We start from the raw sequence: 57450 nt of genomic DNA, 5'->3' as shown, positions 1-57450 counted from the left end.
TTGGCATATTACTGATTTGTATTATTTTGTGTATTAGAATTGAGGGGAAAATTTTGCCTGAATATGTGTAGAATTCTTGTAACTCCAAACTTGGTTACTTCAGTTCAAGCTGCATCTCTATATAGTAGGAAATTTGAAAGTGCTATTAGAGTTTTAAATGGTAGAAAGATTAACAGAGAACTCCCTTGAACCTAGAGTGATGTGCCTATTGGCTCTTTTATGTTCAAGGGACAGGTAACACACACAAGGGATGGTGGGAGGTTAATTTGAGGCTTTCAAATGAGAGAATTTGAAAATTCTGCATAGGAGAAGGAAGATTTTGTGGGTTTAGAGTCTTTTTTTTTTTTCCTTAATGTTATGAAAATTACACAGTGGAATTCTCATTCATGATTATTAATTAAAAGAATCCGTTTATTCCTAGAGTATTTAGAGAGGTTTGATCTTAGTTGAAGAGCCAAAGATGATGCAAATCTTCCAAGTATTTAAGAGATACAGAGTTGGTAGCACATGACTGGTACGTAGCGTTGAAGTTGCAGTGAGCAAACGTTTCACAGCATTAAGGCTTTTATTCGTCACAGTTGGAAAATTGACTATGTTTTAGTTGAGAAGACACAACTATGTGATCGTGGTGCTTTTGAAGCGATTGGGGAAGGTGATTATTATGACTTTTCTAAAACTGATTTTATGGAGGGGGGGCAGTGGGGAAAGAACTGCTGCTTACAGTAAAATTGGTGGTTCTTGGATTCAGACAGAGTAACGGAGAGCAGGATTTGGCTCTTCTAATTTCCTTAGCATCTCTATATTCATGGCAACATACACAATTTGGAGAGCATCCAAATTTATTGCTGAAGAAAGAAACAGCAAAGCAAAGCAACTTGCCAGATGTCAGATCTGTTTGTCCTGTTCAGTGATGTGGAGATCCTAAACCAGACAAGGGCTTAGGTGCACAAAAGGGAATTGTGGTGCTGTGGGGGTCAATCTCTCCAGTAATCAATGACAGAACAAGAGGAAACAGCCTTAGGTTGCTCTGGGGGAGGTTTAGATTGCACATCAGAAGGAGCTTTTTCACTGGGATGGTTATTAAGCTCTGGCACAGGCTGCCCAGGGAGGTGGAGTCGCCATCCCTAGAGATATTTAAGAGGCATAGTTGAGGTGCTGTGGGACATGGTTTAGTGGTGGGCTTGGCAGTGTTAGGTTAGTGGTAGAGCTTGATGATCCTAAATGTCTTTTCCAACCAAAATGATTCAATGATTTTACTCTTATTGCTCATGAACAAGAAGCTTCTTGTCTGTACTATTTTTTTTTCCAGGCTTCTAATTGATGAACCTAAAAATTTGGTCTCCCTGCACCTCTTTGTTTGCTCTTAATAAGAGGCAGGAATGTAGACATTTTGCTACCACTGGCAACTAATTGTTGTTTTCAATGATGTTTTTTTGTGATGAATGTGTAAGTTGTAGTCTGAGACTGTAGTAAATGAATGTAAATGCATTGTGCACCTTGTTATTTTGGAAGTGTGTATAAATTTAAATGTCTGCAACAGCTATCACAAAAGCAGCAGATTCTGAGATCTGTGCATGTTCGCGATTGAAGATAGAACAGTTTTGTTTGTATCCTCCAAAATCGGGGAAAAGGATGTGATCTGTGTACCAATCCAGAAAGTCATGGAAAGGTTCCTTTCCCTTTTGTTGCATGTGATATCCCACATCTTCTTGCAGTAGTAACACTTTCTATTTGTCATCGTCAGCTTGCTGAGCATAGAGGCTGAGTTCCCTTTCCATTGAATACCAGCTCTCATTTCAGGGCAGGAAATCCCACTGTATAGAAAATCAAAATTATTGCATGGTTCTATGGTTGCTGTAAAACATCTGCATCACTGGTTTTATGTCAGCTCCCCATCTGTTAATTTTGTTCACTTGGATAGCATTTCATTTTCATTCAGTGGAGGATGACATCAGTTGAAATTTGAGTGATAGCCCTGTTGAAAGAAAGAAGAGATGTGAATTGTCTTTGTCTTGGGTAAAACGAATTCTAGCATTTTCAAATACTGTGGATCAGTCAGGAGGAAAGGATCTACCGTGTAAGTAACTGTGCTCTGAGAGATGTCTTCTGCTTTTAACCTTCTTCTACTCAGATATTAATTTTTGAGTGCACTTCATGACAGTAATGCAGGTTTTGTGCCTTTTTCTTCTTCCAGGACTTCTAGAAAACTTGCTGTGCCTTTCTAAGTCTGGAAGGAATTTAGCTGGAAGTGATTTTGTTTGATAGCATTGAGGAAGGAAAGAGTGGTGACACATTTTCCTCTAAAATGGTAATTGGATTCTGAAGTTTGTGAGTTGTACCATCAATGGCTCAGACCATTTTAACCTCGTCACCTAAAAACAGTAAGCAATACGTATATGTGGCTAGACCACTCAATATTGAGGAATATTTCCTCATCTTTTTCCATCAGCGGTTGTATTTTTGTGCTTGAACTGGAGAGTTGAGGAAGGAAACTGCCTTCAGCGTAACTGTCATCTGATTCTCAGGGATGAACTGTGTGGTTTTGATGAAACTTTAAAAGCTTGTCCTTTGTCTTACTCCAGATCTCACATCTATTAGAGCATGGTTTTAGATGCTTCCTTCAGTAGACTGTTGAGCTGGAGACTGCAGCTGAGAGGTCAGTGTGTGACTGATGCTTAGGATGCCTGGAGTGTGCATCACTTTATGCCTGACAAAGGAATTTGGTGGAACTGGAGGGGTCAGCTGGAGGACAGTAGAGAGTATAAAATGCCATCAAAAGTTTAAACCTAAAATTGATGTCAGAAACAAGCCCCATTGTTGGGGAAGCAGAGATTTAGTTGGGGTTTTTTTGTTGTTTATGTGTGTTTGGGTGAGTGGGAGGGTTTGTGGTTGGTCGGGTTTTTTAACTATTTCAGTATCTAGGAGAATGGGCACATGTACAGATAGCTTATCTTTTTGGTAATACAGTATTTGCTCCAGCATCTCTCTCTTTCCAGTCCTTGCTCTGGCCAGTGTACTTTCAGTTCCCAGTCTCTGCCATTTCTTCCTTCCTTTTCTTCTCCATGATGTCAGCGACAAGTTGCCTTTTTGAAAAGTGTTTGATATTCTGGGAGGTGGGTTTTGTTTGTAAGCACTGAACAGGGTATGGAGTCCTCCAGCAGCATTCAGCCCCCCAGCCTGTGAGTAATGGCATTTTGTCCCCAAGTTTACTGGCAGTGTGGCCCCGGGCTGCCTTTTGTTACCCTCCATCTTCTTCACAGAAATGGAACATTTTGTGGTCTGAAATTTCATTTGTGGCTCATGCTGCTTTCTAACTTTAATGAGTAAATGGGATTATGAAATTAAATTAATGTGAACACGTGGAAGCTGCATCTTTCATGCCTGCAGCTATGTCATTGGCTGTATTGCATGAGAATTTGCAACTTTCCATCCTAAAAACCGTAAATCTGACTTGGAACAAATTTCAGGCACAAAACAAAAACCCAACTGAACTGTGGCAAAGTAACTTGGAAATGGTTTTATTTGCATCTTTCCATCTCTGCATAGTTAGAGCTAATTGCTTCTCTGTATCATACAAGTACAGTATTTAGGTGTTAGAGCATCTCAAATACATACACTGTAATTGGATAAATACGTGGATGCTGTCATAGCACTTGAACTCCTGGTGTTCTCAAAAGTTGTGTTACTGATTCATCTCTTCTGTTAAGCTAGAAGGATCTGTCACATACCTACATCACTGAGAGCAAGCCACTGGCATTAGTGGGTTTGGGTTAGGTAGACATTTGAGCCACTGTGGACAGCGATGAGTTACCGTGATCTGTAGGATACATCCAGCGTCATATACCAAAGAAGTTTGCAATTATTTCCTATAGTGCTAAAGACTTAGCTAGAGTTGAGAGGTGGAAATCCTTGTTCACTGAGAGGCTTTCCTTGGTACCAAGATTTCACTCCCAACTTAGCACATCCCAATTCAAGAGTCATCTAATAGTGTGTTTTTCCGGTTTAATGTTTTGAACCTTAATGACTCTTTAAGTGTTGGATTGGGCCACTGAAACCTTTTTAATCATGTGAAGCTGCACATCCACTGTTCATACTAGGAGAGACTATTAACATTAATACTGTTTTTTAAGAACACGTGGTCTGGATATGTTAAAGTTTACAGATCTGGGCTCTAACCAGTAATGTTCTTTTTCCTATAAGACTGTAATAAATGTTTGTCAGGTTAGAAAGTAATCCAAGGAATGGAGCTGTAGGCCTGTTTTGGGAGTTTTCTTTTATTTCTTTTTTTAAAATTGGAGGTAATTTTGTCAGTCTATGAGAATTTGTCCATCACAGTTCATTAATGCTACCAAACCCAATTTTTAGCTTTTCCATAGAGTTAAGAAATGACTGTATCCATCTGGGCTGCAGAATGAAGAAAGTTCCTCTCAATGTAGTTTTGCTTCCAAGGCAAAAAATCCTGTCTCAGTGGGACAAGCAAAGCCTGCCTGTGCTGTTGGCAGCATTTTAAAGGGAAATACTGCTGATGAAGCTAGAAATGTCTGTGAGTAGCTGTAAAACTTCCACTGTAATATAAAAGGGGTCTCTCTTGCAAAACTGACCAAACTGAAAACTAAAAAGTGACCTCTTAAAGAATGAAGAGGTTCTTTTCTATCATTTTCAATAGTAAATGCTGCTTGTGCTTATAAAACAATGTTATGGTTTTTAAGTCAATGCCCTGCTGGCTACTGTTCTATCCCAGCTGCATCAAAAAAGGGAGCTGGAGGCAGAAGGGAAACAACATGGGAATGAGTCACCTCGCATGAAAGATACGAACAAGGATGAAATCTTGCAATGTTGTAGCTTTCAAAAAGCTATATTTCAGACACTCCCTGCTTCATCTCAATGCTAAGTAGAGCACGCAAGATCATTAAAAGAGCTGATGGTTTAGATAAAGATGATGGGAAATGTGCATCGTTCCTCTCCCTCCCTCTCCCTTGTGCTTGCATTTAAGCCCTGTGCAGAGGGTTTGTTACTCTGCCAAGGAAAAGCATTGCCCTTGACTTCTCTTCAGAAACAGCAAACAGGAATGGCTTGTTCAGTGTTACATCCAGGAACACCACATCTTCCTTCTGTGCTGCACTGTCTTCAGGCTGATCTGTTCCATCACTGCTCAGTTTGAAAAGGGCTTTATTTATTACCTGTAAGGCAAAACATCAGAGTAACTCTGGAGTCATCAGAGCATGATAGCAAAGAGACAGAGGAGTAAGTCCAACCACTATCATAACACTGCCCAACCCACCACTAAACCATGTCCACTTCATCAATGTGTCTTCTAAGTATCTCCAAGGAGAGTGACTCCACCACCTCCCTGGGCAACCTGTGTCTATGTTTAACAAAAAAAGTTCTTCCTAATCTCCAATCTAAACCTCTCATGGCACAACCTGAGGCTATTTCCTTATGTCCTATCTTTCACTACCAGGGAGAAGAGACCGACCTGTCAGGTAGTTACAGAAAGTGATCGTGTCTCCCTTCAGCATCCTTCAGGCTAAACACTCCCAACTCCCTCAGCCATTCCCCACTGGACTTGTGCTCCAGACCCTTCACCAGCCTGTCTCTGGACACACTCCAGCACCTCAGTGTCCTTGTAGTGAGGGACCCAGAACTGAACACAGTATTCAAGGTGTGGCCTCATCAGTGCTGAGTACAAGGGGACAGTCAACTGCCCTGGTCCTGCTGGCCACACTATTTCTGATACACGCCAGGATGCCATGGGCCTTCTTGGCCACTTGGGCACACTGCTGGCTAATGTTCAGTGTTTGTCAGTTAACACCAATTAACACCTCCAGGTCCTTTTCTGCTGGATAGCTCTCCAGCCACATCTCAACTCATCCATATGAAGTAATCAATAACTTTGGATCAGCTGTAAGCAGCACAGGATAAACTCCATGGATGCTGAAAAAAGACATTGGAGTGTTCTTTCCATAACACACAGAAAAACTCTACAACTGCTTGTACACTTGAGCTCCTATGAAATCCTGGTATCCTTAAAGTCCCTGACAGAACTTCCAAGGTAGGGTAGGGCACCTTCTAAAAATACAATAAATAAAAGTAAAGGCACTCAAACTATACTTCTGGAACACAATTTGCCCTCTTTTTATGAAAAACAGCTCTCTCCTTCAAGCTCTCTGTCTTCCCCTTCGGACTTGAATGTTGGAGTCAGACCTTTGGTGAGGTCTCTGCAATTTCTAAGTAGAGGGTTATCTTCAACAGCTCAGTAGCTGCAGCCTCTGCTGCACACTCCAGCTGACGTGCTGGGAGGTGTTTGAAGTGGAGATGGTAACAAATGCAGTCTAATTTGTCTGTACAGAGCCTAGCACCCTCAGATCTCAAACTTAATGTGTTGTGTGCTGTGTTTGCCGCAATGAGAAATCAGAATAGTTCAAGAAAAACCTGTTGCTGCTGAGATATCAATCTAAGGAATACTAATCTTTTGGTCATCTTGAAGTCTGTTACTGGGCACGTGTCCCGTGTTGGCCCTGTATGGTTTGTTTTCGGTAAGTTTATACAGTTACAGAGGCTGAAACTGAGCAAGAGGTGTATTTTTTAAATGGTAGTGATGTGTACTGTACCTTTCCAACTGTTAGATTGGCGTCGCTTATTTTACTGAGATCTGCCCCCTTCCCTAGCAGTGCAGGCAGTTTCATATCTGCAAGGAGCTCCTGTAGATTGGAGTTGCCTTCTATTGTTAACTCTGGCAGCGTTAATTTAATCTCTCTGTAGAAAAGAGAGGGAGAGACAAGTGAGTATGTGCTGTCTGCTGTGTAAGCACAGTGTTTGGGCAGTCCTGGGGAATGGGGATGTGGAAATAGCTGCAACAAGTGCCTGGTGTGTGGGGACAGACAGCTACCAAAGGTCGATGGTCATGATATTACTGCTTCCACAGGGGAAATTCTCCTTACTCTGCCCCAGGTATGTTACTAAACCCTAGATCATCATCCTGTGTTGTCAGCTGTGGAAAGAGTTGCTCATTTCCTTGGAATACTCCCAGATAAAAAGCTGATCCCACTGAAGTTGAGCTCCCTGGGAATTAGTCCCACTGGGTTTGCAGGTGTTTGTGCTCAAGATGAAACCCTCCCTGGCAGGATATGGCAGGATGTGCAGCCTGCCTCGGTCCTCACACCCTGAACCCTACCTTGGGGACAGCTGCTGAAGCCAAGCAGAGGACTGCAGCAGCACCTCCAACTCCACCTGCTCCAGCTCACTGCCGTTGATGGGTTGCAGCAGCACCAGCACCACTGTCTTGCTGATGGGGACTTCCACCACAGAAAAAGTCCTGCTGGCATCAGTCTTGTACTTGAATGTCCCTGTGAGTGACAACATAGGGACCAAGACCTTTGTGTTTGAGTCCACCCAGAAGTCCTGAGGCTCTTTGAGCTGGAAGGCTTGCTTAACGTTCACTGAAAAACAGATAGAGAAAGGAGAAGTTGATTCTTCTCTTCCTTCATTCCTTCCCCTGCCCTTTAGCTGGCATCTACATTTGTTTAAAGACAATGTGCTGTGTATTAGACTGTGTGTATAAAATCATGTTTAGCATGTTATAAAATCATGCCTTTAATATGCCTTCTGGTAGCATCAGGCGGAAGCTGATGACTGGTGACATAGGGACCACAACCATCAGGACTGTGGCCAATATTTCTGTTATATTCACTGCTGTATTTCTACTGGCCTTGTGACCCTTCCTGGCATAGTATTTCTGCTTGCTTGGTTGCCTGGTTCCTTACAGGCTGCCATAGAGCTCAATATTGGCTTTCAGGCCTGTGTGGAGGAATTGCTTGGGTTTCCTCTCCATCCCTCGAGTGGCTGCTGGGGATGGCACATTTGGAAGTACATCCCTCGGGGATAGTCCTTGCTGCAGGGAGAGAGAAGGCAGCACAGGCTCTGGCTGAGGTCTCACCCTTGGTGATTTTATGAACCAAAGCAAAGGGGAAGGTAGCAGGAATAACACCAAAGTGTAGTCTGAGCCAAGGAGGTTAAAAAGAACATACCTGAATACTTATTGAACCTGAATATACACTTAGCTAGTTCACTAGCATGGGAAGCCCTGCTCTCACTTCTTGCTGCTTCTGTGTGGCTTTGCACGTCAATACATTATCTGCTCACTGCCATAGGTCAGTGCTGCTGCCCAGTTAGGCAGGTAGTCCTGTTGGCATTAAAGACACTACTGCTGTCAGCAAGAGAAGCAAACCTCAAAATTGCTGTTTGGTGGAAATCAGGAAGACAGATGTATTTGCTGTGGTAAAGAAATTAATACCTTCCATTAGAGTGACTATTGCTGGTATAAAATAGGAGGTGATCTAGCTGTACTGTTAACTAGTCTATTCTCCCATAAATCCAGATAAATGCTGTACCCTAACTTTATATGTAGTAAGTGCTTTTGCATAGCAGCACTTGCTTCTTAAATGACTTTTCATAAAAAGATCATTTAGGCATTTTCACCTAGTGTAACTTCACCAAAATGAAGCTGCAGGTAGAAGATGTGCCCAAAAGATGAAAGGTGTGCCCAAACCAAAGAATAAGGAAGTAGAATTGTTCACCTTTTTTTCTTGTTTTATAAGAAGGAGGAATACAAACAGAAAGGAGCTACTTTCTCAGGGTCTGTATAACCTGCAGAATTTGTTCTCACAGTATAGCAAAAGTCAAGACTGTAACAGAATTAAATAAAAGGAAAAAAGGTTTGAGCATTCAGATAGCTTACTGTGTTGAGGTGGGATAGTAACTGATATCAAACAACCTTGGGAAAGATATTGCAAAATTTCAAAGCTCTGCTATTGATTTGGGGGCTGAGTCCATGAATATTGTGCCAGTCATGAACCATGACACATCTGCATCTCTGTGTTTGAAAGGTCTCCCTGTGGCCTTCTGCCAGGTGAGGGTCCTCTCAAACCTCTGTAATTAGATGTGTACTCCCTGAAAGTGCTCTGAAAGTTGTTAGTCTTACATGACTCCTTGTCTCTTATGGTGTTTTTAGGACATGGATGACATACATTTACTAAAGAAACCCTGCTTTTTTTTCTTCAGACATCTGGAATGTAAAATAAGGAAAACTGAAGATGGGACATCCCTTCTACAGAAGGCGATAGCTGACACATTGGAAGAAATGGATTCTTACAGTGAGATCTCTCACCTCAGCACACAGAAGCTGTGGGACTAGGCAAACTTTCGGCTATTTTACCAGAGCAGGGAAAAAAGCTCTGCCTACAATATGGTGAAGGTAACTGAAGAGAAGGCGGCTCTCAATCACAGAGCACAGATGTCACCTGGGAGAGTGCAAGAGGACTCTGCAGTACTGTCTTGGGAGTACAGGGAAGAAACGTTGGACCTTTCTGCTTCAGATGATGACCTCCATGTTCTCTAGTACTGGCTTTATACCAGCATGACAAGCTTAATGAGAGGATGGCTTTCTGTGCAAAGCTATGACTTTTGCTATATAGAGAGTAAAAAATCATCCTACCAAATTTCTAGTTAAAACGAGTTGTTGAGGGTTGTCTGTTGAGAAGAGAGTGCTTAAGGTTGTGCAGGCCCACAGTGGTATTTGCAGTCACTAGTTTGTAGTCATTTTGCAATTTCAAAACCAGAGAGTCAATCAGTAAAATTTGCACCTAATGTTCTGCATTGTATTCTAAATGGCAGCCCCTGCTCCGTGGCAAATCTACAAATGTGAGAACAGTTGTGTGCAAGTGAACAACAGTTGAGACCATTGGAGTATTTCACTTGTGTTTTTATGGGTTTCTAGCATTTAATCCATCCTGTGGCTGTTGGTAGCACCTCAAGAGTGTATATAAAATGTACAAAAGAGCAAAAGAATGTACTTTTTTTCTTTCTGCAGCTACAAAGACCAACATATAACATGACCGCATCGGTTGTCATGATTGTCCCTCTGCAACCAAATGGCAAAGCAGATGCTGAAGTCATCTCCTGTGTTTATTAGAAGAGAGTCGCTTATCTAATTCATTTGTTCCTGAGCTCATTTTCTCCATCCCACGAGTGGAGACTACAACATCTCAAGTGCTGACTCAGACCCTCGAGTGTGTGTTCCTAAGCTAATAAAATGATAAGTTTCCAATACAGAACAAGAGGGAAAATGTTGATCTTCTAAAGGAAAATTCTGCTCTTGTGATCAGGCCCAAGTCTGTAACATGAGAATTATTTTGGCACTATCATGTCTAGGTTAGACCTTACACTAATGTTCCCATCTCCCTGAGGAGTTGGGATTCATTAATGACAGCACCCATGAAAGGCAAAGGAAACCCAATATCCAGTTTAAAGGTGAAAAGATGGAGACACAAAAGGATTTCTTGGGCACCAAAGCTCCACCTTTAGCATGATTAGAAACTTAAGGCTCACTGCAGGTTTTCTAAAATACACTCACTGGTAGGCAAGCTGTCCTACAGCGTGTGATCTCTGTCATTGTGTTTAATTACAAGGACATGAAGAGCAGAAGAGGAGGCTCAGTTGTGCTATGAGGGGATTTCTGGGACAACAGCACGGAACTTGCCCTAGGTAGTTAAGGGATTGCCTTAACTCTTATTTTGTATATGCTCCCCACTTCCTCAGCTGGTAATTTGTTTGGTTGCTTCCTGAGCCAGAAGTTGCCTCCAGACTTCTGTGTGTAATAGCCACTAGAGAAGTCGTGTTCATTATATTTCTTAGCCTTTCTTAAACCTGTACCTCCAGCTTGTTACTCTAAGGTACCATACAGAAACGTAGGTTCCAGAGAAAGGCATTTCTTTGGCTTGCTTTAAATGTACTTCCTGATCATTTTGGCTGGAGGCCCCTCCTGACTTTTAGCTCCTTTGCAATCAGAAGTGCTGCACAATCCTCTCTTGTTCACCTTCCCACACATTTCCTAATCCTTAGCTTCCTGGACAATGAAAATTTCTTGAAGGCCAACTCCCTCCACCTCCTCTCCATTGCCCTTGTGGGCTGGACCCCATAGCGGCAGGGGGTCAGGGCACAGCACATGGAGCAGCAGGCCAGCCGTTCATCTGAGCCCTTCCCTCTCACCATTGGCCAGGTAGCACCTTGCTGACTTCCTGAGAGCAGGGCTGCTGCCTGTCCTCCACCCAGCCTGCTCCTGAAATGAGCAGTGCTGCCTCATACCTGTCAAGCGGACGTCCACTGCAAATAGCAGGTCAGCGGATGGATCGATGTCTGTCAGCAAGCACTTGCTTTGACCCTCGCTTTTGGCCTCCACAAAAGCATTTATTTGCTTTGCTGCCTCACTTGGGTTTGTAAAGTCAACGGCTCGGGCATAGAGAGCATCGGTGAAGGGGAGCAAGTCCTGCACAAACAGCTGGGACAGAGGCACACCGGGGGCAGAGAACAGGTAGAGCATCTTGGAAAAGAGCAGCTCCTCATCCCCACTCCTGACGAGGCTTTCGATCGTCCTCAGGCTGGAAAGGACTTTGTGTCCATCCACCCTGGAGGTGCAGTCAGGGTCTCCAGAGGGGGGAACGAATCCCAGCAAACCCTGCAGATCTGCCGCTGTCTGGTTTGAGGCACCCAGGTAGAAAGACACCAAAGAGCCGTAAAGACTGGTTGGGGACAGGAGCACGTTTTGGCCCCGCCGTGCTTCCTGCAGCACACTGTAAAACCGTGCACCCAGGACATACACAAAGTTCTGCAAATAGCTCAGTTTCTGTCTCCCCCGACTACTCAGGATCGGGGCTTCCAGCTTGTCCTTGTGAATCAGGTCATCTTCATAGGCAGGTGTGGTTTGGGACTCAATGGAGACAGGGACAAAAGTTTTCTTTCCCTCCTGGACCAGGCTTTCCAGCTCCTCACAGGTACTCTTGTTGAAAGAAAACAAATTGAAAGGGTGGACGTAGACCCGGTCAGAAGTTACTGCAGTGAGGCACGCCGACAGACAGAGAAGATCTGCCACCAGCTTCATGTTGAAAAGTTGCTTTCAGAGTGTCTGCTGCAAGAAAAAGCGGTGAGGAAAAAAGACTGATCAGCCTGTTGTAAGTACAGTTTCTCTTACTGTGTTGGAGTTAAACACATGAATTTCAGCATTTAGTGCTAGCTGGTCTGACCCTACCACCTGAAAGGGCTACAATGGGCTACCTGTAGGGCTACAAGGATGATCAGGGGACTGGAGCATCTTTATTATGAGGAATGGCTGAGGGATCTAGGGCTGCTTAACCTGGAGAAGAGAAGACTGAGGGGGGACCTCGTCAGCACTTACAAGTACCTAAAGGGTGAGTGGCAGGACGGGGTGACACTTTTTTCTGTCGTCTCCAGTGATAGGACAAGGGGTAACAAACATAAGCTGGAACACAAGGAGAAGTTCCACTTCAACACAAGGAGAAACTTCTTTGGTGTTGAGGTGAGGGAGCCCTGGCACAGGCTGCCCAGGGAGAGTGTGGAGTGTCCTCCTCTGGAGGTTTCCAAACCCACCTGGACACATTCCTGTGTGACTTGATGGAGGGGAACCTGCAGGGGGTTGGACTGGATGGTCTCTAGAGGTCCTTTCCAACCGGGGCCATTTTATGATTCTATGAAAAGCCCAAAATGAGGTGGCTGCCAGCTTCAATGCCAGCAGGTAGGGAAATGCCAACCACAAGTATGAGACCATTACCCATTGCAGTACCCTAACGATTTAGCACAGGAAGCAATATAATTGTGAATGCCAACTAGTTAGGCTTGCAAACTAGAGTGTGCTAGTCCTGGTAAAACATTATAATAAGGTGATTGTGTTGTTCCTGGGACCCAGTCAGGACTATCTCTGTAAGCTGCTGCACTAAATCTCACAGACATGTGGAAGGGCTAAGCAATTTGCCTCCAATTTGCCTGTGAGAAATAGGTTTGGAAACCAGATCTCTTAAGGTCCAACCACTGAGCAGTCTCACTTTGAATGTTTAGTTCAGCATAACACTTGGCACTAGCAGAACATTTTGTGTTTTCATAGCCCAGTGCAAATGTTCTGGGCAAACACACTCAAGGCTTTCTTACACAAATGTGCTAACACTGGAACCATTTTCGTAACACTTTCTTTATCTGAACATAGTTTTGCTCTACTGTACAGGCAGTCTTCTCCTGTGGTAGGAGACCACCTCCTGCTCTTGTGTTTCCTGAGGAGAAGTAAAGAATTTTACTGGATGTGGATGTCACTAGTGTTTTGGCACAAAGGATCTGTGTATGTTGTGAAAGAGTGGGTAATAGGCACCCATACACACACACATTCATATGCACAGGTATGTGCAAACACACTGACAAATTCTGCATTTTATGATAGTCATTTTTCCCATGTTTGATTTTTTTCATAACTAATGGCTCTGCTGTACCTTCCCTGGATTTCTAGTGTATCATTTTGCATTTGTGTCTTTGAAGTCCAAATGCATCTAATAACACTTGCCATTGTCCAAAACACTGTCATTCAGAGCTCTATTTTTATACTACTAATAATTTCTTCATTATTGTAGCTCTGTTCACCCACCTTTGCTCTTTCCATTCTCTGCAGAGCTCACTGGATGGGCAAAATGCTAACAGACTTGCCAGTAACCAAGCTCTGCTCTCTGCTTTTTTTCTCCAAGATCTTTAGAGTTGTGCCAGCCTGCCTGGTATTGTAATTCTGGTAGCCTGAGCCTTTTGAGAGAACATGGAGCAATGGCTGCAATTTACCCAGGGTGGAAGTTTCTGGGTTTCAATCCATCCATTCAAGACCTGGCCCATTCCCAACCTGATTTACAATGTATAACTATATTCATTTCACTGAGGGATCCCCAAGTATTTCATGCTTAACAATAATACTCCCATTTGCTGTATCCCCACTCTCTGGCAAATACAAGAATTGAGATGTGCAGATCCTTGGCAATTAGGCATATCTTACTAAGTACATATGCCTACTAATAGGCATATTTAGATTCCCAAACTGTGGGTTCCTGTCTAACAGCTTGGTTTGCAAACAGATTTTCTGCTGGTGTGGTGGTCCCTCAGGATGTCTGAGCATTTTCCTGGCAGATGCCTGCAGGTCAGGCCTGAAACTATTTCCTCCTCAGAGGCACACAGGGGAGGACCTACTGTAGCCTTGTGCCTTCATTCAAGGATTGCTCTTCTCCATTAACTCACATCCCATCCTCTAAATTACCATGTAGAGGTAGTTAGTGCTGCCGTCCCCTCTGCTCCCTGACCTGTCTTCACCTCCCCAGCCCTGCTGACAGCAGGTGACATGCCTCCCAGAGCTTCTTCATTGATTATAACTGGTTAAAATATTTTCTTGGGAGGTGCCTTCATCTTCACAATTAGCCCAGTCACTGCACTAGTGCATTTTAGACCCCTTACTGCATTTTACAGATTGGTTCAGCTCAGGAAAACAAACCAAAAAGCTACAAATTAGAGGAACTGCCCTTCCCACTTTGTTTTCTCCATAGTTCAGTTCTTCTGAAGCCTTTCTTAGTCTTTCCTGTAGCAGCAGGGAGGATGACTCAGTCTGCCTCTGCCACAAGGCATCGTTGGTGCCCGGTAGTTACTTCTCTATGGCTGCCAGAGCTACTCTGACAGCTCTTTTCTCATGAGCAGAAGCAAGAAGAGCCTTTCTCACCTCCAGCAATTACACCAGGCCTCATCTGTGGAAAGCCACTGTGTTTTGTTTCCCTAAAGAAGTCAGGCCCAAGCATTTCAGAGAAGCATAAAAACCTGGGTTGGAAAGCTGTCATTGAAAGCAAACGCAGTGAGTGTGCTTACTCGCCTCTGTCCTCCACGCGTTGTACCACCTCGGGCAGGCTCCTCGCGACACCCCTTCCCCCTGCAGCTGCAGATGGATTTATGCCCTTTCTCTGGGAGGCCCCTTTCGACCTCTCTGCAGCAGCATTGCGCAAAGCTGCTTTACCTCACAGGCTAGGGGGCTGAAAAAAGTTAGGCCAGGCCAGACAAACCCGAGCATGGCTTAAGACCAGCTGCATCGAAAGTTCAGGAATGGATACACAAACTTTAACAGACACTGCCTGGCCCACAGTTACACATTTACTAAGACAGACACAGGCATTTTACTATGCAGAAGAATTGATTTTAAGAGCTGAAAATAACTGGGCTTGTTTTGTGACAGGCTGATAGGAATGCAGATTTCTTTGTACTTGTATTTTCTGTATAGTCTGACCAGATTTGTTTTCTCCTCGGATAAATTGCCTTTCATCTCTACCTTGCAACCTGGGTACCCATCAGTGAGTGGGACATTTACCTTGCTGCAGAGTAAAATGATTAAGCTCTCAATTTTTACCATTTCTTTCCCTTTTGATTTATCCAGAAAATCAAAAGTTTCTTCTTTTTCCTCTTCAAGACAAAATGTGCTGAAAAGGAGAGGACAAAAGCTAGATGGATTAAGTTGCCAGAGCCAGATCACAGAGACTTCATCCCTCCCAGTCTCAGCTTCCCTAGCCCTCATTGGCAAAAGGATTGGGACTTGGAAATCTTTCTGCTGCTTTTGAAGTGGTCCTCCAGTTTTGATATGCCCCTTCCTCATCTTTAAACAAATGAACAGTGAATCAAACTGAGGATGATGCAGTCAGGTTAGACTGGGTCTCACTCAGTGCCCCTGTTACAGTTAGCAACTAAAATCCCATAGCTCTAATGGAAGCAGGGCCTGATTTCAGAGGGCCAGTCAGACATGGTTTGAACTGCAGTGCCCAGTTACATGTTGGATTCAAGGAGATGGCTGAGAGAGAGGGATGTTTTCAGTGCACCTGAGCAGATGGAGCTGGTGGAGCTGAAGGTGGAGACAGAGACAGCCGAGTCCTGCTGGCCCAAGTGCTGTGTGCCTAATGCCAAAGGGAGGGAGAATTTCTGTCTCTGCAGCAGTGCTTTTCCTTTAAAGAGTCTGATAACCTTAGTTCTAATGAAGTCTGAAAGCAGTTCTGAGCACAGGCCTGTATGACATGCTATCATACACGCAAGCCTTAAACAAACAGCTTGAAATATTCAAGGTGTTTTGTCCTCTTGCCGCCTGAGCATTTCAGTCAAGGAAGTGTCTGGCAACAAAACAGTCCCTGAGCATTTGTACCGTCTCCAGACAGCTATACAATGCAGTCCAGCCAGGGATCCAGACAACGGGAGTAGTTCCTCCATTAAAACCACATTTTCTTCAGCTAAATGCTGAGACAACAAACTAGGTTTCAGGTTGCAATTTCCCTCCTTTCCCCTCTCCCCCTGAAAGTCCTTCCTGCAGCCAGGCTGGGGGAGAAAGCTGGTCCCTTGGAGGCCAGCGAGCTGGGATGTGTGGCAGCACAGCCCAAACCCATCTCTTGTGCACCACCATATGTGGGGGTCCCTGTGCAGCACTGAGCACCAGCGGTGTACACGTGTGCCCAAACCGCACTGTGCCTGGGAGCTGTAGCTGCTGTGTCCTCCTAGCCAAGGCTTGAACACAGGGAAAAAGCAAACCCAGCCTGATGCTCTCAGTATCAAGGACACAGAAACCAAGCCTCTTTCAGTATAAGGGCACCTTGAGTTCTGTAAAACAGTGAAAAGTATCCTTATTAACAAAAATTACTGGCTTCGGCTAATAAGCTACAAGTAATGTTAGTAACATATACTACAGCTGCCAGATTTATGTGTTTACCATGGGCAATAAGCACTGGAAGCAGAAATCACATAACCCAAAGCCACTGCATTGTTTTTTCCCTAAATCTTTATGTCTCTGTGGTGTAGCACCTGAAGGGCATTGTTGTTTGGGTATCTTCTGCCTCCAGTTCCCTTACAGGCCATGACCTAGTTGTTCTAAAACTGGTCTTCTCCTTTTGCTGTAGGTACCAGCCCCAAGTCAGGCATCCCTGGCTGCAGGGGATGCTGCCCCACAGAAGAAGGGGAGCAGGAGACACCTGAACAATAACCCCGATGTGGCACTGTCACATAAAGAAAGTTCAGGTTTTAAGTTGAAAGTTCTCAGGATTTTCAGACAAGTTGACCTTTGGGGCTCTTTTGGTGTTTGTGCTCTCAGTTCCATTGCTTTCTGTCCACAAAAAAATAACAATGTCTTTGAGAAGCACAGTAGTCTGTCCCCCCTTCCCCTGCAGTCAATAAAATCATCAAATTAAAATACCCAGCTTTCTTCAGAAAAAAAAGAAAAATTAACAGAAAATGTTCAACGATCTGCCTTCACCACAGTGCTGCTTCTTTGGACCACGAGGAATCTGTCTGGCCTCAGTAATGAGGGAGAACCTTGGATTTCACCTTACATTCATGCCTTCCTACAAAACTCAGACACAACTCGCCCCAAATTTGCTGATCACTTATGCTCGTTCAATTAACATTCCCCTATTGAGATGCACCACTCACTAGTGCAGTTCTTAGGTCCTTGTCTTTTATCTTCTCAGAGTTTCTACTGAAGGAGAAGCTTTCAGACTCTGAAGAACATAGATTGCTACACCTGGTATATATTTTATCCTGGCAGGACTGAACTACAGTTAGTCTTTCATTTTGCTTCTAAGCCATTTTTAAGCAGGAGTGCATGAGCATTATTCTAATTACTATATGTGGACCCTGTCGTCAGCCTGGTTTTTTGTTGGGTTGCCATGGTTTTAGGAACGAGCGTGTGCATAAAGATAGATCTTTGACTTCAGAAAGAAGAGAGTCTCTATCCTCCCCTTTGGCTTCCGTGTCCGAGGATTTGGCTTCCTGAAGACAGCAATGCCAGAAAACCTGCATTGGGCCAAAGAGGTGAAAAGCTTTCTGGCAACTAGGAACCAAAGAAGGTGAAAGCAAGGCCGTTTCTCCAGGCATCCCATGTGCAAAGCAAGCTCAGGGCCTACCCCTATTTTCTAACAGATCTCTCCCAGCAACAGCCGCCGTTAAAGGTACAAAGAAACACAAACCTCTCAAACCTGCTCTTCAGCGAATGTGTTCCTTTTGTCCCACTCTTCCCAATTTTGGAGGGGCACTCAGCTCCCCCTTTTATACCCACTCTTGCATAAGCAGGATCCTCCCTCCCTCCTCCCTCTCACTGCCCTCATTTCTCTTCAAAACCTGCCTCTGTTTTTCCTGCTTGTTATTCATGGTCACTGCTGAGAGAGAGAAAAGGGTGGGAAAACACTGGTGCTGTGGTTACGGGTTCCCTCACAGCCACACTCAAAGGTTTCAGATCTCCTGAACAGCTTCACTCTTCCAAAGTCTTAATGGGAAGCATACTCCCCTGCCCCACAAAACTTCGGCAACGATGGTGCTGCTAACACATCTTCATGTAAACATCATCAAATAGGCTTCAGAAACCTTAACCCTGGCAGAGGAATATAGACCCTAGAGCTGGCAGCTGGGGAAATGGTTTTGTCCCAGCTAGAATTTCAATTGATTGGCCAGGCAGCTATTCTTTCCCTGAGGAACATCACGTCTCCACTCCCTTGAAAAAATGTTTTCAACGATCCGGATGGTTCTGGGAAAACCTGCACAAAATTCAGCACTTTTGTGAGGAGATAGCAGTAAATATTTTATTCTATTTTGTTGAATTTGTTTTCCAGCTTTTCCAAATTTTCTCCTGAGACCTGAACTCAAAGGGGCCCAGACATACTCCTGTGGTCGGCTCCTGCGAGATTATGGTGGGAATTATGGAGGAGGCATTATAAATTGCTCTGCTCACAGCCTGGGACCACAGCAAACCTTCACATGGGCTCTTCCTAGTTGAGTTGGCATGACTGACCTACATAGACTGTGAACTGGTATATGACTAACTCACTCAGACATAATATCATGTACGTGGTCATATATCATTCACTACTACATTTGAGGGTTTCTTTTTTTAAGACCAAGCGTACCTTGAGTGACAAGTAGGCCACAGTTTGTTTATACAGCCTTTGGGTTGAGTTGATAACTGTAAACCTTTACAACTCATCCACATTCACAATGTCCCCTCTCTCTTCTGCCTTGGTAAGGGAAAACAGCATGAGATCTGGACAAGGCATCCAATGCAGAGGGAAAACAGGCACCGGGGAAAGGATAGGAAAGAAAGGAAAAAGAGCATGCCCACGTGGGAGTTGACAAAAGCAAGACGGGGAATACAGCTTCAGTGGTTGCCCCACGTGCAGCAGGCAATCATGATGATAGAAAGACCACTGTTTGTGAGACATCCAGGAAAAAACCTTGTAGAGCAGCCAAGTGCCTATGGAGACCGTGACACTTCAGTTTGGAAGAGAAAACGCTGGTATGGGGGGTATAAACATGATGAAAGTGAAGGGAAAGTCCTGAATCACTGTTTTGTAAGGATGACCAGAATCAATGGTTTTCCAGTAAAATTATTGGATAACAAATGCAAATGTGTATATAAACTGCAGGAGGCATTCCTGTGGGGTGCTGTGGAGACCAAAAGTCTTAGCTGGTACAAAGGAGAGGAAATGAAATCACAGAAGACACAACCATTGGAAGCTGCAGAACATGGTGTCCAGGTGTAACTGCAGACCCAGGAAGTCACCAGCCTGACGGCTGACATCAATCTTAGCTCGATCCATACAACAGCTGTCACACTCCTCTCTAAGGGCCTGTCCTTAACTTGCAATAGAAATCATAGAATCACAGAATCATTTCATTTGGAAAAGACCTTTAAGATCATCAAATCCAACCAGTATCCTCACACTGCCAAGTCCATCACTAACGCATGGCCCTCAGCACCTCAGCTATGTGTCTTTTCAATAGCTCCAAGGATGGTGACTCCACCAGCTCCCTGAGCAGCCTGTGCCAGTACTTAACAACCCTCTTGATGAAAAAATTCTTCTGAATCTCCAGTCTAACCCTCCCCTGGCACAACTTGAGGCCACATCCTCATGTCCTATCATTCATTACTGGAGAGAAGAGATTGAGCCCCCCACCTCACTACAACCTCATTTCAGGTAGTTATAGAGAATGATCATGTCTTCTCTCAGCCTCCTGTCCTCCAGACTTCCCTCTGCTGCTCCACTCCTCATCAGACGTGTGCTTCAGACCTTTTTGCAGCTTTGTTGCCCATCTCTCGACACACTCCAGAACCTCAGTGTCTTTCTTGTAGTGAGGGACCCAAAACTGAGCACAGTATTTGAGGTTCAGCCTCAACCAGCACTGAGTACAGGGGGACAATCTCTTTCCTTTGCCCTGCTGGTCACACTATTACAAGCCAGAATGCTATTGGCCTTTTCAGCCAACTGGGCAAACTGTTGGCTCATCTTCAGCCACTGTCGATCAACACCCCCAGGTCCTTTTCTGCCAGGCAATTTTCCAGCCACTGCCCCAAGCCTGTGGCATTACGTGGAGTTGTTGTGGACTAAGTGCAAGACCCATCACTTGGCCTTGTTAAACCTCATACAATCGGCCTCAGCCCTTTGATCCAGCCTGTAATCCAGCTTGAAATAGAGATGTCTGAGCTGAGGCCAGCTTATGCTGGCTCATTTTGCAGTGCAGACTGGAAATACTTTTTGAGTAGAGCTCTGCCAGCAAAACATCACACCCAGCAAACCCAACCCTCAGCCTTGGCATTGCTGGGCTGTGCTCCTGTGTAGAGTGTATTGAGGAACCCACTACAATCTCTCCAAAATCAACATAAGACCTGGAAAATATGAACAATTTTCAAAAACTGGGAGTAGGCTCTTAATATTGAGACTTCCCATGGTTTTTTCCTCTCTTAATTGGCGTATGGGCACTGACCAGTGGCAGCGTTACAACACTGGGGTCCAAAACAGGTCTCTTTTCTCCTGCAGGACCTTTGGGCTCTGTTCTCACTTCAACTGCACACAAAATACTCAGTGACTATTTCCCAAGTAAACAAGCAGGTAAGTAGGGGTACAGCTCTGGCAACAAGTCATACCGTTTTCTATACACTGGTAAATCAATTCTCCCCACATTCTGTGAGAACTGTGACAAACTGCCATCAGCCTGATTTCATTTGTTTATTTTTGCTATCTCTGGTGGGGAAAGGCTGCACTAAGTATTTTTTTTAACTGTTTTAATAAAAGTTTGATAAGGAATAAGTTTGCATGTGAATTTGTTCCTATGTTTTCTCTACACCTCTGCCCTTGTTGGCTGGAATTCCTTTTCTATGAAAGCATCTGGTGAGCATGAGGGAGGTACTCAGCTTGCCCAATTTTTTGTGTAAAGAGGATTGCAAAAATGCTTTTCAATAATAGCACTCAAAGTACAGATGATGAAAGAGAGAGAGAGATTATCCTGCTTTTGCCGTAGGTTCCCACAGCAAGGAGCAATGGAAAAATTGGTAACGTGGCTGCTATACACCCCAAGGACCACATGTGCCACCCCTGAGCTGTGGCAGAGGGACACAGCATGCCAGCCTGGATGATACCAAAAGGCACACGGTGAGTGAGCAGCTGACTGAAGTAGCTGGGGTCTCTCTGCAAGGGCATATGTGACATAGCGCTCCCTCATCACAGGGGAGAGGTGCCGTGGCTGTGCTGACTGCTCAGTAACCACTGCAAACCCTCAGTCATTGAGGGGGGACTGTCACTACCTCCACATCTCTTTCTGCTTGTCAAGGAACAGTCAATCCTCTTGAGGAAAGTCTGTGCACTGATCATGCCTTATCCATGGAGCTCTTCTAGCCATTTAATACCCAAATGAGCTTATATTAACACTAGCACATGTTGTTCCAGCTTGCTATTACATTTGTTTTGGTATGGCTTTTGTACACAGGCTCTGAGTTCAGAGATTGCTTCAAATTTTCATTACCTTGTTGGCTTTTTTTTCCCTCTCCCAGTGCATGAGATGGAGTTTTAAATACCATTTTAAGATTGGTCTGTGCACATCCTGCACATGCACACAGAGGCATGACCGTGTGTTCACTTGTGGCAAGGGGCAAAGGGAACTTCCTACTCTGAGGCTCTCAAAATACTTAGCAGTCTAATAGTTGTATTGGTAATCTATAACTGATTTTGGGTCCTTCCCTGCAGCCAGTGCTGTGCCTATGAAGAGTGAGGGAAAATCCCAGGCCAAAGCAGCCAGGACAAAGCAAGCCTGTCCTAAGAGGAAAAGCAGACATGGAGAGGTGATGTGATTCACCTTCAGACAAGCCATAGGTTGGTAACATCTCAAGGACAAGCAGCCCTGACTGCCAACCCAGTGTGTTACTTATTTCATCAGACTGTATCTTCATCCCTCAGATAAGAGCTGTAAGGTGGAAGAGCAGGGATGGCACTGCCTGCACAGGGAGATGCCCATCTCAAAGTGCTGGGGCCAGCTGTGTTGTCAGAATTGATATACCTTTCATGATACTCTCCTGACAGATGCTTTTGTGTCCAGGAGAGATTTTGCACTGTCCCAACGTTTCCCAGCTGTCTCAGTCACTGAAATCTTCAAGCTCTTCCCAAGAAGAGCAAGTGAAGCAGATAGGTGACAGGTGACCACTGCCTGGGAGATGCCAAAATAGTCCAGCTCTGCCACTAAACATCCTGCTCCTCTCAGTGTTGCAAGGTTGTTGCATAAAGCTCAGTGAAGATTTACTCCCTGGGGATCTTCTAAGTGAGGCTTTGGGAGACTGACCCTTTCTGTCACTACTGGGGTTTGGAAACTCTCATTGCACTTTTTGATCCTGAGCCAAACTGTTGCCAGGGCACCACACATAATAGTAGCTGTAGCCTAGCCTGGAAATTCAAAACTGGCCACAGAAAGACCTTTGGATACCAAGATATTCTCATTCGCTGTGCAGACTCAGATTCCCCTTTGTCTTCTCCTCAGTCTTCCTCAAGCCACCTCCATCCCTCTTCCTGCTCCTCTCCACAACTTCTTGCCCTCGGTGGGAAAATAGTTGCAAGCAGCAGGACTCCACTATTTTGGCTGCTGTTCAGCATTGCTCTGAGAAGACTATCTTTGGTGGTCTCCTGCCTCACTCGAGGAGTGGTTTTAATCACACACAGTTTACACAGTTCTTTAGTGAGAAACAGACTGTCTCCTTCCCCACTGTGCAGGTTATGGGACTCTTTCATTCTCTGGAGTCAAAGCCACTGAAAGTCAGCTCCCACACAGGGGCAAAACTGCAACTCTTGGGCCAACAGCAGCAATTTTCACTGCTCCAAATATAATCTAGAGTACAAAAAAAAAATAAAGGACAAGCTCATTTGTGACCTAAGGACACGGCATTCAGTTTCACTTTCATCTGAGGGGTGCACGAGTACTGGCAGCAAAATTGTTGGACCCCACCCTCCTGCTTTCAGATCCTGGTAGAAAGACAGAAAGGTAGAAAGCAGAGAGACACTGAGCCAGGCAGCATTATGTTAAGGCTGCGCAGGCTCCCTCTCCTTGGGGCTGCTGTGCAGACCCATCCCTTTGGTACCAGCTCTAGCCATGTCACAGAGAAGTGCGAACTAACTTCCCATGCCAGTCTCAGAGATATTCACAGGTCTAAAGCCTGTGAAAGAAGGTGAACAGATTGAAGACAGGCGTTAATCCAGAGGGTTGCAGAACTGCAGGTTCTGTGGCAGGTCCCTCTCTCCCGAGCTGAAGCTGCCTCCGTGCGGAATGCCTTCGCGTCACTGCTCCCAGCTCGGCAGAGGCTGGCACAGCTGCAGCACCACTAGCATTTGGAGATGTCATGACCTTGGTGCACTTTGTGAAGCTGGTAATTTTGAAAGCAAAAGGAGGGAAAAGTTAAATCTAGACACAGGTTTTTTTCTTTAACTAGAAAGAAGGAAAGAGCTTGTATTTGAAGTTTCAAGGGTTTCTGTAAGTTGCAAAAATCAGTCTTGTTGCAGATCAGAATTTCCTACTCTTTTATTTTTTCTGGATGATTTTTAAGCAAATGCTTAAATGTTTGCTGCAGTCTGGGGTTCATTTTATTTTTAGTTTGCTTTGTTTTTCCACCTTGTCAATGTTAAGTGTAAAAACATGAAATAACCTTTTAGCTTGCTGCTTATGGGATAAAGCTGAGGAACAGTAAATTCAGCCCAGGGTAGTTCAGAAGAAAAGAATTAAAATTGCTTCCTGATCAGGATGCTGAAATGCACCACACTGAAAGCCTCTGAAAACCATCAGCTCCCCTCCCACAAAGATCAGAGGGTTCTATTAAAGCTGTTCTCCCAGGAAAAGTTGAGCTGCCAAAGGGATGGCCTCTGTCTCAGGGGGCTGAAGTCGTGCTGCAGGTTGGCTCCTCTCCCACACTGCCACTTGGAGTTTCACAGTCTAAAGAAAAAGAATAATCTTTAAAAGCTCTCCTTTGTTTGTGTAATGGCTCCTCCTCCAAAGTAATGAATTAATGCAGTGGTGTGCGCTTAGCTCTGATAAAAGCCTGGAACAGCTCAGAAATCTGTGCCTGTTAGACTGGATAAAGCACTTAGATGACTGTCTAATGATGACATTTCAGCTGCCTAGACAGAAAATATTGTCTTTACTTACTAAAGCACACAAGAAGTCGTGTTTCATATTTCTATCTGGATGTAGCCCATGGAGGATGCTAGGCAGAAAGGGAATCAGCAGAGCACAGCTGCCTCCTGGGCCTGGGGTGCTGTAAGCATTGGGGTAAGGTGGGCAAGGTAGGGGAGCTGCCCGACGGAGTCAACTCCACTCAGGGGAACGGCTCAGCATCCACCTCCTCTCCTCCCTGCAGGATGTCTGGCCCGTGACAGCATTTCAAAGCCAGGCATGGCAATGGGCAGTGATTGCAAAGCTGCAGGTGCAGGTGACCACGGGTTAATCCTAAGACCACATTTGAGAACCATGCCTCTTTAGAAAAAGGACTGTTTGCTATTACACAGAGCAGTGTAAGCAGCCAGGACTCTAGCCTTTCCCCGCTAGGCAAAATGATAATGAACATTCACTGTTAATTTAGGATTCTCCTTTGAATGAGATTTTAATATCCTGCAATTCCTCCAAGACACTTTCTTAATCAACTTGGGGCAAGATTTTCATAGGGCACTTCTTAAAACCCCTCCCCTTGATTTCCTTTTTCTCATTGCTCTCCAGTGTTTTTTACTAGGCTGTCCACGACATTTTGTTCAGCCCTCCAGCCTGTCTTGCAGTCCCTGCAGAACTCCTAAAGCCCTGCAGGACCTTTCTCCCCTCCTCTCCCTCTGCTTCACTTCTGCCTTGGGAAATAAGGAAGAGAAGGATGCTCCAGCCCCTCTGCAGCAAATGCTGGAAATGCCAAAGGACATATTCTATGATTCTATGATTACCTTGTTGCTGCAAGCTGAAGGAAAAGTCCTTGAAAAAACAGCCCCAAGCTGGGCTCAATTTCATCTGGTCTTAGAGCAATATAGTGTGTCCCCAGTTAGCAAAGATGTGTGCAGGAACACGTGCAAGACTGCCAGGCTGCAAGCCACAGGGCAAAAGCCCATGTCCTGCGTTGAGCCAAAGTAATGGAAAGTGTAAGAAATAGGATGGTTTCATGTGACTGTGGTGTTTGGATTCAAATCAATGCAATTTTCAGAAGGCGCCAAGCAGTACAGAATGAGACTCGTCTCAGAGATGGAACAAAGATGTTTTATATAACTTCATACCAATTCAGAGAAGGAAGGAAGGACAGAGAGCTTCTGAACTTCACAGATGATACTTCAGGCTACATAGCATCTACCCGTAAATCTCTGCAAATATAAGGACAGCTATAAAGAGACCAAGACAAAACTAGTCATGTCTCTCAAACCCCTGGGGAAAGAGCACAAAATGAAACAATCTTGCCTAAACCAGTCCCTTAGAGAAAGTCAGATGACACTGAAGGCGCTTAGACAGCAGGCAACAAGCACTGGAGGACATGGAATCTGCCAGGTCAAAGGCTGTGGATAAACCCTCCAATGTTAAACTGATGACAAAGCATGAGGTTTAATGACAGCAAGGTTATGAAAGGCTTAATCGGGTCACTGTCGTTTGAATAACCAACTTTAAAACCTGAATGACCAGGGTCCACCTGATGTTAATGGGGAAGGAATTACATAAGTGTGACTCAGAAAAGCACGTGCCAGATGCAGAGCAGCAAAGGCTGAAAGTCAGAACTGTAGCATGATGCTAAGAAGCCAAGCAGCAGTGGAAATCAGTTTTCTACATCATCCCTCTTGGGTTCCCTTTATGTCACCTACTCCATGAATTACAACTGGAGAGAGAATAAGAGTCACAGAATCACGGAACGGTAGGGGTTGGAAGGGACCTTTAGAGATCATCTAGTCCAACCCCCCTGCTAAAGCAGGTATATCTTTTTATCTGAGTCTCTCAGATAAAAAGCTGTTAAAACCACAGAAAGCCAAAACAGACTTTCTGCCTTCTTGATGAAAACAAGAAGGTATAAAGAAACCTGACCTGATAGCAGACAGAAATGACCCTGCTCCTGTCCCTGTCAGCACGAAGTGTGCCCAAGGCTCTGCCTCTGGCAGAGGATGCTCACCCTCTGTCAGAGCCTCCTCTTCCTCAGCACAAGGCATAGCCACCCCACTCTGTGGATGTCGTGGGGTGAGCGGTGTGGCTGGGCAGGAAGGCGATGCCTGCAGGCAGCTGCCATTACACTGGGGTTCACTCTCTCTGTGTGTTTTGGAGCCAAGGATGAAGGTAACAGATAAAACTATTGGTCTTTCAGGAACAGGTATTTAATGATGGTGCCTGAAGGAAAATTGTTCACTTTTAACATCTGTTGCCAGCCTGAGCGTGCATCACTTGTGCTGCTACGCTGTCATCTCAAAATCCTGCCTGGTGATGTGGCTCGTGCAGAGATGTCTGCAGGCCGTAGGAGCCTGATGGTGGCCAGGTCTGTTGGGAATTAATTGCATCCCATCAGATGTCTAATCTCTCAGCCAGCAGCGCCTCCATGCTCTGGCAGGCACTCACTTGGCAGACCAAGGACAGACCTCTCCTGCTGGGAAAGGGCTGTTGGGCTCGAAACCTACTGTCCCCAAGACACTGTAATCATGGAGGAAGGGTTTTATTACTCATGGCTGTCTTGTATTGCTTTAATGTCACAATACGCCTGTTGAAACAGGGTGCCAAAGGAAAGCATACACAGCCTGGTGTCATAGGCTCTTGTCATCTGTGTTCACCTACTGTTCTAGGGACCGCTTTTACTCAGTGTACGAGCACACCTAAAGAACAAAGCTCTTCTAAGTCAGTGGTTCCAATCCTGCCCGCCACCCTGCTGAGCTAGTAGCCACATATTGCTGGCATCTGTCCATAACACTCCAGGACCTGTGTTTCACTTTCCTCCCACCTATAACAGTCCTTGACTATATGCAGAGAGTGCCTAGTGGCAGCAATAACAAGAACCATCCTAGGAGAGAAATGCACTCCTCACTGCTTTCAAAGGGAGATTTCATTGCAAAAGAGCTAGAACGCTTGAAGTCCCTTTCCTTGTAAAACATTTGAGCAAAGTAAGCTTGTATTTGTATGTTTTTGCCCTTCCAGACCTGAAAGCCTCAAGGATGAGCTTATGACTTTTAACATGTGACTGTCCAAGTGTCGTATTTTAATGAGAATGGAGACATTTTATTAGCATTTTCTGCACATTCCTCTTTTTTTTTTTTCCATCTTCTCACGTTAAGCACCATCTCTCCTGGGCACTTTCAGTGCAGTGACACCAAGGCTGAGATCTCAGAGAGATGAAGTTTCCCTGCAGCCTGATGACATAAAGCAGAAAGGTGAAGAGAGGGAAAGGCTGTCCACACTCTCTGGGAGAAAGGCTTCAGCATAAAAAACTTCCCTTCTTTACACACCACGATGTTCACATAGGAGAGAAACTGCATGAATTCCCCTGCAGCAGGACAAGCACTCATAGTGTTTGGCCCACACATTTGTGTATGCTCCTGAACTTTGAAAAGCAGAAAGTCCCTGAAGTGACATATGATTTCTCTCCTTGGGCTGTAGCAGGTGTGGAGGCTGCATGTCTAGGATGCTGAACGTTCTCCCAGTCAGCATCTTACAGATGAGTACACAGTGAATCACTCTCTGGAGGTGTCAATCTTGGGCACTGACTGTAGCAAAAAGTCGAGGTGAGTAGGTTGAACTCTGTTTTGCAGACTTAAAGTTCACTCAAATGACGGCCACAATTGGAGCACCAGGCCTGCCTCTTCGTACACGTTTGGAAAACATCCAGACATTTGGACAATGGGAACTCGGTCTCAGCAGGGAACCAGCAGACATCAACAATGGATGCAATTATGGGGAATAAACATGGGAATATATACTCTGCAAAAGAAAGCTTTCCTCACAGCACTGCTGTGAAAAACATAGCAGAGCAGAAAGGAACTAATTCCATTTCACCTAATTGCTCTCCATAAATCATTTCTCGACAGCAAGCTCAACTGGTCCACCAAAGGGCCAGTTAAAGCAAAGGGAGACTGAGCTCTGTTTGTACTCAGGGATGTGACAGCAACTGTAATTTGTTCCAAGAGGGTGGCATCTCTTCTCTTTCCAAGCAGAAAGGAATATCCATGCCGGTCTGGCTCTGAGCCTTGCTGTTATTCCTTCAGAGCATCTGCAGTGCATTGACTGACTTCCCTTCCAGCACGGTGTTTTTTACTGTCCAGTGTGAGTTACATTGCTGTGACTGAAAGCTGGCTAGCAGCAGAAGCACAGCAACAGATGAACAAGGCCTGTAGCATCTTTCCTACGAGGAAAGGCTGCAGGACCTGGGGCTGGTTAGCCTAGGAAAGACAAGACTGAGCGGAGACCTCATCAACACTTATACCTAAAGGGTGGATGTCAGGAGGATGGGATGACACTTCTTTTCTGTAGTGCCCAGTGATAGGACAAGGGGTAACGGACATAAGCTGGAACACAAAAAGCTCCACTTAAACACAAGGGGAAACTTCTTCCACCATTCTGTGATTTAATGAAGGTCATAAAACCTGGAAATCAGCAGCAAGTCCATAAGTATTTGTTTTTAAAATCCACTGTTACAACGCACACAGAACCCCTTCAATGCGTATCCCATTAAAATCCCTCTTCAGAGTACCATTTTCTGACACTTTCTCTGGGATTGCACCACTGCTTGCTAAACATCCTGCTCTGAGCCCTCCCCATGAGCTGCCAGAACCCCTCCTGCACGCATCCAGCCTTTGCCCCACAGCCAGACTCCCACTGGCCCAGCAACCCAGCCTTTGGCCACCTCCCATCCCTGCTGTCCCTTCTGCATGTCACCCGACAGGGACAACACTTGCCCACCAAGAGCAGGCTGCTCTCCCACCCTTCTGTGTGGCTCAGATTTCTCTCCCGGGGCTGGCCACCACTGTGAGATGCAAGGGCTCCAGTGGGGTGCTGCCTACCTTCAAGCCATCTCCATCCCAGTGGCAACAGGCAATGCTGGGAGTGGCTGCTAGGGCTTGCACACGCCCTGCCCCCCGGGCGGGTGCAGCCAGCGGCTCTGCCTCCAGGGAGGACAGGGCAGCCCCTGGCACTCCCACTCCTGGCCTGCCGCTTTCCCTCCCTGTTTGCTTTCAGGGTGTTTGTCTCCGCTGTGTGGGGAGCAGCTGAGAAGTTGGTCTCACACTGCGGTTCAGGCGTGACAAAGGAGGGCTGGAGGACACTGCCGGCTCCTCCACAGCACAGTCCTTTCCTCTCCTTTTTCCCTCGCAAAGCACTTAGAGGTATTTTTGCTCCTTCTTCCTTTTCCTGCTGTCATCCCACTTTCTACCCCACAGCGCCTGCCAAGCCTCAGCTGTCCAGGATCTCCGAGTGGCAGACGGGAGGGAGCCATGCCCTACCTCTACCAGGACTCGAAGCCGAGGCCAACTGCGCTGCCTGGGAATGCACGTGCCACCCACAGCTCAGGGAAGACCTACACGGAGCTGAAGCAGGAGTGTCTGCGCAGGGGAGTCCTCTTTGAAGACCCTGACTTCCCTGCCTGCAGCTCCTCTCTCTTCTTCAGTGAAAAGCCACCTATTCCCTTCATCTGGAGGAGGCCTGGGGTGAGTACGCCAAAGTGCAGAGGAGGATGAGCCTTTCTGCCCCATCATCCTGCCAAAAGTCAGAGCCCACTGTGGTTTGAGATAGTACCGAACACATGGAGTGTTCACAAGACATTGAGACAAAGTGTGTGGGGGAACCCTTCCTACCTCAGGGGCAATGGTGCAGGATCAGGATGTCACCCACAAAGAGCTCAAGCTGTTGGACGAGAGGTGCTGAAAGGCTTCACCCTGTGTCCAGCTGGTCAAAGGAGGTTCTCCTCCCCTGCTACTCTGCCCTGGTAAGGCCTCATCAGGAGTCCTGTATCCAGTTCTGGGCTCCACAGCTCAAGAGAGACAGGGAACTGTTGGGGAGAGTCCAGTGGAGGGCTACCGAGATGATCTGGGGACTGAAGCATTGTTCTCATGAGGAGAGCCGGTGGGACCTGGGACTTTTGAGCCTAAAAAGACTGAGGGGGGATCTCATCAACACTTATAAGTACCTAAAAAGTGGATGTCAGGAGGATGGGACAAGACTTTTTTGTGTACTGTCCAATGACAGGACTAGAGGTAATGGACATAAGCTGGAATACAAAAAGTTCCCCTTAAACACAAATTAAAACTTCTTTGGTGTTGAGGAGCCCTGGCACAGGCTGCCCAGGGAGGGTGTGGAATCTCCTTCTCTGGACGTTTCCAAATGCGCCTGGACAGATTCCTGTGTGGCCTGATGGAGGGGAACCTGCTTTAGCAGGGGCTTGGACTAGATCCCTTCCAACCCCTACCATTCTGTGATTATATGATTCTACAATTTTTTTTAGATGTATCTCATTGTAGAGCCACCCTTAATATATGCATATTTATGGACATGCACAAAGAACTCGTAATCAGCCTTCTCCCTTACATTATTGTCAAACAAAAGCAATGTTAAGAAGAATATAAGAGGACGTGCCAGGAATTAAGGGTAAAATACATTATGTTGATGTTCTATGTAAAAATCAAGTGTTGTTAATGTAGGGAATTCATAATTAAGGTTAAACTTGGAAAATTCAAACCTCTTAACCTTCGGAGTAGAGACTCTTACACTTATTGGCTCATTTCCATCATGAAACCCTGAGAGATTATAAATGCATGCCGTGGTTACTGAGCCATTCAGCAGTAGCCAAGGGCTTGATGAGTATCTCCTAATGCATCTTGCATAACAATCATTAATAACACAGCGAGAGCCTGAAGCTTCACTAGTCACATGCTCTCAGATCACAAATCCAATATCACTCCAGCTTCCTTCTCCCCATTTAACTCCGTAACTAATAGCCATAGCAAATATGTAGCTACATTTCACTTCTTTGCTAATGACTGACATTTATTCTCTTTTTCTTCATCATATGAAAGCTTCTTTCTTAGTGGAAAACTTTCTTTTGGAGACACTGACACCAAGGGAGACAAAAAACCCAAAATAAGCTTAAAGAAGGGTTTAAACTAGGGCTTATCTTAATCCACAATGATAGGCAATTTGATGCCTCAGCATCTGATAGTTAACACTTTGCCACTACAGAGCAGAATTAAAGCTCTTACTCCTGGACAAGTTTCATATAAGGAAAAACAGGAGACCACTACACATGGTAAGTGCAGCTGCCTGCCTTGCCTTACCTCTGCCTGAAAAGCCAGGTGGACGGTGAGGCTAACCTCCCAGCACAGGATGGAGCTGTGAGGCTGAGATGCTTTTGGTGTGGTGACTCTGGCGTTCTATGGGGCATCAAAAATGCAATTGCCTACAACACTGGATCAGAGAGATCGATTTTCGTTTGGCCAGACATTAGGTGCTAGTTTGTCTCTTTTTTTTTTTACATTTGGGGCTTCACAGTAATTAAACTTTTGCTGTAAAATGTGGCCAGGAGCAGCTGAGAGCTTGTGTGTCCTTGTATGTGGTACCCAAAGATGTGGAGAGCAGTCTGTCTGTTTTAGTTGTCAGTCTTCTTCAGGATCTTTGTACATTGAACTGGATACATCTCCAGGATGAGTTATCTGCAATGGGTCTGCCTTTACACTCCATTCCCACCATGTGAAAAGGTGAAGTTTTGTGAGATGCACACCTAGAAATAAAACTCAGGGAAGGCTGAGAGGGTGTGTAAGGATGGAGTTTTAGCTACGATCCTCTATGGTTCCTCAGCATTTAAGCTAAATCAGTTTCATCTCTATTATCCATCAGGAACAGCAGCAAAATAGAAGCACCGTAAAACCGTTTCAAGTTCACACTTCTTACTTTGCAAGTAGGATATAGGCCTCGAGCATGTGCTGAGCTGGCTGCCATGGCACAGCTGGCAAAGCCATAGTGCCAGAGAGTATGAGCACAAGAGCACAAGCCTCTGTGGAGGGTGTTCAAACTGCTGTTCATGGTGACTGGTTTTTACTACCTCTCCTGCCAGTATTTTACAGTAGCCTGGGTGAAGCATAGTACAATACATGAAGGTAATTGCAGGGCGAAATAATGTTAGTTGTCAGATTTATACTCTGTTAGAGTTTAACCTTTAGTAGTGAGAGTAGAGAAGATTTTCTCACAATTTTGATGTGCATATACCTGCATGGGTACAGAATTGTGCACAGCATGAACAAAATCCTCAGCTAGCCCTAATCTGTAAATCTCACACTGCAATCAGAGCTACACCAGATGAATTTTCACCTTCTACATAAATCTTAAGTGCTCTGAGTCGTAAAGATATATAGCAATTTCATTTAGCATTTCTTTTTCGTTACAAATAAAACCTTTCTACCTTATCAAAATTTTAGAATAAGCTGAAGAACAGAAGAGCCTCTCCTCATTGTATTTCCCCCTTTAACCTCCCATCTTTTCACTTGGTTTCCCTTTTTACCTTCTTATTTTATGCCTAAATTCAATTGCTGGGATAAATTCAACAGTTCAGTGTCTGGGAAAGTTCAGTGTCTAACTTGAGGAGTGGGGAAGGAAACCCTAAGCCAAAAAAAAGCAATGCCAAATGAGTCTATGGTCTACAGGAGGAAGTAAAGAGATTCTGCTGATATGAACAGCCACTGGCAACCAGTATGACAAGTACTGTGTGCTGAAACCAGGCAGTGAAATGAAATCACTGAAACCAGGCCAGCTAAACAGCCTCACCCTCAGCCTGACTTAGGCCTCCTTGTACCCGCTCTACCAGCATGAGACAGAGGCATAGGGGATGCACTTTGTTTTCTTTTGAGCCTAAAGAAACACAGGTTTGATGTAGCATCAGGACAGTCATGGGTTGCTCTGTTTTATCTCCCCGAGGACTGCATGTCCTACTTCTAGGCAATATCCTTGTGCAGGCAAATCCTGCATGTGAATGCAAGATCCACCTCTGGGCTTCAGCCTTTGACTTGCTGAAAGCACTGATAGACATTATTATACCACCCAGTCTGAAAATCCCTTTAAAATGAATACTATTTTTCCAACATCCACTCAAAAACTGTAGAGTGTGGATTTATTTTGTGTTAGAGGAGAATGTGGCCCAAGTCCAGCCAAAATCCTTTCAATTCCTTTTCATTGGTTTTTGTATTATTACAATTCTTGTTTGCTTTAGATGTAGGAGACTGAAAATACTTTGCCATGTGTCAGTTGTAGAGCTGTGAAATAAGCAATGAGCCATGGATGTAATGTCCAGATCCATGTCAGTGGAAAGGTTTTTTAATCTTGTCCCTTGCTACCACAAACAGTTTCTCAGTAATTGTTCTTGTTGTGAGAATTATGTACCCCAGAAGCAACGATGCTAAAACAAGGCATGTTACTAAGCATCAGCTACTTTATCAGACATCATTATATTAATGTCTACAGGCAATGAGCTGTGTTTTTTATTGTTCACTGCCAGTCCCAGCAAGGCTGTGTGTATTTATCAAGCAGGAGGGCCAGGTAGGGAGGGGCTGCTGTTTGATTTTCCCTTTGCTCTGCACACTGGGGACTTGACATGCCACGGTGTCTTCTCTCTGAGCCATCTGTGGCTGAGGCACAGCCTGGCTGCCACCTCCTCCCCAGCAAAGGCAAACAAAAAATATGAAAAGCAGCTTCCTCCTGAATATTTCCTCTGCAGGGTGAGATTTGCTGGAGCAGTGCTGGTTCACTGGGGAGAGCATCCTGCCTCCAGCAGTAGCCGGCAGCAGATGCTGAACAAAACTATAAATAGCTTGCCCTGATGGCCTGACAAAATGCAGTGATACGAACAAAATGCAATGCAATTTCTTTCTAGGCAAGTGCAGGGGTCAAATAACTGAATGGGTTCTAGTATTCCTGCCCCTCTTCGACCCTTTTTCTCTCTGCAAGCTTCTGCTGCTTAGGGAGAAGAGTCTGCTTCATGCCGTAAGGTTTGCAGTAACATATCAGGGCAGACTGACTAACTATAGTGATAAATACCCTCCTCCTCCCTTTTCTGGTAACTTCAATCAGTTAAAATCAATTGGAAAAGGGGAGAAGAGAGAGGAATTCCTGCCACATTTGTTGGTTTGCCATTGGAATTTTTCTCTCCAGCTGTGGTGCTAGCAGTTGAACTGAAACAAATGCTTTGAAACTGCTGTTAATGTTACCATGAGCACCAGTTCCTCTGACCTCTGAGCACACAAGGGTGGGTAGTGTTAGCTCCTCCTAAAAATTAACTCTGTAAAACAAATAAGGCTGGAGTCTACCTGTGGTGTTTGCTTATTTGAGGAGGAAATGGTCTTGTGGTTATCAGACACTGTATGTCCCAGGTACTTCTTGCACTTAAATAAAAGGCTTAATAGTGCGTTTGAAGGTAAGTAGAAGATCTTAATTACTCCAGCCCTTGAGGGAAAACAAATAAACAAACAAAAGCCATTGTGAAGGGCTGTAGCCTAATGCTGAGATTCTAGCCCAGGCTGTGCAATGGGTAATTTAACAATTACCCACAGATGAATAAAGCATGCCAGCCTTTCATTAGCAGCCAACTAATTACCAAAAGAAATAAAGAGGGTAGTTGCTTCTTTAATTGCTCTACAGTGTCGTTAATTTGCAAGGATTCCTCACCTAGTTTTTTGTGGTGGCTATACTAGTACAGGCTAATATAGTTCGTGGCACACACCATGCTGCACGTCTGGGCTCTGAGTGACAGTGATATTTTTCCTGGCATGTTAGAAGTAATTTCTGTGTCTCTCTCCCACTCTTGCAGGAAATTGTCAAAGACCCTAAATTTATCCTTGGAGGAGCCACAAGAACTGACATTTGCCAAGGAGATCTCGGTGAGTGATTCCCTTTGGGTGGATGTGTTCATGTCTGTGCCCTGTGAAGAGCAGCTGGAATATCCTCACACATGAGGGGATGTTGTCCCTCCTGAACTAGTGAGAGCAGTGAAGCTGGAAGAACCACCCGTGCTCACTTTGCCTGCAGCCACTTGTTTTGTGGCACCCTCCCACCCATGGCAGGGACCGTCCTGGTACAGTGGGATTCAAGATCAGGGAAGGATCTCTACTTGAGAGTACTGTGAGCCCAAGGGAGCCTTTTGTCCATTGGAACTTCCAAACTGCAGTACTGTCTGCCCTGACCAGGCAGGGACAGCCTCCTGGGCTGTCTTTTGGATTTCAAGAGGGGTGGCAGCTAACTGGTGTAACATCTTCTCTGGCCCACACACCACCTTCCTCTTGAAGGGAAGGAAATTAGGGTTTTTTCCCCACTTCTCAATTCACAGGTGATTGCTGGCTACTAGCAGCCATAGCTTCTCTCACACTGAGTGAAAAAACACTAGCAAGAGTGGTGCCACTGGATCAAAATTTTGGGCCAGATTATGCTGGAATATTTCACTTTCAGGTAAGATGAACTTCTGGCACAGCATGAACACATTTCTGTCATTACATGTGGTCTATTTTGCCAAGGGTTTGCTAGGTAGTGTGAAGGAGATATTGAAAAAAACAGGGATTGCTGAGCTTACACTGTTGTTCATGTTTTGAGAAACAACCTGGAGGGTTAGTTCAGCCTCCCACAGGCATGCACATAGCCACTTCTCCTCTGTGAGAGATAATTTCACATTTTCCTGGGCACACAAACCCAACTTAGGATATAAAGCCTTAAAGGAGTTGGACAGGGATCTGTAATACCTGTGTGTCTTAAAGGTGAATCACATGGTGACTACTCTTGGAGCTGTACGAGTGACATTATCCAGACAAGGAGCTACAGTGCAGCTTTTAGTCTTACACTTTTAGCCTTTAGTCTTACACTTTTAGCCTTTAGTGGAAACAGATGATTTACACACAACTTCTAATCAAGGCTATGGTTTTCCCTAACTTCCAATTGGAAGTGCCAGAGTCCTACGCCCAGGAAATGACAGGCTGTCTGCAAACTCATGCCCCATCCTTTCTAAACAGTTTTGGCAGCACAACGAGTGGCTGGATGTTGTGATTGATGACAGATTACCCACCTTCAAAGGCCGGTTGGTTTTCCTGCACTCAGCTGAATGCAATGAATTTTGGAGTGCCTTGCTAGAGAAGGCCTATGCCAAGTAAGTCACACTGCACATCCATCATTTGTTATTTGTTCACACCTTATTCACAAATTGAACACAACTCAAGTGAACGGCTTCTATCTACTAAATTGGGGAGGGGGGTGAGTTGCATTTGCCCTGATCTGAAGATGTTATGCATATCTCTTGTGAGATAAGCACACCTCTTCCAACACATCATTGCTGATAACAAGAGATTCAAAGCCTGAATCATCCCATTTGTGTCTCTGCTGAGACTTCAATTGATGGTCCTGGCTAACTCTGTATTTTTAAGTGTTTTGTCAGCCAGCAAGCCACTGACACACAGTGATATTCCAGACTGGCCAACCTCGTACTAAAGGAAGCCCCAGGCTCCCCAGGCTTTAAGGATATGGAAAAAATAATTAATTAAAAATGCAGCAAACAGGGAGAGTAGAATGATCCAAATATTCCTCTCATATCTTTATTTGAAAGCATGTCTCACAGTCAGCATGTGTTTTCCAGGCTAAACGGCAGCTACGAGGCTCTGAAAGGAGGCAGTACGATAGAAGCCATGGAGGATTTCACTGGGGGCATAGGAGAAATGTACGAGGTTAAAAGGGCTCCTGACAATTTCTATGAAATCCTAGAGAAAGCTCTGAAAAGGTGCTCCATGGTGGGCTGCTCTATTGATGTAAGTAAGAAACTGGGTTTCAGTTTCTCAGTTGAGATTTGTGGTTTCTGTGTTAAAAATACCTACTTTTTTAAAGACTACTTAAATGAAGGACAAGTAGATGGGTACATATTTAACTCTGCAAATAATAGCTATGAACTGATAGATATGTAATATTAATGTAGTGCTTAGTACAGTTGTTTACAAGAAAAGAAGATCTGTCACTTTTCAGTAGTGTAGTGGCCACTGTGTTTAAGATGATAACGTCATGAATATGAAAATGACTTTTATTTCCTGACTTATTTGGTCGGCTATCATTAAAACTGGCCACAGCATTTTGAGGATCAACTGGTTTCAGAGACTGCAAAATTTGTTATTTTCAGCCATCGATTCCTTAACAACATCTGTGGGGACTTGGAGGATTCAAGACAATTTTCAGGATCAGTACATTTGTTTGTAAACAGGGTCTAGGGCTTGAGGTATGTCAAGTTGATCCTTCCAGAGGCTAAAGCCTCCTGCTTCCTCAGAGAAAAGGCTGCTGGTGGGTAACACTTGCATAGGTTACTTATACTTTGGGGTTCAGTGTTTTCTGACTTGAGTTTCCCTTTAATTCCCAATGAAGTTTTGCTGCTTTCAAAGCATAATTAAATATTCATTGAACTAGAACTCAACTGCCTGATGGGATCCTTCACTGACATCACTGCTGCATCAATGTATTTTTACAAAAAAACAGACTATATTAACACCTGATCTCAGTCTGAAAACACCTTTTCCCATCCCTTGTCTGACACAAACTGTATTGGAATGGGAGTAGAGCTTGAGATCGCAGAAATGTAGATGATGTTGATACAAAATCACAGGGTCAGAGAAGGTATTTCACTCTGGAACCACCTTATTTTCCCTCTGAGTGAGCAATGCTGAAAAAAAAAAATAGAAATAGTGTAATAAGATAACTATATGACATTATTATATTATCACAACAGAATAATGTTATTATAAAATAATAATGTCAAATAATAAAATAATAGCAAATAATAGAAGTAATACCTTTGCACCCTCACTGTCTGCATTGTGCAGACAGACAATCTCCTGATTAGCCACTGATTTCACAGCTGATGCTTGGATGGGACCAGGTGGCACCGCTTGCCATCTTCCTCTGAAGAGAGAGATTCATTTTTATTTCCTATCTTTCAGACCATCAGTGCTGCGGAGACAGAAGCCAAAACCCCTTTTGGGCTTATAAAGGGCCATGCTTACTCTGTGACTGGCCTTGATGAGGTATGTTTAGCAACATGGGGCAAAGAGAGACCTGGGGAAAAGATCATAGAATCATGGAATAATTTTCATTGGAAAAGACCTTTAAAGCTATCAAATCCAACCACTCACCTTGCACTACCAAGCTCACCACTAAATTATGTCCCTCAGTACCTCGGCTACACAGCTTTTAAATACCTCCAGGGATGGGGACACCACCACCTCCGGGCGGCCTGGGACAGTGTTTGACAACCCTCTCAGTGAAAAAGTTCTTCTTAATGTCCAATCTAAACCTCCCCTTGTGCAACTTGAGGCCATTTCCTCTTGTCCTATCATTCAATACTGGAGAGATGAGACCAACCCCCACCCCGCTACAGCCTCCTGTCAGGTAGTCACAGTGATCATATTTTGCCATCAGCCTCCTCGGCTTGCTCTCCAGACCTTTCAGCAGCTTTGTTGCCCATCTCTGGACACCCTCCAGCACCTCAGTGTCTTTCTTGTAGTGAAGGGTCCAAAACTGAGTACAGCCCTCGATATTTAAATACAAATATTACATAATTATAATGTTTATACATATAATAAAAGAAAGGATATGTAGTGACCTGAGCTAGGTGAACCTGCTTCTGCAGGGGGGTTGGACTAGATGATTTCTAAGGGTTCCTTCCAACTACTACCATTCTATGATTCTATGAGTCTGTGTTTATATTAAAAGATAAAGGAATGTCCCCTAACCTCAGGTGACAAGGGAAGTTATCCTGGGAGAGCAATCCAAATTCACATCCGTGTTTCCCTCTCACTTCTCCTGTAGCAATCTGCACCATTTTCTTAGCTGTTTCACCAGCTGGCCCAGCCTCTGGACACCAGAGGAGTTCTGCTCCTTATCGCTACTGACACTTGGTATTTTCTCTTTCTTCCATTCCCCAGGTGAGCTATCGGGGCCAACGAGTGCAGCTCATCAGGATAAGGAATCCCTGGGGTCAGGTCGAGTGGAACGGCCCTTGGAGTGACAAGTACGTGCACTGCCCCATACTTGATGGCCTCACAAAGGCCAAATCCCAGCTGCTGCTCCACACTGAGCTCTCTGCAGCCCCATTTGTTCCACTTGTTGTTGTAATACAACATCCATACTTTGTTCTAGTGCAGATAAGATGGAAAACTGTATTGTATTATCCTCTCTAAGTGGCTTCTGAGTTTTTAGTTGTATTTACAATTCTGGATTTCTAAACATGCCAGGAATAAGCAGAAATCTTGCAGGTTATTTATGATCATTAAATAAGATCCTCTCCGTGTGGTACCCACCAAAGTTGTGGAAGGACCTGAATCCACAACAGGATTGGTCTGAAAGCCAGACTGGTTTTATCACCAAAGGTAAACAAATTGCAAAGAATACAAAAGAAAAAGAAATACCTAGAAAAAATTCTACTACATTGCCCCCCAACATACACTTTAAATACATTTTTGCACATATGCATAGCTTCATTTTTGTTTCAATTCTTCTACCAAGGATATTTTGTTCACATAGATGTGGAGACGAGGAGCCATAATTTGCCTGGCCTTTTAAAATTACTGAGACATGTAGTTCTCAGCAGGACTGCTTTGAATGCCCCTGTCCTTAACATGACTCAGAAATGAATGAAATATTTTCATGTCAGCTCTGATCCCTTGTTATCTTGAAAAAGAAAAATGTGGATAATTGGCATATACAATGAGTGATTAAATCTCAAAAAGAAGAAAAAAAATCGAGAGGTTACAATCAGGACAAACATCTGGCAATTTCTGCTGTTTATTGAAAAAGCTGTCCCTGCAAAGCAGAGCTCAGATTCTGTGCTTGGGAGGTTTTCTGGAGCCCAATAGGCAGAGAGGCTCACAGGTCAATACAAGAATACGTGTGGTTGCTGGAATGAAAAGCCTCAACACAGGTTGCTTGCTGCTCCCAGTTTCTTATGCTAGATTGGAAATGCAGTGGGGCATTTCCAGTTTGTTTTCTTAAAAAAAAAAGGCTTAGCAGGTTTTTGTTTGTTTTTGACCTGCTGCAAAGTTGGAGTTTGTAGGGGTGGAAGAAGAGGAAGCAAAGACTTTAATTGGAACCCCAGTTCATCTCTCTGTGTGGGAAAAGGAGCTTATTCATCTCCCATTGACTCAATTTTGAAGAAACATCTGGCCCTAAATTACTGGCAAACAGAAAAGAGGAGATGGTGCTACAAATAGAAAGCAGATTTAAGGAGGGGTTTGGCATACCAAAATCTTGGCATTCACCAATACCCCTATTATCCCCAACTCCAACACCTGACAGCAGTCCCAACTGAGTGCAGGCAATAACTCAGGCAGAACCATCCTGGAGCAGCTTTGGGATCTTTGGACTGATCCTGCTTCCAGTTACATTAGTTGGGTCTCTGTGCCCGTGACTGACAGCAAGATACAGGAAATCTCTTAAATGCATCTGTGTTTGTGTGAGTCTCTCAAATAAAACACATCTGGATGAAGACACATGCCTGCTGCTGTGTCCAGCCAGGCATTCTGAGACAGGGAAATTTAATTGCTGCATATGCATAGTAAGACTTTGGTTTTCTTCTGTTGCAGCTCTCTGGAGTGGCGTTCAGTCAACCCATCAGAGCAGAGGCGCCTGTCTCAGGCAGCAAAGGATGATGGAGAGTTCTGGTAAGCCCCAGGTTTTTAAAGTGTGTGGCTCTAGTCAGAAATCAAGGCACAAGTGGCCAAAATGAGCAATAAGGAGGAAGTCTCTGTGAGAGGTAATGCTCAGTTTCTGCATAAGATGGGACAGGTAGAATGCTTACTGAGTTTTCTGTGTGTTTCACGTGTGTCCGTATTTATTTCAACAACAAAAAGCATTTTTAAAGTCACTTTAGTTAATGGCATTAGCATGTTTAAAATGCTATGTGTCTATCATGAGTGTATTACCCTGTATATCCTTCCCAATAGAAAGACTCAACAGAAGGGAGCATTATATTGCACTGTATCGCCTCTGAAATGCCTTGGGGGTTGATGCTAGGCATAAAATGAAAGGGAAGGGAGTCCTGAGGAGCAATACCACTTGTTACAGAAAGTAAAAGAACGCCCAGATATGTGTGAAATGATGGGAAATTTCAAGAAAAGATGAAATCAAATGGGGAGAAAAAAAAAGAAGTGGTGGAAATTACTTTTTATGTGTGAAGTTTTCTTCATGCCAAATTCATCTGCTCAGACAGAGCAGATGGCTGACTTGCACATGATTCCCCCCCTACATCAACCATGCTGTGCACTACTGACAGCATGCCTGGTCACACTTTCTAGGGCCAGATGCTTATCTCTTTTACAGAGGGGTAAATCTAGTGAGGTATGCAGTGAGGTTATACAAGATTTTTCCTGCAGGTTAAACCAAAGCTCAGCTTCAGGCCTGAAAAGAGATTTGAGATAGACAATGCAGCACATTGAGTCACATAAAATGACTTATCTCAAAATTTGATAGCTCTGGAGGGAAGCAGGTCCAGTGGCTGATGCATTACTTCAGTATGTTTACATAAGATATTTTGAGTTCATTTACTGTTGACATTGCAAATGCAGTAGGGCATTTCTAGTTTTTCCAAAAAGCTTTTGTGGGGCTTTTTTTTTGTCTGTTTTTGACTTGGCTACAGCTGGAGCTTATGGGGTGAATGAAAGGAGGCAAAGACTTTATCTGGAACCCAAGTAACTCCAACAAGTCTCTCAATACAGAGAATTACTTGAAGCTTGACTTGTGTATTTAGAGGTACAAGTGTGCAAGTAGGCATCAAATGAGCAATGAAATTCAAAGTTGTCTGTCCCAACAGAGCTAAGCTGGTAGTTAAGTAAGTTCTTGGAAGGCCAATAAAAATTAATGAGGTTGAACATACCCAGACAAATGTTGACATTCCTCATCCAGCATCTCAGCCATTTAGAGCAGAAACAAAAGCTGTTGAGACCGAAATTTCTGCTGAAGGGGTGAAGTGGACAAAAGTCTTATGCAGGAAAAAAGAAATGCTTCCAAATCAGTCAGGCAAGTTTGATACCAGCTAAACCCTCCGCCCAGTCCATCAGACTTATTTTCCCTAATGCCTTTTGACTTCTGTATATTTCTCTAAGGAGTGTTTGCCCCTTTGCCCTCTCTAAACCACAACTTGCTGGTTTCCCCATCAGGCTTCACATACAGATTTTGCATGAGCAATAATGGAGTATATCCCCAAGGACATTAAAATAGTCAGAGGAGGAAAGAGGTGAACCCATCACACTACTAGCTTCTACTGAAGTAGACTTTATAGTAAGTTTTACAGTCAGTGAACTCTTTGTATGTCATTTCTTAATGTGTCTGGAAGCTGAAACGGAGCCCAGGAAATGTGCTATTCACTCATGAACAGCTTCTGCAACTCTGCTGCAGGTTTTGGCCCCAGCTTATTCCAAATCATGTGTCATGGGCACATTGCACACAAAGCAACGGTTATTTCTCCTACACAGGCTCATTTCTGTTAAATGAAAGAGAAGAAGAGGAAGAATAAATAGGTCTGTTTGTTCTCATGTCTTGTGTTAGATTTCATCCTAGGCAGAACAGGAACGAGCTGCTCTGTCCCTGGGATTCTGGGGAGTATGTACTTCTGCTGGGCATCCTTCACTGAAGGATGAATAACTGCCTGTTCCCTTGTGTGTCTGTCACTCAGGATGAAATTTGAAGACTTCAAAGTGCATTTTGATAAAGTTGAGATCTGCAACCTGACTCCAGATGCCCTGGAAGACAGCACTGCCCACAAGTGGGAGGTGACCATCCACCAAGGAAGCTGGGTCCGGGGATCCACTGCAGGAGGATGTAGAAATTACCTAGGTAAACAGATACTGCTTTGAAAATGAGAAGCAGGCACTGAAATTTCTACCTGCCCTCAGCCACCTTTCCTGTTACCAGGATTGTGAGTGCAGACCAGGACGGGTCATAGAATCGTTTTGGTTGGAAAAGACCTTTAAGATTATTGAATCCAACCACTAACCTCACACTGCTAAGCGCACCACTAACCCATGTCCCTCAGCACCTCACCTAAAAATAGACATGGCATTCACATACAGGGCTGTTAAATATCTCCAGGGATGGGGACTCCACCCACCTCCCTGGGCAGCCTATTCCAATGCTTGACCCTCTCAGCGAAAAAGTTCTTTCTAATGTCCAGTCTACATCTGGACTGGTGCAACTTGATCTCATTTCCTCATGTCTTGTCATTCATTACTGGGAAGAGGCTGACTCCCATCTCACTACAACCTCCAGTCAGGTAGTTACAGAAAGTGATCACGTTTCCCCTCAGCTTCCTCTTCTTCAGACTGAACACTCCCAGTTCCCTCAAGCCACTTCTCATCAGACTTGTGCTTCAGATCCTTCACCAGCTTCTTTGCCCAACTCTGGACACACTCCAGCACCTCAGTGTCTTTCTTGTAGTGAGGGGCCTGAAAGCAAACAAAGTACTCAAGGTGTGTCCTCACCAGCACCAAGTACAGCTAGCAGGAACCAGCCGAAGGGTCAAATGTTCGTATGGTCCCACTGGAGACTTCGCAGTACAAGAGCTGCTTTCTTTGCTCTTGGGTTTGCTGGATCTGATTTGCCTCTCATTTACATTTGCATGAGCAGGACCAGCTCCAAATAAGTCATTTAAACTGCTGCAGTAAGTGTAAAATGAGGCAAAAATCCATCTCAGCCAGCATGTTTATATGGCTCTGAAGTGTCATCATGGATCTGAGCCATGTTACTCCAGGCTGGCACTAGCACTATGGGATCATTGTAACCATCTACTTTTAACGAAATCCCATCTGACAACTTTATTTAAACCATCATAATTTAATAAAATATCAAACCTAAAATCTTTTCTACACCTAGTTCCATGAAGGACTTTGGGATTTGACTTATTTTCTGCAGAACTTAGTGGAAAGAAGCTTGACAGCTCATGGAAAAACTAAATTTGGGCAAAACCTCAGCTTAATTGTCCTTTTTGTCTTCTTTTTTTTTCTATTCAGTATTAGTAGTGGTGGTATTATTATTCTGAGGCAAGAAACTCTCTGATATTCTTTATGTTGGCAGAGACTTTCTGGACAAATCCACAAATCAAGCTACATTTGACAGAAAAAGACGATGGACAAGATGGCTGCACATTCATAGCAGCACTGATGCAAAAGGATCGCCGTAAACTCAAGAAGTTTGGTGCTGAAATGCTGACCATTGGCTACTCTATTTATGAGGTACTCTTTTGCTTTTACAGTGCAGTAGCCACACTATTAGCATTAGCATCTTTCCCTGGGTTTGTACCCCTGCCAGTCATCATGTATTTTTAGAGCCCTTGCTCTGAGTTACATCAAGCCCCGCAGAGGATTTTGATGCGATTGAGATGGAGTCCTCTCAGAGGAAGATTTAGGAGTCCCTTCAGGGCCATGGGTTCCCAGGATAGACTCCTCAGCCCCACGATTCTCTCATCCCCTGCCTGGCTCCCGGAGAGGGGATGTTGCTTCTTACAAGCCCCTCGGGGTGTATCAAACATAAGGATGCCTGTCCCTTAGTGAGCTGGAATTGGCAAATATCTTGTCACTGCTCTGTGACATCCCTCCTGGGATAGTAATATTTAAAGGCAGAGAATGTTTAAGCAGAAAGACAATGTCCCAGAGCCCTCTTAGGCTGTCTTCTGGGCGGGAAAGGACCACTGGTCATGGGTGTCTCCCATAAGGTAGTAGGTTGCTGTGAGCACCTTGGGGAAGGAATGAGAGTCAGAGTCACAGCGAGGGGAGAAGCTTATGCCAGGTAGTTTGGCTCTGTGATTGCAAAGTGGGTAAGGATGGGCCCCAGCACACCATAGCCAATGGAGCACTGCTTTCATTTCCCCTCCTAGAGCCCTGGCAGAGATGGACACTTGGGCAAAGACTTCTTCAGGTATCACCCCTCCAAGGCCAGAAGCAAAACCTACATTAATTTGAGGGAAGTCTCTAACCGGTTCAAGCTGCCGCCGGGCGATTACATTCTTGTTCCAACCACATTTGAGCCACACCAGGAGGCAGATTTCTGCCTGAGGATTTTTTCTGAGAAGAAGGCCATCACTGAGTAAGTGAGCAGAGAGCCCTGAGCCCTCTGGTACTCGCCTGTGCATGGGGCTGGTGGCTGCTTGAGAGAGCCTGTCTCCTGGGTACCCTATAGCAGAGCCCTGGCGTGGAAAATTCCCGTTGTGGTTTTTTTTTTTTTCATTTGTTCATTTTTTCTAAACCTGGGTTGTTTTGGGTTTTTTTTTTGTGAGGAGTTTAGGAGGGGGAAATAGTGTTTGCCACTGAATCTGCTGAAAGATTGACAAGGAAGAGTTGCTAGCTGCCTGATATTGTTTGGGAATCCAGGAGTGCAGCAGTGTTTGTTTCCTCCTAAAGTTTGTTCAAATGAGTTTTATATTCTAAAAGGATATTGAGCCTGTGCACAATGAATAAAGAATGAAATTAAGTCTTTAGCAGACACCATGCACAGGTGTGCTCTCCCTGAGTCCCAATTAAATCCGCTTTAAGGGCTTATAGCCAAATTTAAACAGTGCAAAAACCTGATTGTCTGATGAATTTTACCTAAACTTAATCTGTTCAGTAAAAACCATTTTTTTAATTCACCTCTGGAAAACATCATAAGCAAACTTCCACCTCAAGCTGAATATCTTCAGATAATGAATAAGCTTTTGTTTTCTTCAGGGATCTAGATGAGAACGTTGCCATTGATCTCCCTGAGGTAAGTCTACAGAGTTAAAATAGCAAGAGAGTAGGTCAGCGGAAGCTGGCGCACGCTGCTGTTGCTGTCTTTGGCTAAAACACATTCATTTCACAGGAATGCTGCACAATTGCCAGCTTTGTGTATGTGACTGAAACGTTCAGTTCTGCTGAATATGGTAAAAGAGCTGTAACAATCCAAATCAGAATGGCTATCCTTCTGCATCTGCTTGAAGGCAGTCAGAGTCAGCTAGCACCAGAGGCGCGTGTCAGCCACCATGGAAGAGCACCAGGGAGGCACGTGGCCCTTCACAGCTCTTAACATTTTATTTATTATGAAAAAAATAAGAGGCAAGAGAATGTCCACAGACCTACATTCATTTTGCATGCAGACATCTTTGTTTTACTTATCAATGTCTACAGGGCTTGGGAAGGAAATCTCTATGCATGTGTGTGCCTACTGAAATGATTAAGTTCTTTTTTCCCTGAATCACCTGGTGTGCTTCCTGAGCACTAATTGCAGCTGAGTCTGAGTCAGCTCCTATTTAACTGTATCCCTGCAAACAAGGCATTGATTATGGTGTGCCTTCCCATGAAAACAAGCTAAGCCAAGGTCTCCCATGTTCCTCTTTAGTAAAAATGATCCTCCAGGGACCAGTTAACAAGTACATCTCTAATTCTGGGATCTTGGGGCCATATTCAATAGCAAAGTAAATCTATTTACCTGTCCCTATATCATTAAGATACTGCATCCAAACCTGAGCAGAAGGAAGTGAGGAACATGCGTATGGTCAAAAATGGTGTGAGTGGCCAAGCAGTGTCACTGCTGGTGACAGTACAATAAATAGCATCTATATTGTATCTTCTGTGGGTCAAAGAAACAAAGCCTGATTCTTTACTTCCTGTGCTGTGCTCTTGCCTTCTTTTCCCCATTTTTTTTTTGGCCCAAGAACTCCTCCCTGCTTACATGGCCATCCCCAACTACACTAGTGGCTCTACTCTGCTGCATCTCTTTGCTCATCAGCATTGACCAAAGCCCAGATACTGCAGCCCTGTGTCTGCACTGAGGCACACAGCTGACAGGCAGCTAGAAGTGCTTCCAGGCTCAGGATGGTGCTGGGTAATGTGTCCAAGTGCAATCACCTCTGGCTGGTACTGTCAAGAAGGGTGAGAAATCTCTGGGTGGTGCCCCTGGAAAGAGCTCAGTAGAACTGTGGTTGTTGGAGGACCAGGGAAGTTGAATGGTGCAGGAGAGGAGAGGTGTTTTCCAGGATGAGTGCTCTTGGTTTTGACACAGCCGAGGCAATGGCACACTGTGCCATTGCCCAGGTGAAGAAAATGAGGGGGTGAGACTCCCCTTGTGCAGCTACATGATTGGAAGGCTTCAGGTCTGGCAAAGTTCAGGAGTATGTATATTCTTATTTTAAGATGAACTGTGGTCCCCTGATGCACAGAGGGACTATGTGCAGGAGAAATGTCATGTTTTACAACACTTATAATGATTTATGTGGTCAATGTTGCAGCCTCTAAACCCAACCCCAAGCCCTCAAGAAACTGAAGAAGAAAAGCAGTTTCGGGAGCTTTTTGAGCAGATTTCAGGAAAGGTGAGTGCAAAACCCTTGTGGGTCATAGCAACATTTAGAAAGAGAAGTGATGCTTCTGCTCCCACCCAGGGCCAGGTGAAACAAAAATTATGTCTTTTGAGAGGAGTGAGCTGAATTGTAGTGCGTTGTTTGAGCACCAGATGTCACCATGTCTTGTGTCTAGATGGAGCAGGGTGCAGTCTTCGGAGAGCAAGCAGGAGGACCAAAGCTAGAACTTAAGCTCTGAGTGAACCTACTTGGATCTGTGTCCAGCTACAGTTTATTTTTCTTTAAACCAATGTTTCCCATTTGAGATGTCCTTCAGGCAGCCTTATGCACAGCAGCACCTCCATATTTTGCCGTTTGTCTGATTACAGAAACATTCAAGTAATAGATGCTACACTTCTTTTTTTACTGTAGGACATGGAGATGTCTGCAGAAGAACTCCAATATGTTCTGAATGCTGTATTAAAAAGAAGTAAGTGCTGGTAAACTCTAAGTTAAAGGCTGTAAAGAACTTAGAGCTGACATTAAGTTCATTTAGTGTCTTCTAGCCAACCAGGGCAGAGCCAGGAAAACACCTGGTCTATGATCTAACCACTGAGCTTGCCCGGCCTCTGGCATGATCCATGTCAGTTCAGCTCAGCAAGGCCAGCTCTCCATTGCACTGCTGCTCTGCTGTGGAGGGACAGGCACTGAGCTGGGACTTAGAAGAACAGTTTATGAGCCTGCTACAGGCCTTTTATACAATGGGAAACCTGTTGCTCTCTGAACCCTATCTCCTGGTTTATGAAACAAGGACAGTATCTTCCTGCCATGTCTTCTGTAAATACCTCTTCTGTCTGGGCTGTGATTACTCTATAGTGAGGGCTGCCTTCATCTCCCAGTGCACAGACCATCCCACAACGAGGACTAAGAGCCAGCCATCTCTGCTTAATGAAATCCTATTTTCTACTTTCAGTTTATAAAAGGCAGGTTTGCCCAATAACTTCTTTTTTTTATTGTTGTCCTTTTTCAGCAAAGAACATCAAATTCAAGAACTTAAGTATCATTTCATGCCGAAATATCATTTCCCTTATGGACGTATCCTTTTGCTTGAGTGCTTGAGTGCACTTCCAAAAGTAAATCTCAGATTACTTCTTGTATAGAACAGTGCATTTTTCAAGCTGTGGTTTACTTGAAAAAGTCCTAGAAGAGATAACTCAAGAAAATCTGTTGTCTGGAGGGTTAATTTCATCAGAGAATGAAAGGAAATTAAGGTCAGAAAATAAGGATCAACGGAATGTTGAAAATTACTGATATCAAAGCTGCAGAGGTTTTTAACAATTAGATTTAGAGTTGGAAAATCTGATCTTTCAGCTAGATCCTGGAACTCCAGGAAGCAGACGTGTGGGCGAGACTTGTCTGCCCAAATTTAGGCATTTGTGGTGTAGGTGTGTAGATGTGTACATCTAAGCTAGCTTTCTAGACTTCCTTTATAGATAATTATGCATGTTCTGGATCATGCCTAACTAGAAGGGATGCAAAATGACTGCCCAGGAATCAGGTGATGTACTTCCCCACCAGATTCATCCTTTGCAACGTTCTGGTGCTTGTTGAGTTCACTTAGCATGTCTTCTCCTCAGAGCTGTTTTGTGCAGTATGCTTTCCTGATAGACCATTTTGTTCCACATGAGACAAAACAGATACAATCCTAACAAGGCAGCTATCCAACGTTTGGTTTATGTCTTGCTTGTTCAGCTGAGAAGTTCTTATCTTCTATTTTTGTTGCTCCAATCCATGGCAGAGGTAATGTCCTCTCCAGTGCTTCTAAGAGAAAACAGACAAAACCAACACGATGTTATTCTGTTAAAGCCATGTCCATAGTGTTGAAATTCAGTGCAGATCAGTCACCATGCATAAGCAAGGAGAAATGGAGGACCAGTCCTAAGCATCCTCCCTTAAAAACCAAACTTTAGTTGGGAGCTGGTCCATGTTCACATCTCATCCTTACATGGTATTGGGACAGAGCCAGGGTCTGCACTTGACCCAGGAGCATGGCAGCAGTCCTAGGATTACTATTTAGGATATAACTAAATAGTTTCCGTGATTTGCAATGCTTCCAAGCAAATCTCTGCATAGTTTTGAATAAATGGGGAGACATCTCTTTTTCTGCTTTGGAAGCACAAGGAAGGTAGACACAATCATCCCACTCTGGACACAGTATTTGGAGTGCAATGGAGGAGCAAAATTACACCAGTATGAACCTGAGTCAACACTGGCAGAGTCCCCTCCATGTCATATGCCACCAGATTCCCTGACTACAGTCACCGTGTGGTGGCGTGGAGTGGAGACTTAGTTCCATCTGATGCCAGGAAGGAGAACATGGATGAATGAAAACAGTTTTTGCAGGACTGATTACATCCTTGGGATCTGTGAGTGCTCTCAATAATGTCACCAGTGTAGATGCTTAAATACCAACAGGCACTAGCTAAGACCCCACTTGGCACATTTTGAACTTTGGGAATGTTTGCTGAGCTGGTGTCTATCTGAGCAAAGGCTTTATCCTGGCAAGTAAAGATGGAAAGGGAAAGGGGATTGGGCCCTATCCCTTATTCAGCATTTCAAAACAAGTGCCCTATCCTGCAACATGGGCGACATCAGTAACTCAGTAAAATACAGATTAAGACCCTCACACTTCAGGTAAGGTGACAGCCAGGGAAATCTGATCACTACCCCTCAGGACTGCTATACAGGCAGATTTTCCAGACCATAAGGATCAGATTTTGCCAGCCTTGCCTCACACCTCCCATTAATTTTTCGTTGAGCCACCACAACGGGGCCTGACCTCTAGATAAAAATCCTGAATAGCACATTGGTTGACTAACTCCTTCAAGTATAGTAGCAATTTAGTTTAATCAGGTGATTTCATACTCTGAATCATTTATATCCCATTTACATCCAAAGCTGTTCTTCCCTTAAGATAATATAATCTGTCTTTCTCCTGTGAAGCCTGTATTGCTCAGCTGTGTTTGTATATCACATAATGTTCCCCAAGTATCACAGGCACAGCTAAGACTGTTACTGCTCTAGCTGCACCTCGTGAGAAATCCCAGTATCAGTTTCAGGAACACCATAGGCTTTTCAGGCAACTTAACAGTTTCTGCTTAAAGGAACAACACTGAAAAATTCAAACAGAATTTGAACCTCAGTTCAATGATTTTCCTTAATTCAGGTTACCAGACCAATGGCAATGGGAAACTGGAATTTAGTGAGTTCAAAGTTTTCTGGGAAAAAATGAAGAAATGGCTAGTAGGTGGCATTATTAATTGCATTTGTTTCTACATTTCATTAGTTATTTCCTGCATATTTTATTATGCATGCACAGACAAAAATGGAGACGAGGGTGTTACAAGAAACAATTTAAACTCAAAACATATGTTTTAAAATACAGGGGCTTGTTTGCATAGGCAAAGACGTTCTTCACTTTCCGTGATGCTAAACTGTAACGGTTTTCTGGAAATAACAGAGATTTTTGTGAGCAAATCAACTATGTTTGGGATAAAGAATGCAAGGGGCACTAATAAGCAAGCCAATTGAAATGAAACATAAGGACTTTCCATTACTGCTGTTGTACAGAGGAGGAAAGTGATGATTCATGACTAGTAGGAAGCAATCATTTCCTAAGTCACTGCGTTTCCATTATTGATCTCTCAGGAGTCAACTGTACTGAAGTCTGGGAAAGTGTTGGTTCTAATTTTAAACACGTTTCCCTGCCACTGTATATGGCAGTCAGAACCAGCAGGCTCGCAGAATCAGGCCACAGATGGAATATTTAAATAAAGACATCATAATTGTTTCCTCATGGTCGTCAATAGCCTCCTCTGAATTCGTGCCTCACCCAAGCATTCAAAATATGCAGCTCTCTGCTTCTTGTCTAGCCCATCAGAAATGGCTAACTCTTCTTCTGATGCCACATCTCTCTCAACAAAGAACACATTGTGTTTTCACGAGGGGGCCTGAGAAACCCTTGTATCCTCCAGGAAGATTTTTATGTGTATTTCCTGGAAAATTTTAAGCTGGATGTGGCAACAGCTCTAAATAACTCATATTCCAAGGGAATGTCTTGTTTGTTGTCTCGTTGAAAGGATAGAATGTAACTCCAGTTGAATAATTATTTAATATTTATGTTAAAATTCAAACCCTTTGTACCAGTTCTTTTGGTTGTACCACGAATGTGGCTGTTTAGACCTCTTATACCTAGAAGCAAAGGATTAAGTGATGATTATAACCTCTTCATAAACTTGTCTAGCCTTCAGAATTATAGAGAAAAAACATAGACAGAGATTAAGGGGATGTGCCAGTTAAGAGTTAAAAGACAAAGAGTAATAAGTCCTTCACAGATAAAATCCCTTTTTTTTAAAAATCGTGGAATTTTTTATCAAGAGTAACTCACTGGTTTTGAATGCTGGAATTTGACAGTACTTCTTTTAGTTTCCCAACAACCTATTCATATAACAAAGAGAATTGGGACCCAGATTTACTCCTCAGTTACAAAATCAGATTAGATCTTGACCAAAGTCCTGTTGACTTTCTTAAATGCTTCACTACATGGTTAAACACCTTGCCTTTCTATCCCTGCTCCCTTTCATCTGCAAATTCTGAACTTTCCACGTGCTCCTTTTCTAACAGAATATCTTCCTTCAATTTGACTTTGATAAATCTGGCTCCATGTCCTCCTATGAGCTTCGCAGTGCTCTTAAAGCTGCAGGTAAGACAAGCGTGGCGTTTTATCTGGCAAACCTGTGGGGCAGATGGGCTGTGGGTAAAGAGGGCCGAAACCAACTACACAGGCTAGGTCTCCCAGAACAGAGATTACTAAAACCCAGACAGGACCATCTAGAGAGGACACTGAGTGGACTAGTTTCGCCCCAGGTATCCCCAGCCCTGAAAGGCACTCTAGACAGAGATATCTTTACATTTTTATTGAGCTCTGTTAAACTCACCAGGGCTGCACATATGCAGAACTAGATCCTGAAACAAACCACTTCAGAGTCCATCTCCACACAAGGGCTGAGGGAACAGTGAGTAAACTGTTATGAAGAGCATTCAGTGCATTTGTATTTCAGCAGAAATTATTTTTATTGAAGCACTTAGCAGTGCAGAAATCCCTCCAAATTTCCAGGAGACAGGATGGTCTCTCATACTTCAGAAAGTGCATGCACCACGAACTGCAGTGACTGCAAAATTTCTTGCTCAGAGTTTATTATTCCTTACAAGCTTAAAGAACTTTGTGGTCAGATTGCATTTCTGGATGGACGTGTGCCACAGAGCATCCACCCATTAATTAGTTTTCAAGCTTAGTTAGCAGAGATGTGCAGATTCCCCCCTGGCCTGGGAGGCTGCTCACTTTTCTTTTGCACACCCATGTCTCTGGGCAGGATACCAGCTCAACAACTACCTGCTGCAACTGATTGTCCTCCGATACTCTGACGAAAGGTTCCAGATCGAATTTGATGATTTTCTGAACTGCCTGATTCGCTTAGAGAATGCAAGTCGTGAGTATCTTCTTCCTCTGGAATTCCTTCCCCTTTGACAAAAAAAAAAGGGGGGGAAAATGTTGCTGAGCAAATGGCACAAGATCTGAGAACGTGTACATGGCTAACAGAAAGGATCTGTGTTTAGCATTTGCTTTCTGGGTGGCTCTTCTGCAGAGTGAAACATTTTCTGCTACTAATGGAAAATTTCTGCTTGCAAGTAGTGCCTGCTTCATAAATTCTGCAGCAATGTAGCAGGCATGTGAGGAATGCTGGCAAAGTCCGTGTTACAGCCTTTCAGTGGCTCAACTGTGAGCTTGATTTGGGATCACAGAAGTTCAAGGTTCAAATATTGCATCTGCCTCATGCAAAGAAGTAATTGGCTTGTGCTCAGGAAGCTATCTCCTGTACCTTTCACATAACTTGTCCACTTCTGGCTCAAGACTCGATTCCCTAGATCTCAGATCATTTACATGTGGTATTACTCTCCTTTCAGAGCAGCGGTAGTAGAGATAAGTAAAATGCCTAGATAAATGCTGAAGTGATCATTAGTGTGGCTCCAAATTCAAATCAAATGCAACTCACTAAACAAGAAGCAAAATTAACTTTCCTGCCTGAGGTTTTTGTTTGTTTAGTTCTTTCCTTTCTGGTTCTATCTGTGGCAGTAGAAGTACTAATCTACTGAGAGAGAAAAGTTAAACAAGCTATATAAAGAAAATGCAAATTACTTGACTTAATTTTAGAGTATCATCCAAATCTGACTGTTTAGCCACATTCAAGACTCTCTCTCCCAATCAGACAATCCTGAAATGAGGCTTGCACAAAGGCCTCAAGTCAGCAAAACGTCTTCTTCTTTGTCAGAGCAGCAAGCACCATCAAGCAGTCCACCTTTGTACCAGGCCCTCCCTCTCCCTGGCACAGCCAGCAGTCCTTGTGGGATGAGGAGTTCATGTATGAATTTGAATGAAGCGTATTTATAGTGCCGGTGTCCTGTTTTTCGTTTCAGGAGTGTTCCAAGCACTGAGTGTGAAAAGCAAGGGGTTCATTAACCTGAATATAGGCGAGGTATGAGCGCAGCTTTGTAAACACTGACAATGATGGGGCTTCTCTAGAGCTTTGTCCTCTTGTAAGAACTGGAATATTTCTGCAAGACACTTATGTCCATGAGAGTAGACGGGGGGGCATCTGCCGTAAGTTTTGGTAGGGCTGGGATTTTATAGTGCATGCACAGATTACATCTCCTCCATACTGTTTCCTTCCTTCTTTGCTCTGTGTTCCTGTGTCCTGATGTTCCCATCTCCCTTTCTAGATTCTCTGCTTTTTCCATCCTCAGATACTAGCTCTCAATGGGCAAAAGGGGAAGCACCAGACAAGGAGAGGGGTCTTTCACTATCTCTGAATCCCCCAGGAGGTCACATCAACCTCTCCTATGCATGTTCATCATCTGCTCCTCACACTACTCAGCACAGACTTCTTATTTTCTTCTGTTCTCTTTCCCTCCTTGTTGCATATGTGGTTTGTCTCTCATTTCACACTAACCCAAAGCGTCCGAGGGCAAGGCATGATGAATTCCCAGGCTCAGCAAATGTGAGAGCCCATATTGACTGCTGGGATGAAAACAAAATCATCACTGTTATCAGTATTTGATGCTTGGAGAGCTCTGCCTCCTTTCCTCCAAGCACAGAAGCAAATGCTGGCAGAGGTCTCTCCTTAGTGACAAGACATAAAAGCCAAGTGAGCAAAGGTCATCTTCCCTGCATGGGGTCAATTCAGAGCAAGGCACGGCTTTTGAACATCTCTCTCTTTCATTTGGGGAGAGGGGGGGGGAGCGAGAAGGGCCTGAAATAATTTATTGAAAAGTTGATCTTTCTCCTGATACTAGTTTATCAACCTGGCAATGAACATCTGAAGAAATCTGACTTGGATGCCGGGAGTTCCTTGTGACATTGCTGCCAAGACTTTTGCCCCAATAGCTGAGGTCCTTTTCACCTGTAAATTTTACAAGAGATTTTGTGTGGAGGAACATGCAAGCAACCCACCCTTTCTGGTTTCCAGCCATGTTGATGAGTTCAGCAATCAGATCACATTTTGGTTTTGGTTTTGGTAGTGGGTTTGTTACTGTGAGAGGAGTTTGGATGGGACACACATGCCTCTCGAGCAGACCAAAACTCACGTGCCTGGATGACCACAGGTTTTTGTGAAATAGGATTGTGTTTACTTTCTGCACAGCACAGACTTATAGACGTTAAAAATCTCTTCTGCTGCTTGGCTACAGTTTACTGTAAGGTGCTTTGGAAAATATAAGATTACATCCAACTTTGTTTGGTTTGGAATTTATTTCCAGGCATGCTGTGCAGCTACGTAACAAGTGCCCTGTTGTAGCCACATGAATTGCAGTCTGGTGGATTGCAAACAAAGGAAGACTAGGGAATGTATACAAGAAAATTCATCCTTGAATGACAGAGGTCCTTGGTCTTGGTTTCCTTAGAAGGATGCTTAAATTAAGATTTGACATTCATCACAGATTTAATTTAGGGGAAAAGTGTTGCATCTCACCTTGCCTTAGTCTTTTCTCTGCTACCAGCAAAGTTTTTTTGCAACACACTTTGCTCTGTGGCCAGAGCATGTCCCACACACCAATCTCTGTGGAGCTGCACATAGCTTGCCTTCCTCTTCAGAGAAACACGTTGGCCTCGGAGACAGCAAACCCTTGTGTGGGGCCATTTTCCTCCAGGCAGTCTGACATCATGTCCCACACCAGAAGAGCAATGGTAATCATTTTAGCTTAATTAAATGTACCCATTGGTAAGACCCTGATCTCTGCAGCTATTGCTATTTTGAGTCTGTGATTTACTTACTCCTTTCCAGCCCCTACCATTCTGTGATTCATGTGACATGGGTAGCCACTGCTGACTTAAAAAATACCAGTAATAGCAGCCAGGGATTTAAGAGGTCTTGATAGGATTTGTTTCCGTGATTATCTTCATAACTTATGTCTATTGTATAATGAATCAACTGTCTGGATTTGTGTTCTAAAACTTTTCTTGCAGCAAAACAGATGGCCTCAGAGTAGCTTTGCATCCTGTACTCTCTGGGATCACTGAGACAGCCAGGGCTTAGTTTTCTCTAGATTTAGACCTAAATGAACAATTCTGGAAGGAAAAACAAGCTGCACTAAAGGTGAACTTGAAAAATGAAAAAAAACCCACAGGGGTTGTGCTGTTTAAAATATCATTTTTCTTTTTTCCCTAACAATTATAATGTTGTAACTCTGTAGAAAATGCTCTGGTGCTATCTGGGAGCTGAGCTAACGGTTGCAGTATTTGATTAACCGAGGTACTCGGCCCCTTGAGGTGTATTGATTTTCAGATGTGCTGTTTGTCTGCCCTTCTGACATCACTGGAGGCAGCTGTCTAAATTTCTGAAAGTTTGGATGAAAATCTCTTCTATCCTCGAAATGTTTGGCCTCATACTTGGAATAACAACCAAAAAAATCACAAATCCTTAATTGGTTCATTGTGTGAGCTTCGATGTGGACACGGGTTGGTTGTAATATGGCACTGTTCAGAAGCCGTGAAGAGGGAAAGAAGGGATGTCTCAAAGCCTGGTATTGCCAGTGTAGCTTTCTGTTCCTCTGCACAGAGCTGGGAATGTCTTGGTGGAATCGGGATCAATATAAGAAAGTGATAAATATTGAGGTGGGAGCAATGGAGCACAGGTAAAAATCTCTATATTTAATAAAAAAAACCCACGCTGAGGTGTTCTGTGCCCACTCGAGGCAGTTACCTGCTGTCTGTATCACAAGGAATCAGAGAGCCGGCATCAGAGACCTTTACAAACCAAGGCACTTTCCCAGCCAGCCAACTTGCTGCAGAGGGCCACGTCCCCATCTCACCTTGGGGTTTACACGACACCCATAGCCAGAGCAAAGGTGCATGTAAGGAGGATTAAGTAGACAAAAATCTGTACATAGCACTGCAGCTGGTGGAATACCAAGCCCCACACAGTGAAAATTCATCATTTCAGAGCTTCCCACTGCCTCAAGATGAGGCCAAGATATTCACAGTCATTTGTTTTTTTAAAGGCAGCAAAAGCCAGGCAGAATCCCACATCTCTGGCATCCTCCTGGCACACATGTGGCCCAATTCCCTGCTCTGTTCACACAATTGAGCCACTTGTGTGGGTCTGAGCAGCTACAAACCATCGCCAGTGAGGGCACGGACTTTTCTGAGATGAGGGAGAACCAAATCTGAGCTGCCAGATGGACTTGAGAAGAGTGAGTAAAGACCTGCAAGGGCATTCACCACACATAGCATTGTAAGCAGAATAACTGTTACCCAATTAAAGAGCGAGGGAAAGCACGTGGCACATAAACAAGTTGTTACTGGAGAGGTGCACTGAAAGATTTTTACCTGATCCAGAGCTCTGCTTTTTAAAAATTTGCAGACTTCAAGTTACTTCTGCACATTTAAAATCTCT

The 57450-nt window shown here is 44.2% G+C and overlaps 2 protein-coding genes across 2 annotated transcripts; one reads left to right on the top strand and one right to left on the bottom strand.

Annotated features, from left to right (window-relative positions):
* Window positions 1–4988: 4988 nt before the first annotated feature.
* On the bottom strand, window positions 4989–11962 carry AGT (angiotensinogen). Its single transcript, XM_010197916.2, has 4 exons — window positions 11143–11962; window positions 7175–7439; window positions 6612–6756; window positions 4989–5180 (listed from the first exon to the last, which is right to left on the bottom strand). Exons 1-4 carry the CDS (start codon window positions 11933–11935, stop codon window positions 4989–4991), a joined length of 1395 nt encoding a protein of 464 aa, XP_010196218.2. The 5' UTR covers window positions 11936–11962.
* Window positions 11963–29503: 17541 nt separating this feature from the next.
* Window positions 29504–55362, top strand: CAPN9 (calpain 9). The gene is made up of 20 exons (XM_010197913.2): window positions 29504–29816; window positions 34958–35027; window positions 35474–35592; window positions 36147–36280; window positions 36764–36932; window positions 38106–38189; window positions 39090–39175; window positions 40746–40823; window positions 42833–42993; window positions 44230–44387; window positions 45029–45237; window positions 45858–45894; window positions 47396–47476; window positions 47876–47933; window positions 48474–48538; window positions 50678–50746; window positions 52127–52205; window positions 52876–52992; window positions 53978–54036; window positions 54854–55362. The coding sequence occupies exons 1-20, from the start codon at window positions 29604–29606 to the stop codon at window positions 54878–54880; spliced, it is 2073 nt and encodes a 690-aa protein (XP_010196215.2). The 5' UTR covers window positions 29504–29603; the 3' UTR covers window positions 54881–55362.
* Window positions 55363–57450: the final 2088 nt, after the last annotated feature.

This window comes from Colius striatus, chromosome 2, assembly GCF_028858725.1.
Source record: "Colius striatus isolate bColStr4 chromosome 2, bColStr4.1.hap1, whole genome shotgun sequence".
Classification (NCBI taxonomy): Eukaryota; Metazoa; Chordata; class Aves; order Coliiformes; family Coliidae; genus Colius; species Colius striatus.
This window is presented reverse-complemented; position numbering and strand designations above follow the sequence as displayed.

Coding starts and splice junctions, on each gene's coding strand:
- AGT (XM_010197916.2), bottom strand. CDS start 11,935: ATGAAGCTGGTGGCAGATCTTCTCTGTCTGTCGGCGTGCCTCACTGCA. Junction 7,440..11,142: donor AGTGGACGTCCGCTTGACAG/GTATGAGGCAGC, acceptor TCTGTTTTTCAG/TGAACGTTAAGCAAGCCTTC. Junction 5,181..6,611: donor CCAATCTAACAGTTGGAAAG/GTACAGTACACA, acceptor TTTGCCTTACAG/GTAATAAATAAAGCCCTTTT.
- CAPN9 (XM_010197913.2), top strand. CDS start 29,604: ATGCCCTACCTCTACCAGGACTCGAAGCCGAGGCCAACTGCGCTGCCT. Junction 35,593..36,146: donor CTGGAATATTTCACTTTCAG/GTAAGATGAACT, acceptor CTTTCTAAACAG/TTTTGGCAGCACAACGAGTG. Junction 48,539..50,677: donor ATATCATTTCCCTTATGGAC/GTATCCTTTTGC, acceptor TCAGGTTACCAG/ACCAATGGCAATGGGAAACT.